At 36.2% G+C, this 60,948-nt stretch overlaps 1 protein-coding gene and 1 long non-coding RNA gene across 3 annotated transcripts; one reads left to right on the top strand and one right to left on the bottom strand.

Annotated features, from left to right (window-relative positions):
• Positions 1-5,863: 5,863 nt before the first annotated feature.
• Positions 5,864-15,729, top strand: LOC100797163 (disease resistance protein RPV1). Of its 2 annotated transcripts, none has more exons than XM_003516350.5 (5): positions 5,864-6,089; positions 6,363-6,965; positions 12,469-13,579; positions 13,686-13,976; positions 14,081-15,729. In XM_003516350.5, the coding sequence occupies exons 2-5, from the start codon at positions 6,403-6,405 to the stop codon at positions 15,584-15,586; spliced, it is 3,471 nt and encodes a 1,156-aa protein (XP_003516398.2). In that variant the 5' UTR covers positions 5,864-6,089; positions 6,363-6,402; the 3' UTR covers positions 15,587-15,729. The 2 variants fall into 2 exon arrangements, with proteins under 2 accessions (XP_003516398.2, XP_040866156.1); XM_041010222.1 differs by having other exon boundaries at positions 6,330-6,965.
• Positions 7,127-9,132, bottom strand: LOC106798441 (uncharacterized). Its single transcript, XR_005888970.1, has 3 exons — positions 9,051-9,132; positions 8,622-8,697; positions 7,127-7,608 (listed from the first exon to the last, which is right to left on the bottom strand). It is a non-coding gene; the product is annotated as an uncharacterized lncRNA (long non-coding RNA).
• Positions 15,730-60,948: the final 45,219 nt, after the last annotated feature.

The following is a 60,948-nucleotide window of genomic DNA, read 5'->3' as shown; positions in this document are numbered from 1 at the left end:
TTATAATTAAATAAATAAGAAGAAATAACTTTATTAATTAAAATAATGGTTTGAAGAAAAATAAAAAAGATATTTTATTTATTCATTCATAGGAAATAAAATAAATTTCATGTTTATAAAATAATAAAAATAAAAAAATAGAGTAAATAATAGGCTGAGAGTATCTTAGCTGTAAACAGAAACATATTAGGTCAGTTTTGAGACTGACGATACGCTTCCTCTTCCTCTCCCAAAATCCTTTATGTTTCCCGCATACACTCAATTCTGTCTCAGTAAAGCGATGATCCCAGACTCGTTCACCGTTGGATTGTCGGAAAGTTTGAACACAAGGTTTGAAACGTATTTCCACACACATCCACCGTTGGGAATTTCAAGATCATGTCTGTGGTGGAAGAAATGTCCCTCTCATTGAGCTTTCATTTTTTCGCATACACCCAAACATGTCCTCGCAAAATAATGATATCGGACTTGTCAACCATTGAATCGTCATGAAATTTGGGCACCACTTTTGGAACTCATTTTCCCACATTCTAACCCTTGGGATTTGCAAAATAATGTTTTTGCAGACAGAAATTAGTCTCTCACGTTGACAATAAAATGGAAGCTACAATCTTTTTCCTTTCTCTCTAATGCTTGGAAATCCTAACAAAGAAAAAAGAGGAAAAGCTTGAGGAATCTTAAAAAACTGCTAGAGATGCTGCTATTACTTCCAGAATACACACATGAGCCCGCTTAGAGATAAGAGATGAGTTTATTGCAATTAGGGTTGGAATGAACATGTGATGGGGTCCTTAGAGGATCAAATTGAGATTTATTTTGGGATGCTTATTGTATTGTAGTTTTTCCTGTATGATTATGTGAAATTGTTTGAGGGGTTTTACTCCCCATGTTGTGAGATGCATTTTTATAGAATTTGTTTGTGTTTTGGATAAGATTAGCATGATAAATAGCTATATTGGGATCGTGAAATTGTGTATAAGTGATAAATAGAATATGTGATGAATTGTGAGATAACATGTTACTTTGAGATTATAATATTGTTATTGAGATTGAGTATAAGTGCAAATTTGAACATGTGTTAATTTGTGAGATACACGTAAACATGTGATTGTGGATTGTGACATTATGAGATGTTAAATTGTGGACATGAGATTTGGTTGTGAATAAGTGTGTGGTTAACACTTGATGTGACAATACTTGTGTTGTGAGCTGTGAATTATACAATAACCCGATTGGTGTTTACCTTGAGAAAATTGTTTATGCGTAGTGTTAAAGGGAAAATGTAGGATTCCTAGTTAGGAACCTAAAGTGTTAAATTGTAGCGCAATGTGTTAAACGTGTTTGAAACACAAGTGTGAGGTCGTGGGTATTGTATAATTCATGTGCAGTGTCTGCGTGCAAAAATTATTTTAGGGGTTGGACCTGAATCAGGAAGGTGAGGCCCTAACGGATTCTTCGGAGTCTAGGCCTTGGGGGTAAAGACACTCGGTTTGAGTGCTCCTTTAAGCCTATGTTGATCCCATATGGTTGGAGCATTCTCGCAAAATAGAGTGACCCTGACTGGTCACCTTATGATTTTACTTAGTGAGAGTGACCTGGAATACCCATTGTGTGGTATGTCTTGTTATGTACTCCTAAGTGCCCCGGTGTGGTTTTTCACTGACATGGTACCATATTGCATATAGGCTTGAGTCTTAGTATAATTGTTGCATAACACTTGCTAATTGTCTATTATGAAATTGATGAGTGTTATTATGTCGTCACCTGAGTGTGTGATTCATGTGTAATGTGATTAATGATTGGAAAATGAATTTTAAAGTATAAAGTGGTGAAGTGACGTAGATTGTATTAAGCTGAGCTATGTTATAAATACTTCCATAATTTATTTTGATCATGTCTTTGTTTATTTGTACTTATTTTTAGAAATGTGATAACTCACTCCTTGTGTGCTATTTGTGTTTGGATCCTGTGATGATCTCGAACCTTGTGTTCGTGGGAGCAAATGATTAGGTGGATGACTTTAAAGAACTTCGTGCTAGAGGACATTAGGATACAATGCTCTGATAGGATGTGACATTGGAGATGAGTTTTTACTTTAATTGCATGATGTTATTTTATTTTATTTTACCTCACTGATTTAACAAAATTTCTTTTGTAAACTTTGACGGCCTTGTTTTAAGCCGAATATGCTTTTAATAAGTTTTATTTGGTAATATTAAAGCGAATGTGACCATTTTACTCACATGATCTCCTTTATGTTAATTGAATAAAATCATTTTAGTTAATTTTATATTTTTATATGTTTTTCATATTTATATATATGTCGGGGTAGAGGATGTCACATATGGATGTAGAGGCATGCTATCAATAATTGCAATGGCTATTTGGAGTATGTTATTTCCTATTTTTAAAAACATAAAAGCAATAAAACTTGTTTGATAATAGTTGATTTAGAAAACTATTTTCAAAACTAATATCTCTTAGTTTTTAAAACTAGAAAATCAAAACATCTCTTAAATTGTTTTTGTTTTCTATTTTGGGTTTTCTATTACTGATGTGTTCTCTTATACAATTTAACTTCTATTTTCTAAAAATCAGTTTTTGAAAATTATGATTGGCGGTAATAAATAGTTTTCTATTACTTGTTGTTCAATTATACTCTATGGTGTTCATGCAATTTAAATCATGTTTTTATGCTGAGACAAAGATTGTAATAAATCTATTTGTGTTGTGTATATTAAGGTTCAATGAGTAGTAGAATTTGTTTAGATTGTTCGAGTAGAATTTGTTCACAATGAGTATGTTAGAGACCAAAAAAATAGATAGAACAATGAAGCAACAATTTTGGGAAATGTATGTATTATTCAATGACAAAATGAAATATAGAAGGAGTAAATCCTGCTGCCACAAAACAAAGCTCCTACAAAGTGGCTAAAGCCCTCTTCCCAGAATTTCTAAAATTCCATATACCTCTCTCTTTCACAGCATTTCCCTAAAATACCCTCAGATCCCCTCTCACGCTTTTGGCAATTCTGTTACTCCTCTTGCCAGCTCACCTTTCCTCTTCTCACCCTTGGTTCTTCTAGCATACACCTGCCAAATTGTGGGCCTCTCACCAACATCCAAGCCCATACTCCCAATCCTATCAGAGTATGTAGTACATTTGCTTTTTATATGTCAACCAAACATATTAAGTTGTGAATTCTGTTTGTGTTATCTTCTGTGTAGCTGCGATGTCTGTTTATAGGAAGGAAAATAAGAAAGGTGTGTTATATATATAAAAAAATTACACATTTTAGAATAGTTATGAAAAGTTACTTTTAGAATGGTTAAAGTAATAATTGTTCTAAAAAGAGACTTTTAGAATGATTAACTTAATAATCGTTCTAAAAATATATTTTTCAAAATAATTGTATCAATAATTGTTATAAAAATATACTTTTTATAACAGTATATACACAAACAAATCTAAAATGTTAATTTTTTAGAATGATCGTCATAAGAACCGTTCTAAAAAGTGTTAAAAATCATTCTAAAAGTCATGACTTCCTATTATGTAATTATCTACAATGTCCATATATATACTACTATTGGCAAGACATATATGCAAAGAATGAGACATTTAGACGTTTTTCTAATATACACATCTTCAGAAAAAAAAAAAAAAGAACCACGTGAAACCTTAATTAGCTTTGCAGCTGCTAATGCAGGCTATATAATAGAATTGTTTGCTTTCCATTTTATCGTTTTCTCTGCTTTAACATCAATAGCATGGCTATGATAGTGAAGCTGTATTATACATTAACTGTCGTTCATATTGATCTTCTGGAAGGTCAATGATCCAAATTGTTTAAGCTTGAATATACATTAATTCCTCTTAATTCCTATCACAATGAAAAGGAGTTTTACCTAATACAAAAATAAAAAGGTGTGAAACCTTCGAATGGATAAGACCACATACCACCGTCCACTTTTCTTTCACAGTCTCGAAAATAGGAAAATAATAAGATTAAAAACTCAACCACGATCTTTACAAAATAATTTTATTTAGTTTAACCAAAAACTATTCTATAAAACCCATTCTATCCTCTGCCTGAAGCATCAGAGAAGCAGAGAGAACAAAATATAAAATTCACTAGAATATGATGCCAAATTAGATCCGTAAATGTTTAATACTTGTGAGTATGTAAATATAAAAATTATATAAGGACAAATCCTTGAAAAACAAAAAACAGAGAATCACCGAAGAGTTCTTAGGTTGCATCTAAAGTTGTAATGCATTTTGGGAAGCATTTTGTGCCACTCAGTAGTTTTACCTGCCTTGGCCTTTATAGGTATGATTGTTTTTCATGGATGATATATGTGGTGTTGGACAAATAATAAAAAATACTTGTCCAAATAATTTCTATTCTAAGAAATCTTCTACGTACTAGTCTTCTTTCCAAATTATACTTATTTCACAGTAGTGAAATTTTCACTACCCTCTTCAAGATTATATTTTCTTTTGTTTTCTTCAGTTTAAAAAATGTTCTCCTAGCTTTTAAAGAAAAGAAGTAAAATGCCTTTTTAGTTATATCTCAATACCTATCTCTAAGGATGTGTTTGATATTGCTATTGTTTTTTCATATTTAAAAACTGTGTGATAATATGTTTTTCAAAAACGTGAGTAATAGAAAACTAAAAATAGAAAACCAAAACAACTTAAAGTTGTTTTCTGCTTTAATATTTTTATTACTCATGTAATCATGTTGTACTATCAAATCTTTTTATCCCACTCCTAATTTTAAAAGTTAGTTTTAAAAATTATTTAATAAAATTACTTTCTAATAAAAGATGCATGTGATCTACACAAAAATAATGTTTTATAATAATCCAAGCACCCCAAAAACAATGCCATACAAATCAAAATGACTCAAGAAAGAAATAAAAAGGATAGGTAAGCAATTTTATAAAATTACTATATAATATAGTATTATGTAAAATTTTACTTAAATAAGTAATTATGTATCATGTGATGATGGTAATTGGTTTTTGAAACCTAGGAAAGGTTCTATTTTTTTGAAACCAAACTCAGTCCCAGATAAAAAAAAAACACACACACAACATCATCAAGAACGTTTTAGATCGAGAACTCTGGTGATTCAGAGCAAGACCCTTTTCCTTGGTTGTTGGAAGTGTCTATACGGTGAATTTTGGGAGTGAGATTTGCAGTTGAGAGAGAAGGAGTAGGAACTAAAATGAACCTTCTAAAACATAAATAATCAATTAAATTGAGCAACAGTGAAAACATAAAGAGCACCAAATATGTTCCAAAGTTGCATATACAATAAATCACTTTAAGTAGTTGCAAGCTGAAATGGATGCGTTGTGCTAAGAAGACAAGTAAAGGCTAAAACTATGTAGATAAATGAACAATCAAAATGAAAATTTCCCTACGAGCTAGACAATTAAATATGACAAGCAGGTTTAATTTTTTTTGTACAACAACTAACATGCATTGACAGATTAATCAAATCAAAATATTGGCAACTTGCTCTAGTGTGACAAAAATGAAAAAAAAAAGAAGAAAAACTCTACTTGCTAACAATATATTTAACAAAGACTTAGGAAAACTCAAAAGTCTTCCTTCAAATTTTTAACGTTAGGAAACTTAAGATCAGCAAAAAAGTCTCATAAGTAAGAACACAAAATCCTCATTTCACCATAAAATATTTGCATTCTTCAAATGTTAAATATGATATAACCACTGTCTGTGTCGTGTTGCGGGTTTGATGTAATATGCTTAACACTTGGGTATTTCTTATACACTGTTTTATAATATATTTACTTATTCTTAAAAGAAAACATATCATTGACAGGAGCACTAATGACTGTAATTTTCTATGAATTTAGGGTTACCTAACACCATTTCAAAATGTTCTCTCGAAGTCCACTTGTTGCCAATAACCACTGTGCTCATTTATTCACTCACTTAGAAATTAAGGTCAAGTGATATTTGCTTCTTCCTTCGGTTAAATTGCCGGATACTGCTTTACATCAATGAGCAATAGTTAAATCTGATCCCTAGCAAGCCGAAGCATCAATCCAAGGTCAGTAATTGCTTTATAGTTTACAGTGATATTTTTCATTTTCTGTTAAAGAAAAGGTGCAAAAGAATGAAATGGCAAAAGATATGATAATTAGAGAAAATTGCTTATTTGGTATCCTCTTCCTTCCTCTTTTTTTGGCTAACCGCTAATTATAACTTTGAAGATTTAAGGTTCTTTATTTTAACTTCTTTGATCTTCTTTTTTCTCTTTCTTTTTTTGTGTGTTTCTTTTTCTTTTCAGTCACCATGTGCTCTCTTTATTTTGATATTTAAGATTGCAGAGACAAAGAAGGACCCATAAATTGTTCGAATTAATGGCAAATTCATCTTCCGGAGCTTCTCAAATGAAATTTGTTCTTGTTCTTTTTCTCCTGTTTATTTCCGGATTGATGGATGTAGCATCAGAGCAAATGCCAGCAGATAGCGTTCCTCAGATAAAGTATGATGTCTTTGTAAACTTTAGGGGCGAGGACATCCGTCACAGTTTTCTTGGTTATTTGACTGAGGCTTTTTATCAAAAGCAAATAAATGCCTTTGTAGATGATAAACTTGAGAAGGGAGATGAAATATGGCCTTCACTTGTTGGAGCAATTCAGGGATCATCGATTTCATTGACCATATTCTCCGAAAACTATACTTCTTCACGTTGGTGTTTGGATGAACTTGTGAAAATACTTGAGTGTAGGGAGAAATACGGACAAATTGTAATACCTGTTTTCTACGGTGTAAATCCCACAGATGTACGGCATCAGAAGGGGAGTTATGGAGAAGCTCTTGCTCAACTTGGAAAGAAATATAATTTGACCACCGTGCAAAACTGGAGAAATGCTTTAAAGAAGGTTGCTGATTTATCAGGGATAAAATCATTTGATTACAAGTAAGTTCCCTACACAATGAATGCTCCATTTTTTTTCTTCTGTTCATTTGCTATGTCATAGATAGCTACATACGAACATGGTATGAGATAATTGGTAAATAACCTTGTCCTTTAAGCATGTGATCATGGATTCGATCCTTAACCCATGCATTTGGAAAAACATTTTGTTGGGAGAGATCAACTCCTCAAAAGAATCTCAGTATCTCAGATAATTAGTCTTTAACTTTTAGTAGGAGGATACCTTGGTTCACACAAAAAAGATAGCAATATGCATATTACCTTGCACTACTAGAAATCAACTTTTCAACATCGGTCAAAAACGGGATTCAACAACGGTGGCTAACCGTTGTTGTATGTAACGTTGTTGAAGTTACAAATTTTCAACAATGGTCCAAAATTGACCGTTGTAGAATTACATTCATTTCTACATCGGTGCCTACGCTAGCACCGATGTAGTAATCTGCTTTCAACATCGTTTCTAGTCAGCACCGATGTAGTAACCGACACTTTCAACATCGTTTCTCGCCAGCACCGATGTAGTAACCTGCGCTTTCAACATCGTTTCTCTCCTTAGCAACGATGTAGAAATATTCGATTTCTACATCGTTGCTTACGCCAGCACCGATGTAAAAAAATTAACAACCTGCATAGTAATTAATCAATATGATTGATGTAATAATTGTTTATATATAAAAACTGAGAATGAGTGGTAAAAATTATTTATATTTTTAATAATCAATAAATATAATAAAATAATAATTAATTAATTAAAACCTAACAATGAGTAATAAAAATTATCTATATTATTAATAATGAATAAATATACTCATATAATATTAAATTAAGTAAAAACTAATAATGAGTAATAAAAATTATGTATATATATACAATGAGTAATTGATGTTAAGAGAGGGTTAATTAATTTACCATTCATAAGTTGTAGTCTTTCTATGACTACATGTAGAAAGTACTGCTATCTTCAAGAGGCAAATTCAAGGATTAGTTAAATCAAATAAAAAACCCTTTTCAAAAAATGTGCAAATAAATAGAAAGCAAGTTTAAAATGAGTAAGTCAAAACTGGTCTTTACTTTATAAAAGGTCAAAGCTTGTTCAGCCATATGTTCATCATTAACTCCAAGGCCAAAACTTAAATATTTAATTTCATCATAAGCTGTGAATTAAAAGAAAATAGGCACATAAGAATATAAATAACTACATGTATGAAATTATTTATAGTAATCCTACTGTTCATTATATTTTGGATAAGTACTAAAAACATTTATCCAAATTTCTCTTCTATACATTCCTTCCCAATAATGGTAAGGTCATCCTCCTGCACACTATCAATTGATTGCATTGGCTGTTGTGAAGATTCAAAATATTAAATTTTCCCTATCTTGGGATAAATATGAAACATTAAATTTATTATTGGACCATGACTTTGAAATGAACCAGGAACGATCAGAAGAAAATAGCAGAACTTGACAGATTTAAGACTAACAATAACAAGTTCAAAATTCTCAAAAATATACGATGAGGTATTCTATGCTAAATGAGAAAATCAATTAATATTAAACAAAAAAAGCATTTTGGAAACCATCATGTCAATTGCATCCCGAGTGTGAAATCAGTCATGAGACTTAAGAAAGACATACCTCTATCTAAAGTCCTTTGACGTGATTCAGAGTACTCACTTTGAACTATTCTTACATAATTGCCTGATAATTTACTCTACAAGACACAAGGAAAGCATATGAGAAACAAAAAAACATGTAAACAAAAACAAGAGTGTAGAATGAAAAGCAAAAGAAATGCTCATGGAGAAAACAATTAAATGTGTCTTCGTCATAAGTCAGCAATATCTGAGAAACTTCAGCTCAACAACTGTTCAAGCACCAGACCTATTAATTCCTTAACTTCAACTCAAACCATAACCTCAAGTAATCCAAATCCCAATCAGTCCTTAATAGAAGTAGCTCAAGCCTCTTTCTCCCGTGACATGATGTTGTTAATTTAAGAAAAAGAAAAAAAAATAAAATTTCAATCTCTCAGAAAACCACCTTAGCTTGTCAAGCTTCCATTACCTGCCCTACCGCATTCTTAACAAATGAAGGCTCCTCAGCAAAAAAGTAATCTTCCAACACCCTCCCACAACTTCCACAACATCTGACAAAGAAAAAAAAACATTAAATAACATCGGAGGTGCATTAAAGTAATCTTCCAACACCCTCCCACAGCTTCCTCTAAACATTCCTAGAACCATGATTAAATATAATAAACAGTTCTAAATTTAATTTGTATAATATCTCACAAAATTAATGTGGAAGCGCTATAGATACTCACAAGAAACCATCATCTAGTCGCTGGCCGGCGACATTTTTGGCACGGTGACTGTAGTACACCATTGTGGTGGATACAGATCTGCAGAGTCAGTGAGATGGAGGCATTGAAAACGATTGCTGAACACAAGTGAAATAAGATGGAGTTTAATTTTTATAGGGAATTGGGATAAAAGTTGAATTCAGTCAGGTTTTATCATTTAGGGGAGAGGTAAATAAATCTGCCAAATAAATTAGAAATTAAAATAATAAAAATTGAATTACTGCACTCATAAATCAGTTGATAGAAACTATACTATCTTAATAAGAGATTCTGATCAACTAATGCAAACTAAGTTCATGTCCTTTTTTGCTAATGTTCATTGATATTGACTATGGTTGGCTCTAGCAAAAAGTTGTGAGAATCACAAATTCAAGAATGGGAAGGGTACAGGTACATTTATTGACTGAGACCAGCTACTATCAAATTGTTGAAGGAATATTATTTATTTATTTGATTGACACCAGCATCAATCTAACCATTAAATAATCAGGATACAATAACTAATGAATAAATTTTGAGTAGCACACAAGTTCGCTTTCCCCCCTTGTCTTAATTGAAATCTTCAAAGTTTAGCCTCATCATAAAATTGGCAAAGATTCCAGTGTGTATTCCGAGAAACCAATCACAAAAAACAACACTACGCTCAACTACTTCGATCCTCAATTCAACAAGATGTAAATAATAAACCAACAGTTTTGCATTTTTCAAGCATTGTTGGTTTTACATTTTTCAAGCATTCTGTGTTCCAAGTCCAATTTCTTATGTGTAACAGCTCCATCACTGTGGAGCGAATTGCGTCATTCCACAGAGCACATAAACGAAAGCATAGTGAAAGTCGAACAACCAATTCCAAGGAGAGAGACTTGCCACCAAACTGAACCTCCTTCCCTTGAAATTTTTAGCGGTTCAAAAATTGGGGGGAACGTTGAGTGAGTGAGTGAGGTTCTCACACTAACAGAGCAGTGGTACGACGCGGTTTCGTCGCGTTCCTTGAAATTGGGGAAAATTACAGAAAAATACAACAGATGCGGCCACGATAGACACAATTGAGGTCGTGTTGCAGTCGCAAACACTTCAAAGACTTTGAAATTGCGGTCAACCAAAACTGCACTTTTGGACAATTTTTTTTAACCTTAGAAGTTACTAAGCAGATTTGGAATTTCATTGATCCCAATAAATGAATAAACATACAAGGAGAAGAGGGAGAGAGAACGGACCTGACGGTGGAGGCGTCGCCTGGAGCTAATCAAGGAGAAAAAGCTGTCGCTGCTGCTGGATGACTCGCGACAGCTGTTTCAGCGGCTATGGACTGACGAGGACGAGATCGAGCTCTTGCAAGGGTTCCAACACCCTCCCACAGCTTCCATTGGACGACGACAAAATCAATGCTTACCGTAGCCCCAACCCTAACCTTAATTTTAGCCCTGTAATTCTTAAGAATGAAACGATTTTCAGGAATTCCACGGAGAAGAAAACACCGAAACGTTCTCGGTCTCAATCGGCGGTGAAAATCAAGCCAAATGAATTGAGTGCAAAATAAGTGAGGTAATGCCGGCTAGGGTAGAAAAAAGATGAAAATTTAGGCAAGATTCAAAGACGGTGTTTATAAAACCCGTCTTTGAATAATGCAATTCAACAATGATCCATTAAACCCGTTTTTGTAACGTGTATATGACGTCGTTTTTTGCATAAATGTAGTTAAAGTAAATCTCTTATTTACTAAAATGCCACCGCCTCTAAAATAACATCGTTTTTGGAACCACCGATGTTGAATGCGCGTTGTAGAATATTATTATTTTAGTAGTGTAGGATGACTACATGAAAAGTTGATGTATTGTCTAACACGTATGCTGATATAATTTAATTACACATTCGATCCCTCACGATTACAATGCCAAAGGGATTAAAAGTGCAATTCAGTCTTGTGAGTATATGTGTCAGACAACATGACAGTTGTCACATCATTAACATGTCATAACTCAATATCATGCTGACAAAATTTATTAAATATTCAAGAAAGATGGATGGAGGGATCAAAACCACAAAATTGCGATACTTAATTAGAAGACCTAATTTACACAATTGAAACATGAGGAACCAAAGTCCAAAGTTGCAATACTCAAAGGATAAAAAGTACAATTAAGAAAAAAAATGTAAGACTAGATAGATCCAAAAGAGACATACATGTACACAACCTTCCCACAAGGGAGGTGTTGTTTCTAGTATTTGACCTCCATATCACAAGGAAAAAGTCTTGTGGTTGTGCCAAGGCTCACCCTATACTAAGTCTTACTATCACCAAAATATAATTTTAAAAATATTTAGTAATCTTTTTAGAATGTTTATTCGATCTGTAATTTGAAATCATATACTAAATATATAATAATCGGTTGCAAAAATATATAAACAATCCAAAAACCAATTAATAATAGGACGCGGTGTAAAATTCAATATTAAAGCATTTGTTGATCATAATTCATGATAACCAAAAATAAATTCAACAGTAATTCTCTCTTAACAATAAATTAATTGTAAAGTACCACACAACAAGTTAGTTGTCTAGTTATGTGAATTGGGAGAAAAGCAGTCGAAGGGGATGAGTCACCTACAATCAATGGGGGTAAATGAGCAAGGAATAAAAAAAAGAAAGGTACAAAAATATTTGTTCTTATCAAAATTCAGTTATAAAAATGCCAGAATAATGAAAGCTAAATCATCTAAATAAAATCAATATAATATGACCATGAAAAAGACTAAAAAAGTTCATAGGTTAACAATTATTAAATAAGAGAATTGCTACTAACATATTATTTATTATCAATTTTGTCTAAAACTCATGTGGAAGTCACTAAATTGAGAATGTTACACCGCAAATAGAGAGCAGGTCTCACATGGATTTTAGCTAAGGAGTGTGTGAAGAAAATCTATTAAAAAGTGTGCTATTAATAGAGAGAATGAAGTTTTGGTGTCCATTATAAAAGGATATAATACAAGAATTTATTAGTGATTAAATGAAATAAAATATACAGAACTGTTGTCCAGATCATAAGATATTAAATTAAACAACAATGATAAATATACACTGTGTTTCATTTTCAATCATTATTTTTGGTTGTATAGGACTGAAGTTGAACTGCTTGGAGAAATCATCAACATTGTCAATCTTGTGTTGACGAGTTTGGATAAGTTTGATCCTGAATCAAGTAGACTTATAGGAATTGACAAACAAATTCAACATTTAGAATCACTGTTACATCAAGAATCAAAATACGTCCGTGTTATTGGAATTTGGGGTATGGGCGGTATTGGAAAGACAACAATTGCGGAAGAAATATTTAGCAAACTACGCTCCGAATATGATGGTTATTATTTTCTGGCAAATGTAAAGGAAGAATCAAGCAGACAAGGAACAATTTATTTGAAGAGAAAACTATTTTCTGCAATACTTGGAGAAGATGTGGAAATGGATCATATGCCTAGATTGTCAAATTATATTAAGAGAAAGATTGGTCGTATGAAGGTTTTAATTGTGCTTGATGATGTGAATGATTCAAATTTACCAGAAAAATTATTTGAAAACCATGATTGGTTTGGACGAGGTAGTAGAATTATTATTACAACCAGAGATAAACAAGTGCTTATCGCTAATAAAGTTGATGATATATACCAAGTTGGGGCCTTGAACAACAGTGAAGCACTTGAGCTTTTTAGTTTGTATGCCTTTAATCAAAATCATTTTGATATGGAGTATTATAAGCTTTCAGAGATGGTGGTCAATTATGCCAAAGGCATCCCATTGGTTCTTAAAGTTTTGGGTCGTCTTCTTTGTGGGAAAGATAAGGAAGTATGGGAAAGTCAGCTACACAAACTTGAAAACATGCCAAATACAGATATTTACCATGCAATGAGATTGAGTTTTGATGATCTAGATCGCAAAGAACAGAAGATTCTTTTAGATCTTGCATGTTTCTTCATAGGATTGAATTTGAAACTGGACAGCATAAAAGTTTTATTGAAAGACAATGAAAGAGATGATTCAGTGGTTGCTGGGTTAGAAAGGTTGAAAGATAAAGCTCTTGTAACCATTTCTGAAGATAATGTTATATCTATGCACGATATCATACAAGAAATGGCTTGGGAGATTGTGCGCCAAGAATCAATTGAGGATCCTGGAAACCGTAGCCGATTGATCGATCCTAATGACGTTTATGAAGTATTAAAATATAACAAGGTAAAAGCCTTATTTAAATATAACATGTCTTTTTATGACATTTGAATAATTGTGGGAAAATGTGGCTTCTAATGGGGTTTAAATTTTTATGTTTCTGTAATGGCAGGGGACTGAGGCCATAAGAAGCATAAGAGCAAACTTGCCAGCAATTCAGAATCTGCAGTTAAGCCCTCACGTGTTTAACAAGATGAGCAAACTACAGTTTGTCTATTTTAGAAAAAATTTTGATGTATTTCCTCTTCTTCCTCGTGGGCTTCAATCTTTCCCAGCTGAGCTAAGATATCTTTCTTGGTCGCATTACCCTCTGATATCTTTGCCAGAGAATTTTTCTGCCGAAAACCTTGTTATATTTGACTTGTCAGGTAGCCTAGTGTTAAAATTATGGGATGGAGTGCAGGTAAAGAACATGTCTTCCTTTTATAATCTTCTCCTATTTAAAGGATTACAAAATTATAACTTAAGCTCGTCTGTGATGTCTTCATTTGTATTATTTTGTAACAGAACTTGATGAATTTGAAAGTACTTACAGTCGCGGGTTGTTTAAACTTGAAGGAGCTTCCAGACCTTTCGAAAGCCACAAATCTTGAATTTCTGGAGATCAGCTCTTGTTCTCAGTTGCTTAGTATGAATCCATCTATTTTGTCTCTCAAGAAGCTCGAGAGATTGTCTGCTCATCACTGTTCCCTTAACACGCTCATAAGCGATAATCATTTAACCTCCCTTAAATATCTCAACCTTCGAGGGTGCAAGGCACTAAGCCAATTTTCAGTGACATCAGAGAATATGATTGAACTAGATTTATCATTCACCAGTGTCAGTGCATTTCCCTCAACTTTTGGACGTCAAAGCAATCTCAAAATCCTAAGTCTTGTCTTCAATAACATTGAGAGCTTGCCTTCAAGCTTCAGGAATCTTACAAGATTGCGATATCTGAGTGTAGAAAGTTCCAGGAAGCTTCATACTCTGTCTCTAACAGAGCTTCCCGCATCCCTTGAAGTTCTTGATGCTACAGATTGCAAATCATTGAAGACTGTATACTTCCCATCAATTGCTGAACAATTCAAGGAAAATAGGAGAGAGATTCTCTTTTGGAATTGCTTGGAATTGGATGAACATTCTCTCAAGGCTATTGGCTTCAATGCACGTATTAACGTCATGAAATCTGCGTACCATAATTTATCTGCAACAGGTGAAAAAAATGTTGATTTCTATCTCAGATATAGTAGATCTTATCAAGTAAAGTATGTATATCCAGGAAGCAGCATTCCAGAGTGGTTGGAGTATAAGACAACAAAGGATTATTTAATTATTGATCTTTCTTCTACTCCACACTCCACTCTGTTGGGCTTTGTTTTCAGCTTTGTTATTGCTGAGTCTAAGGATCACAACAGAGCAGTATTTCTTGACTATCCATTTTATATCACTGTCAGTGAAGGCGAGGGTGAAAGTGAAAAGGGTGGTATTGACATCTTTGTGTCTCACACAGTTAGGGTTGAATCCGGTGTGTGTGTGATGTATGACCAGGAATGTTCTCACTACCTACACAGTAGAGCCAAAAATCAGACACGGCTTAAAATAAAGGTTACAACAAAGGAAGTGGCTCCAAGCGATTCAAAACGGGGTCTGGAGTTAAAAGGGTTTGGGGTCACCCCAATAACTTACTCAGTATATCAGAATTTCATTCAAGAAATAAACAGCTCGGCTGATCATAGTTTCAATCAACAAGTGAACACCTCAGCTGATCACAGTTTCATTCAACAAACAAATTCCCCAGCAAATCACAGTTTCATTCAGCAAACAAATTCCTCAGCAAATCACAGTTTCATTCAGCAAATAAACACCTCAGCAGATCACAGTTTCATTCAACAAGTAAATTTCTCCGCAGACCACATTTTCATTCAACAGATGGAAGTGCCCAGCTCTATGCTTTTCACTCAAATACTTGCTATCATCATCATCTTGCTTATACCCTTCTGGTTTCTGGTTGTTAAGAGGCGCAGACTTTAATTTAGACATAAGACTTTCAATGTGAATTCTTGTTATAGTTATAGTTATAGTATATGAAGACCTTCTGAGTGCTTTATAATTTATACAAACAGAAATAAGCTTCATTGATATTTCAATATACTTAAAAGGATGCTGTTTATGTCTAGATCTTTTTCTGGTGTGGAAATACATAATGATCTTGTTGGTTTTGTGGAGGAAATTATAAAAACAGAGGAGAAAAGAGAGACAATGCGTATGCAGAGGAAATAAAATTATTCTATTCTAATTCAAATTGTTCTCAGTAGCGATACAATAAATAACAAAAGATAAACTAATTAGATAACAAGATATTAGCAAAACAGAATATTAAAACTAACTTGCTCCTTAAAGATAGGAACCACTTATTGACTAGGCTAATCCATTAAAACTGCCTTACTCCTAAAATATAGGAAATAAACTTATTTACTAAATCCTATCTTAAAAATTGAAAAATAAAATATTATGCAGTTACAAAAGTATATCTTCAACACTCCTCCTTGCTTTTGGAATTGCAAACTCCAATTCTTTGAGTTCAAGTTTATTGATAGGTAGTGACTTTGTAAACATGTCAGCCAATTGATCTTTAGACTTGCAGTAAATTAAGTTCACTTCTCCACTTTGTTGCATCTTTATCAAATAATAAACCTGGATGTTGAAATGTTTAATCTTCCCATGACACACGGGATTGTTTGCAATAACAATGGCTACTTGATTGTCAACAAAAATTCCAGTTTTGTTCTTTTTAGAAAATAGAATGTTTGACCTTGTTGAAGTGAGATACATTAGACATTCAATCAAGCTCCCACAATATCCTTCATCAATGTTATCAACACCTTCTTCCTTGCTAAACTTCTCCTTTTGATTCATTGGTGTGCTAACAGACTTGCATTTTTCCATTTGAAACTTTTTCAAATTTTCTTTTGCATATTTCCTTTTTTTCATGTTTAGCATTCTTTCAAGATGGCAATGATCAAGTCTCTTGTGCCAGAGTTCCGTGGGTGTGACTTGAGTGAAATAGGTTGTATGCTCATCCTCTGCTTGATCAAATGAAAAGCTTTTACCTTTCATTTTAACCCTTAGAACTTCCCGGCCAAAATTGTCATAGATAAAGCAATGTTGATGTTCAAAGGACACTTTAAATCCCTTTTTAATCAACTGACCTACACTTAGCAAGTTTTGGTCAATGTTAGGTACATAAAGAACATCTGATATTAATTTGGTACCTGAACACGTTGAAATTGCAACAGTTCCTTTTCCTTTTACTGGAATATAGCCACCATTCCCAATTCTGACCTTTGAGACATTAGTTGGCTTCAAATCCTTGAATAAAGTCTTATCATATGTCAGGTGGTTCGTACAACCACTATCAATCAACCAACTTCCACTTGATTCACTACTCAAGAAGCATGTGGCCACAACGAGTTGGTCCTCCTCCTCTTGATTAGCAATCTTAGCTCCCTCATCATGGTGATTTTTGTTGGGGCAGATCACCGCTTCATGCCCTATCTGGTTGCACTTGTTACATTTTGCATCTGGTCTCCTCCAACATCTGAAAGGTGCATGACCTTTTTTGCCACAATAATGACAAGGTGGATAATTTTTCTTTTTATCCTTACCTTTGTTTTGGTTGTTTGCACTATTTTCACTTCTTGCTGGTTGATTCTTCTTGAAAAAATTCTTTTTGCTTTCATCAACTTCATGATGTTTGGCGGGCAAAGCACCTTCGACAACACGATCTTGCCTCATCAACCTTCGCTGCTCTTGAGCTTGCAGGGCATGTAGCACTTCTGCCAATGTGATTTTTGACAGATCCTTTGTGTTCTCCAATGAAGCTATAGATGCTTCATACCTCTCCGACACTGTTACCAAAATTTTCTCTACAATTCTCGAATCAGCAAAATCACTTCCCAACAACTTTATCTTGTTGGCAATACCCAACAATTTGTTTGAGTATTCTTTGATTGTCTCTGACTCTTCCATCCTTTGAAGCTCAAATTCTCTCCTTAAATTCAGCACTTGCATGCTTCGTATTTTATCATCTCCAGCGTATTCCTCTTTCAGATAATCCCAAATTGCTTTGGGTGATTTAAGAGTCATGATTATGATGAATATCATTTGTGAAACACCAGTGAAAAAACATGATCTCGCCTTTGCCTTCTTCATCTTTCTTTCCTTGTGATTTTTAATTTGGGCCATGGTAGGATTTTCAGGCAACGGATATATTTCATAATCCTCTTCCACAACATCCCATACATTCAAAGACTCCATGTAGGATTGCATTTTCACTTTCCAAAGATCATAATTCTCTCCATCAAAGATTGGAAGAGTTATGTGGGAAAAATTTGCTTCACCTTCCATGGTAGAAGTCCCGTAAGAATAAGGCTCTCGATACCAATTGTTGGTTTTGTGGAGGAAATTATAAAAACAGAGGAGAAAAGAGAGACAATGCGTATGCAGAGGAAATAGAATTATTCTATTCTAATTCAAATTGTTCTCAGCAGCGATACAATAAATAACAAAAGATAAACTAATTAGATAACAAGATATTAGCAAAACAGAATATTAAAACTAACTTGCTCCTTAAAGATAGGAACCACTTATTGACTAGGCTAATCCATTAAAACTGCCTTACTCCTAAAATATAGGAAATCAACTTATTTACTAAATCCTATCTTAAAAACTAAAAAATAAAATATTATGCAGTTACAAAAGTATACTTTAATTTAGACATAAGACTTTCAATGTGAATTCTTGTTATAGTTTTAGTTATAGTATATGAAGACCTTCTGAGTGCTTTATAATTTATACAAACAGAAATAAGCTTCATTGATATTTCAATATACTTAAAAGGATGTTGTTTATGTCTTGATCTTTTTCTGGTGTGGAAATACATAATGATCTCATTTGGTTAAATTTACCTCAGTTAAATGCAAGTGAAAGACGGAAATAGCAGATTCCTACATTGTGTATGGTTAAAATTAATATCAGATTGCTATTTTTAGTATTGATATTGAATTTGTGTTGTACAACCGACCCTTGACTCATTGGTTGACACAACCTTCGTTGGCCATATATAGGTACGTGATGCATGGGTGATACAAAGTTATTTTTAAAATTTTTTTGGACGGAAAATATTATTTATATATATAAAGATAAAGATAGAAAAGAACTTGGACAAGTTGTACAATTACTATGTACAAGTATCCCCAAAAAACCATCCAAAGGCATCACTATACCAATGCTTTTCACCATACTTTCCCACTAACAACTACATACCTCTACCCAAAAGGTGTATTTTTAGCTAAGGGATGGACGTAAGAATAATAATGGATTCATACACAAAGAAGACCCAGTTTTGGTCCCTTATAAACCAGCCACTGCCATGAAATCCCCTTTATAGCATCCAACACTCTGCCAATATTCCCCTTTCCCTATTTGACTATCCACCTATTTCTAGTGTTCCATTAACACCAACAAACAATATGCCAAAACACATACCGCCATCTTCTCAACTTGTTCCTTTCACTAACACTCCCATCTGGTCGTACATAGACCAGATATCTTGTGGAAGGACAAAAGACACACCAAGCCATAGAAGAACCCCATTCAACTATGGCTAAACTGCTCCTTAACTTTAAATGCTAGATGATAGGTCTTTAACAACATCCAGTTAACTTGATTTTCCACTTTAAATCATGGCTTCTGTTGAACCTTCACCACACTTGCATATGAAGCTTCATTGTGTGCGTCCTTCCGGGTTTCTTCTTTCTTTGGACCCGCTTGAGACTTATCTCACTTTTCCCCAACATGTGCTTTTTCCTTCTTCTAGGAGCCTCTAGAGAACCTTGGAGCATTCACCATGAGTTTATAAGTACCAATGAAGATCTCATCTAGCTTAAGAGCAAATACTCTAGAGTCTGCCACCCTTTCAATTCTAGCAAAACCAAATCTTTCTCCCTTCTTTTCCGTCTTCTTTGGAATGAAGACCTTTGAAATTTTATCATACTCTTTAGATATTCCATAGGTCTTTTGCCCTATAGTTAGGAGGAATATTAGTGAAGAAGAAGGATGTTTGGTCGTCACCTTGTCTCGACCCTTTCTCCCTTCTACTGTATACTTCCGGTTCCCCTTCTTCTCCCTCTCTAACCACCACCTTCCCTTTTTGCCTCCACCTCACCTCGTTCCATCCTTCGCTCCCATATGTTTGGTTCAGAACCACTACTTTTGGTTTGCTTGGTTAACATGCTGGTTTTGGGTTTGTTGATTGCAATGATCCGTGAAGCTGCCAAATAACCTTTTTAAGTTATCTAATTTGGAGGCAATGAAGAGTCAAATAATTTGCTAGAATTAGAATATTTGATTCTCTTTTTTTAGGCATTTGTTTTGTCGATCAATAGCATATTTTATGGGATTATGGTTTTATTATTGTTGTATAAATGCATGCTATGCTATTCAATAAAAATACAACCTTCTACAATTCAATATCTTTCTTTTGTTCTTGCTACAACCTATACATCTTTCTAAATAACCAACAAATTGGTAACCAGATCAAACTTCTTACCGGACCTGTGCAATGGATACTAAGGTCAACTTTTCACATGTTGCTCTTCATATGTTTAATGGAGAGAACTACAACCTTTGGGCAGTGAGAATGGAAAATTACTTGGAGGCTCTAGATGTCTGGGAGGCTGTAGAAGGGATTACGATGTTCCTCAACTACCTGACAATCCTACAGTTGCCCAGATGAAAAATCACAAGGAGAGAAAAAACAGAAAAGCAAAGGCAAACGCTTGTCTATTTGTTGGAGTCTCAAAAACAATTTTCATAAGAATTATGAAACTAAAAACTACAAGTGTCATCTAGAATTATTTGAAGGAGGAGTATGAAGAAGATGACCAGATGAAAATCAGAAGGAGAGAAATTCAAATTACAAAGGATGAAGGAGTCTGAGACAATCAATGAGTTCTCAGACAAACTGCTTGACATTGCTAACAAGGTGAGGTTGTTAGGCACAAAATTTGTAGATTCAAGAATTGTACAAAAAATACTTGTAACAGTTGCTGAAAATATGAAGCCTCTTTAACAACTTTGGAGAACACAAAGGATCTATCCCAAACCACTTTGTCAAAAGTTTTGCATGCTTTAAAGGCACAAGAACAAAGAAGGCTTATGAGGTAGGAAAGATCTATGGAGGGTGCATTTCAAGTCAAGTTGCAAATCAACAATATTGGCAAAAGCCATAGCAATAGACTTGAAGCTTTTACAAACAAAAAAAAATCAAAACAGCAACACTCAGGTACATCTACCTTGCCCTCATTGCAAAAAAACTAATCACCGACAAAAAAAGGTGTTGGTAGAGGCCAAATGTAAGGTTCATAGGTGTGGTTAGTTAGGGCATGTTGAAAGAATATGCAAATTTCAACAACAAGAAGAAGAAGTCAAGGTTACTAAGGACCAATCATAAGAGGAGCAGTTGCTTGCTACATCATGCTTTGCTACTAGTAGCTCTAGAGAAAGTTGGCTTATTGATAGTGGTTGTACAAACCACATGACCTATGATCGTGAGCTCTTTTTAGAACTTGATGAATTTATTTTTTCTAAAGTCAAGATCGAAAATGGAGTATATATTGAAGTAAAAGGCAAAGGAACTGTGGCAATTGAAGGCCACATAGGTTTGAAACTAATTTTCGATGTGTTATATGTCCCAAAAATTAGTCAAAACCTTTTGAGTGTCCTTAGTTGCTCGAAAAAGCTTATAAGGTGTTGTTTGAAGAAAAAAAATTCCATGATTAAAGACTCAGAAGGTAGAGAGGTGTTCAATGTTAAAATGAAAGGCAAAATTTTTGCCTTGGATTTCGTGAACAAAGAGCAGAATACAATGCACAAAGAGGTTAGTAGCACAATACTTTGGCATAAGAGATTGAAGCATTTTCATCACGGTGCTCTAGTTTATGAAGAAGAACAATCTTGCAAAAAACTTGCTTGAATTAGAAGAAGAATTTCCTGCATGTGCTATCTGCCAATATGGAAAGCAAACAAGACTCCCGTTTCCACAAACTATGACTTGGAGGGCTACAGAAAGGCAGCAATTGATACACATAGATGTTGGAGGACCCATGAGAACTCCATCACTAAATGGGAGTAAGTATTATGTTGTTTTCATCGATGACAAAACAAGAATGTGCTCGATTTACTTTATGAAGGTTAAATCTGAAGTTGCTAATATCTTTTGAAAGTTCAAACCATGGGTGGAAACTCAAAGCAAGTGCAAACTACAGGTAATCAATGGAATTGAATATACATGTGACAAATTTAATAAGTTTTGTGAAGATGCGGGCATAGAACACCAATTGAGAACACCTTATTCTCCTCAACAAAATAACACCACAGAAAGGAAGAATAGGATGATTATGGAGATGGCTAGGTGCTTGCTTCATGAAAATGAATTGCCAAAGAAATTTTGGGCAGAAGCCACAAATTCTACATTTTTCTTGCTTAATAAACTGCCAACAAAATATTTGCAAAAGAAGACACCATTTGAAGCATGGTATGGCTATAAACCTGAGTTGTTCAATCTGGAGATATTTGGTTGTTTGTGCCTTTCTTACATTCCTCGAGTTAATAGGGACAAACTTGAAAATAAAGCAAAACCTGGAATCTTTGTAGGCTATAGCTTAATTTCAAAGACCTATAAGATCTATTTGCTACATCATGACAAAGTAATTGTCAGCAGAAATGTGAGATTCTTGGAGTTGGATAGTTGGAACTAGGAAGATGATAAAAAGATTGAATTTCAGAAAGAGAATGTGAACACAGACAAAGGACCTATCAGAAGATCCCTTTTTGATATCTATCAAAGGTGTAATGTTTCTATCACGAAACCTGCTGGATATAAGAAGGTTGCAACCAATAAAAAATGAATAAGTGCAATGGAGGAGGAGCTCAAGATGATTGAAAAAAATCAAACATGGGAATTGGTGGAATGCCTAATCATAAGAAAGATATTAGAGTTAAAAGGGTTTACTGGACCAAGCTTAATCTAGATGGTTTTGTAAACAAGTATAAAGCAAGACTGGTTGTTAAGGGATATGCCCAAATCTTTGGGGTGGATTTTTCTGAAACCTTTGCTCCAGTGGCTAGGTTGGATACGATAAGGTTGTTGTTCGCGCTTACAACACAAAATGGTTGGGCTACACATCATATGGATGTCAAGTCTGCCTTTTTGAATGGGTACTTGGAGGAAGAAATCTTTGTTGAAGAACCAGAAGGTTTTGTTGTCCAAGAACGAGAGGAAAAGGTGTATAGATTGAATAAGACCTTATATGGGCTAAAACAAGCACCGAGATCATGGTATAACAGAATTGATGAACACTTGGTGAACTTAGGCTTTGTAAAAAGTCCAAGTGAATTTACCTTTTATGTTAAAAAGGTTGATAATAACATACTTGTGGTATCTTTTTATGTTGATGATCTATTTGTTACAGAAAGTCATAATGAGCTTATTGATAAGTTCAAAGAAAGAATGAAAGATGCCTTTGAAATGACAGACCTTGGAAAGATGGCATTCTTCCTTGGTATAGCAAAAGCATAATGAAACATTTGTGTACCGAAAAAAATATGCAAAAGAGGACCTTAGGAAGTTCAACATGGAAGAGTGAAAACTAACTACAACTCCAATCAATCAAATAGAATAGTTTTTCATAAAAGATGAAGTTGAAAGGGTTGATGAAAGGTTGTACAAAAGCTCAATATGGTGCCTGATGATTTTGACAGCAACCAGGCCAGATATTATGCATGTTGTGAGTTTACTATCAAGGTACATGCACTGTGCTAGTGAATTTCACTTTCAAGCAGCAAAAAAAAAATCCTTAGATATGTTAAAGGCACAATTGGTTATGGAATAAAGTTCAATCAAGTTAAAAGTTTCAATCTTTTTGGTTATTCTGATAGTGATTGGGCAGGATGTGTTGATGATATAAGGAGCACTTCAAGTTATTGCTTTACTTTAGGTTCTGGTATGTTTACATGGTGTTCTAAAAACCAAGAAGTTATAGCTTAATCAACAGCAGAAGCAAAGTATATAGTTGTTGTTGTTGTGGTAAACCAAGCTCTTTGGATCGGAAAGCTCATGATAGACTTGCACACAGTACCAACAAAAAGCACACAAATACTTCATGACAACCAAGCTGCAATTTCAATTACAAATGATCTAGTGTTTCGTGGCAGAACAAAACACTTCAAGATCAAGTTTTTCTTTCTAAGAGAAGTTCAGAAGGATGGAGAAGTGTAGCTTGTTCATTCTTGAGGAAAAAACTTGGAATATGCATCTTCAGTGTCATGGAGGAGTGTTGATTGCAATGACTCGTGAAGCTGTCAAATCACCTTTTTAAGTTTCTTAATTTGAAGGCAATAAAGAGTCAAATAATTTGCTAGAATTAGAATATTTGATTCTCTTTTTTTAGGTGTCTGTTTTTCCAATCAATAGCAGATTTTATGGGATTTTGGTTTTCTTATTGCTATATAAATGCACATTATGTTATTCAATAAAAATAAAACCTTCTACATTTCAATATATTTCTTTTGTTCTTGCTACAACCCTATACATCTTTCTAAATAACCAACAGGGTTCTTGGGGTACTTGAGTTTGTTGATTGCTTAACTGGTTATTGATCAATTAGAAATGAGAAATTAAAAATCGTCTGGAATATTTTTGTTGGTTCTTTTTGTGTCATAGAGAGTTTAAGCCATGTTGTCCATGATCATGTATGTATACACGAAAATTAAACAGAGAATGAGCTTAATTAATTATCTATTGTTTCTTCTAGCAGTTGAAAATCACTTCTCAAGTGAACATGAAGATATTAGATTGATCAAATGATCAGAAAAAAATGAAGTGAGAAGGGAGGAAAGAAAATCATGATTTTCAATTCCTCTAACAAAGATTTCTAAAGTCAACCTATCATTTTCTCTTTTGTCTTTCAACTCACAATGCACCGATAAAAAAAGGGAGATGTGAAAATATCATATTCTACACTACATTCTATTGTGTAAAGAAATGTATATTAATGAATTGTACAAAATTATTATTTAAACAAAATTTATAATTAATGATAAAGTAAGGATATTTTATCCTTTAGTAGCAATTCCAATCTCCTTATTTTTGTTGGTTTGCCACTTACAAATACCTCTTCTTCATTTCCAAGTGCATGAAGTGTACCAATAATGTCTATAATAAAATATGAGATATGTTAGAGTGAAATAAATTAGTTATGAATTTGCAAAAAATTAATGTTGTACCTCTTACGACCACTCTATCATCCACCCTTTGAGCTAGAGTTTCCATTGAATCAAACTCAAAATAGTGTAGAGGAATGTTAATGGATATGTTATTGATTTTCTTGACAATAGTAGTATGCAAAAAGAATCCTTTGAATGTTTCTTTAACATGTTTGGATGCATCATTTGTGGAGACAATTCTTAAATTATGTATGGTGTATAAGTTCTCCTCTTGTAAAATATCATTGAATTTTGAAATCATATTCTCCTATATCGCTACATGTAATGGAGTTTCTTGTTGCAATATATTTAAAAGTGTAAATCAAATTAAAATTAAAAATATTAAATAAATTTAATGAATATAAAATTTGTTTAAAGTAATTTAGTGTAAAAAAATGCATTTTGTGATATGTAATATTGGAGATAGAAAATAAAATTATGTTAGTAATAGTTAAAATTGATGTAAAATATATTTTTTACATACAAATGTGAAAAATAAATAAATTTCAACAATACTACAAAATGTAAATTTAAAATCGCTAAGTTAACATCGGTTTTTGATAAAAACGATGTTAACAAACATGCGGTGGCTTAATGGTAAATAATGTGACTTTCTTAACATCGGTTTTTCAAATAATTGATGTCAACATAGTAGGTTAACATTGGTTTTCATGAAATCGATGTTAGCATCACTTCGTAATGTCTGTTAAGATCGATTTGTCCAAAAAATCGATGTTGGTAAATGATAAGTTAACATCGAATTTTTTTATAAAAAAAAACCGATGTTAACTTAAAATCACTTCGTTAACATCGTTTTTTTGAGAAAACTGATGTTAATGAACTCAATTTTTTAAAATATGATTGGCTCCACACCCTAATTCACTAACGTACGTCTCTAGCGTATCTTCGTCTCTGTCGCAGCTCTGTGTCGCCTCCGTGTTGCCTCTGCATCATCATCTTCGTCGCAACTCTGTTCCTCTCCACCACGTCGCGAATCTTCTTTCTCACTCCCACTCCGTGTCGCCTCTCGCTATCACTGTCGCTATGACTCTTCTTCTTTCTCTGTAGAAGTTTTATGTTAAATCATTGGTTCCTAGGCACGAGGCTTTGGACTTATTTATCCATCTTGGTGTGGGAGTAGAGACCCACATTGTTGTCATTGACACTCAACTGCACCACAGTGTTTGTGGCCAACCTAAACCTTTACTAATTAAAAATTTACTCTTCTTAGGCTTTTACTATGTTGTTAAGTAAATGAAAAATAGAAAAGAAACTTAACCAAAAGTAAAATAGGGAATTAGAGTGCACAACGGAAATTAAAAGAGTAGGGAAGAAGGAGACAAACACACAAGAGTTTTTATATTGGTTCGGCAACAACCCGTGCCTACATCCAGTCCCCAAGTGACCTGCGGTCCTTGAGATTTGTTTTCAACCTTGTAAAAGCCTTTACAAGCAAAGATCCACAAGGGATGTACCCTCCCTTGTTCTCTTTGAACAACCTAGTGGATGTACCCTCCACTAGAACTGATCCACAAGAGATGTACCCTTTCTTGTTCTCAGTCAACAACCCAAGTAGATGTACCCTCTACTTGTACCACAAAGGATGTACCCTCCAATGTGTTAAGACAAAGTTATCAGGCGGTTAAACCTTTGAAACTTTGTGAATGGGGATACAAAAGAATTCTCAGGCGGTTAGTCCTTTGAAATCTTTTGTATATGGGAAAGGGAAGAATCAAAAGAATTCTCAGACTGTGTCGTTTTGAATTCTTTGACAAGGGAGAAGGGAGACATAAAAGAATTCAGGCGGTTAGTCCTTTGTTGTTTTGGAAAAGGGAGAAGAGAGACACAAAAAGAATTCAGGCGGTTAGTCCTTGGCGAATTCTTTTTGGCAAAGGGAGAAGGGAATGAAAAAGATGAATAGCATAAGTTTTTGAACAAAGAAGTTTTCTTGGAAGAGAAAGTTTTGAACAAAAACTTTTAGAAAGATGAAGAGAAGATGAAATCAGAAAGTTCTGAAAGAAATGAAAGATGTTGAAAGATAGATTGAAAGATAGAATGATTGAAAGAGATGATGGATATGAAATTAAGTGTTCAAATGTTTCATGACAAGGTCACATATTTATAGTTTCTTGATGACTCAAGTCAAAACTTGTAACTCTTGGCAATTCCTTTAAAACTAATCACTTAAAAAGATATGACTTTTGAAAGAATCTTCAGAAACAAGTCACTTGAAGAAATGTGACTTTTGGAAATGAATTTTTTGAAAACAGTCATTGGTAATCGATTACCATAAAGGTGTAATCGATTACACATCAACCGATGTGACTCTTCATTTTGAATTTTGAAAATCTTAACGTTTTAAAACCACTGGTAATCGATTACCAGAAAGTAAAACTCTTTGGTAATGATTTTGTGAAAACTTCTTGTGCTACTCAATGTTTTGAAAAACTTTTTAATACTTATCTTGATTAAGTCTTCTCTTGATTCTTGAATCTTTGAGCCTTGAATCTTGATCTTGATTATTCTTGAATCTTGATTCTTGAAATCAAATTTCCTCTTGATCCTTGAAGTGTTATTGACTCAATCTTGAACTCATTCTTGAATGTCATCATCTTTTTTATCATCAAAACTCCTTGAATCAATCTTGATTCATCATGAAGCTTGCTTCTACAAGTTGTTGTTTGTCTTAATCATATAATGGATTTATTCTGTTCTTTCAAAAAGTGTTTGTGCATATGGCTGTAGCTTATTCAGTTTAATAACCAAAATGAAAATGGTTTATGGGTATGATATTCCAACAAAGACATGATTATTTTTCAATGTTTGGGCTATTGGTAGGGATCCCAATCAATGGGAGAACCTTTTTGAGTTTAGGCCAGAGAGGTTTATCAGAGATGGGTAGAATGAATTGGATGTGAGGGGACAACATTATCATTTTATTCCATTTGGGAGTGGAAGAAGAACATGTCCAGGTGTTTCTCTAGCATGGCAAGTTGTTCTTGTGAATCTGGCTATAATTATTCAATGTTTCCAATGGAAGCTTGTTGGTGGCAATGGCAAGGTGGACATGGAAGAAAAGTCTGGCATCACTCTTCCAAGGGCTAACCCCATAAATTGTGTCCCTGTTCCAAGAATTAACCCATTCCTTACTATGTGATTAAATGCTATTCATCAATACCTAGTGAAAGAGAGAAAAGTAAGAAGAATAAATTAATGGTAAGTAATATGAGGTGATAAGAAGAAAAATAAGTGTTAATAAAGAGTTCCTTTTCTTCTAAAAGAAACCTTTGCTTTTGAAACTCTTGTCCTTCCACTATTAGTTCCATCTATTTAAGCAACCTTATGGGCATTATAAAGTTTAGATACTTGTGCTTGCTTTTTTTGGACAAGTGGCCTCAATAACTTAAGAGGGGGGTGAATTAAGTTTCAAAATTTCCCATTAACAAACTTTTAACCCCCTTCTAAATGATAGGCTCAGAATGCAAAAGAAGAAGCAGTAATCAATTTAATAATGTTGTTTAAACATCCAAAACAAAATTGATTGGAATAACATAAATGAGATAAGGGAAAAGAGAAATGCAAACTCGATTTATACTGGTTCGGCTACTTCCCGTGCCTACGTCCAGTCCTTAAGCAACCCACTTGAGATTTTCCACTATCTTTTTAAATCCTTTACAGACTTTGAACACACCTTGGGATCCCTCACCCTTGTGTTCAAAGATTCTCCAAGAGACAACCTGTCTCTTGATTACAATTCTCACAATCCAAGAGACAACCAGTCTCTTGATTACAACTGACTTTCTGAGATGAACAAAAAAATTTCTCTCCTTTAGAATGGATGATACAATTTGAAGTTCCTAGAGGCATTTCTCTCTTTTAGAGATGATAATACAATTTGAATTTCCTAGATGAATTCTCAATAGATTCGCAAGTGTTTGCCTAAGAGTTATTGAGAGAGCATTTGACAATTAAGTTATCTTAGAATATCTCTTTGTTGCTTTTCAAAGTCAAACACACACACACACACACACACACACACACACACACATATATAGGTCCTTCGTGCCTTTTCAAAATGGTTTGAAGAGATGTGTTTTTTCAAAAAAACAAAAATCAGAAATTCTTAACTGGTAATTGATTACAGGTTTCTGGTAATCGATTACATAGTTATATTTTGAAGGGTCATGACTTTTCAAAGTGTTTTCTGAAGTGCCGTTGCTGGTAATCGATTACAAACATCTGGTAATCAGTTACATGATTCAAAATTCAAATTCAAAACCCTTTTTAAAAGCTGTTTTTCAAAATTGTCTTCTGGTAATCGATTACACTGCCTGGTAATCGATTATCGGAGCCTTGATCTCTTGGAAACACTTGTTCTGAGGCAAAAGCTTGATCTTGAGTTAATCTTAAAGCAATGCTTCTTTGTTGAAGCAACCTTGTATTAATCTTGAAGCAATGCTTAACCTTTGAATGTTTGTAGAAGTAATCTTGAAAATAACCTTGTTTGATTATTCTTTGGCATCATCAAAACCATGTATTCATACATTCACATTCATGACTTTTCAAAGTGTTTTCTGAAGTGTCGTTGCTGGTAATCGATTACAAACATCTGGTAATGGATTACATGATTCAAAATTTAAATTCAAAACCCTTTTTAAAAGTTGTTTTTTCAAAATTATCTTCTGGTAATCGATTACCAGAGCCTTGATCTCTTGGAAACACTTATTCTGAGGCAAAAGCTTGATCTTGAATTAATCTTGAAGCAATGCTTGTTTGTTGAAGCAACCTTGTATTAATCTTGAAGCAATGCTTAGCCTTTGAATGTTTGTTGAAGTAATCTTGAAAGCAACCTTGTTTGATTATTCTTTGGCATCATCAAAACCATGTATTTGTACATTCACATTCTCCCCTTTTTTGATGATGACAATCATTATCAAGTGAATTCTTTCTGGCATAATCAAAACCTGAAACCTCCATGATTCATAACTTTTTGTTGCTCTCTCCATGTATAAAAAAATGATATCATGTCAAAGTTTTGTGCACTTTTTAAATAAAAGTCTAGAATTAAGATTGTTAAGATTTTTAAAGGTATAATAATAAAATTTACATTAATACAATATACTAAAATTCTAAGTATTTTAACAAATATCTTTAAGGACAAACTTTGGATGCTCATAGTTAAAATAGAATAAACACATGTCCATGTTTGTCCATATCCTAGCTAGGTAGTTGCCACATATAAATTAAAGCTAAGCAAAGAATTTCTATTTGCAGAAAGTGCTTCACATTATTACAAAGTCATTTCCTTCCATTTGTAATGATATGCATGTGCTTCATGTCAAAGTATATACGAATCATTCTTAGGTAGTTAATTAGCTCAGTAATTCCCTTTAATTAGTGGGTGTAGCAATATATTTTCCAGCGAGGTTAATTATGATAAGATTCATATATACTAATGCAACAGAACATAAAATTGTTCTGTACTCCAGCACCTGTTTTCATTGAAAATATTAATTGCCCACTTCCTTGTGATTGTGCTTTTGATTTGTATTTTCAGATACTCTAGTGGAGTCCTACTGAGAAGAATCAAAGAGAGGCCTTCCTTTTATATAATAGGTATCCTTAAAGGTAGCAAATGATTTGTTTAATTAGTGGATATTTTCTCTAAAGATTGAAAGGGAAGTGCTGATAACTAATATGGACATCTATTTCCACTTCCTTATTTTTAATAATTTATTTATATAGGCCTTAATTACATCCTTTTTAGAAGATGTTTCACAATGACAACTATATTGTGATCGATAAGTTCATTAGACAAGGTAAATATGCCATTAATTAACTTACATTGATCAAATTTAAAATAGTAAATAAGTTAAATTGATCTTTAAGACGTCAATTTACTGACTTAACCACCACCTTGTCTAATACAACCAACCATGACTCAACCACCACTAAATGTACCTTGCTGGAAATGAGACTTTTATATATTGGGAATTGTTGTGTTAAAGTTTAGGATTCTAAAGAGACTGGCTTGTTGATAGAAGTTGCAGTAGCTATAGTTTATGGTTCAATAAGGAACTGCTTGCTACATATAATGTTGCTCTGATTTTATATATTGAACAATTTAAGAATTTGATTTTTTTGTTATAAATTTGTCCTAAGATGCTTGAGAAAGGTTATCAAGCTTGGGCCTCTGGAGATACCTCAAGGCAGCCTCTTGGGACAGGTGAAATATGAAAACAAAGACTGCTCTTTCATTTCTCAGTACAAGCTTCAACTTTTATTATTCCAGTTATCTTTAATTCTGTTATTTGATTAGTAGGTTCTATTTCCTAGTAATTGATGACATGTGTGATGTTGGTAAATATTAAACCGTGTTTCTCACTCACAAAGTAGCAGAATACGCATCTAAAGCATCATTAGGCAAACAAAATCAATACGTGATATTTATTGGCAAAATTCTAGGATAGATAGATTCATTATGCTTGTCAGCACACAAGAAACTCAAAACACTCCTCTATTATGTTATTTCTTTGCCATTAACAAACAATGCATGTATGATTATGAAGCCCAATGGTGGTGTTAAGCATGTATCATACTAATTTAGTCCTTCCAGCCAATAGTGTTGTTCAGATTGGTTAATCAGGTTCAACTATTCAAATTTATTATCTCCCTCTTAAGTGTTGACACTAGCATTAGGCATTGCAAAAATCATAATGTTATGGTGCATGAGTAGACTTATAAGAATAGATAAGATCAGGAGTGAACATATCAAGAGAGAGCATATGAATAACTTATAGTGAGAAAAGGATGATAGAATCATGTCCAAGCCCCAATATGATGGGAGGAGCAGTACTTGAACATCAATTGGAGCTAAGAAGGTGTGTTGTCAATCAGTTGACCACTGGTCTGTGTAACTAATGTATAGCTGATTTTTTAATTGCACCCCTTGTACTTATAGGTCTTTGAAATATGAAATTGTATGACTCAGATTCTGATAGAAATAGACCTATTAGGAAGGTTTATGAGAGGAGGTGCAAGGCAGCAACAACTATTATGAAATTGCATTCCTGGCAGTTTTTTTAAAACCTTGTATGGTATAATGGTAAAATCTGCAATTAGAAGAGAAAACTAGCTAGCTAGCTAGGTAATAAATACCCAGGGTGAACATTAAATTATTATATATGAACATGCTTATTAAAGTAATTTATATATGAATTATTGTTCCCTTCTATATATTATATAATATGCATGTCATCATCTATGCTCTCTATCTTTTGTCAACAACCTTAATTACCAACGAGCAGTGCCTCCCTCTCATCTTTTCCCCTATTCTTCTAGACCCCATATACTGTTACCTTCCCCTAAACATAGAGATATTAAAGGGATGATGATCATCAAATGAGAGATAGAATAGGAGAGAAGAATTCGAGTTTGAATGTTAGATTTCTCACTGGACAGGAGCATCTATTTATAGGAAAAATGCAAAAAAAATGGGTAAAAGGGCCTCAAAATATTCCACTAGATTAGTTAGCTATCTAGTACCAATGCAATGACATTTTCCATGTACTCTTCATTTTGTAACCTTATGTAACTTCCTAACAACCCATTCACGTACTCCATGTAAAACCATGCACATATGTTAATCCACTTCTCAAATTATGCATGCACATGCATAGATTTTAATCTCAGCCCTCTTACTTAACGTATATACATGGAACCCACTACATAGGAATACCAGTGTTATGATTTTTTAGACACTAACTGCGTGAATTAATTAATTCAAAATATAATGCAGCTAGCATGTACTACAAGATCCCTCCTTGAAAGATTTATGCAACAGTACTAGTTATTGATATGATATTGATTTGCACCCATGTGCAATAGGATTGCTGTAAATCGTGTGAGATCATGATATTATTTACAAGTGTTAATAGTCATGTGATGCTACTACACATAGTTGATGCATATTATCGGTGACATGTAACCACTGCATAATATCTTATAGGACATAATATTTGTTAGATCAAAAAGCACCTAGTAGAAGTAACAATAGGATACTTTAAGCCTACTCACTGTCACATATTGATATCTAATGTTTTTGGGAATGATGATTGATGTAGGTGGTCATTGAGTTATTTATTGAATTGTTGCTTTGATTTTGGACCGTGCTGCTCATCATCACAGATACAAATGTTTGTTACCAATGTTTTTATTACTTGTTCACCGCCATTAATGACAATTGATATATGCTTTACAAATTATGTTCATGATGAGTGAACCTTAGATTCCCATTTGATATTGAATGAAATGATTCTTGTGGACAGTTTGCATTAATCATTGTATTCAATATTGAATTGTCCATTTGGACAGTTTGGGGAGACCAATATTTTTATGATAAATTCATGCGTTAAGGTTAACATTATTTTGTTTAATTTGATGAAATGTTGGTACAATGCATTTCTAGTTGGTCTCTGAGTGCATACTTGATTATTGGGGAATTAATCTCACCGATTTAATTTTGTGTAGTTGGAGACCAATGCGAAATGTTGCCAAAATTTAGTCAAATTTAACAAAATAGAATTAACCTTGACGTATGAAGCTACCATAAAAAAATGTCTTCCTAAATGGGATAGGGCCACACCTATAATAAAAAAGCGATATTTTCATGCATCGAATAACTTTGTGAGTATCACAGAGTTATTATTTAGATGGATCGAAGTTGGATGAACAAAAGTCGCATGAGCCCTGCATATAAGGAAGGCGTCGAAGAGTTCTTGCAATTTGCCTTCGAAAGAAGTCAACTGGATTAGGATGGAAAATTTTTTTGTCCTTGTATAAATTGTTTGAATGGGATACGATAAATATTGGATGACAAACGAGAGCATCTGTTGTGTGATGGGATTAAGAAGAATTATACAGCGTGGATATGGCATGGTGAATTGATAGACATGCAGAATGGGTCCCAATCTGAACCATTTGATGTAGAAATGGGAGATCACTTGGAGGATATGATTGGTGACCTCGGACAAGAGTCTTTTCAGCAAGCACATGCCCTTATGTATAATACATTACAAACTGATTCAAAGAAGCCTTTATATCCACCAGGGTATGGGTGGAGTGACAAAAGCTTTAGTTCACTGCTTCAAGTAGTGCATGATATGCTTCCAGAGAAAAACACGTTGCCTAAAAGTTACTATCAGGCCAAGAAGATACTGTGTCCGATGGGTATGGAGTATCAGAAGATTCATGCTTGCCTAAATGATTGCATACTATACAGACATGAATTTCAAGAAATGCCCAAATGCCCTAGGTGTGGGGTATCACGCTACAAAGTAAAGGATGATGACAAGTGTAGTAGTGACAAAAACTCAAAGAAGGGCCCCCCAGCGAAGGTGTTGTGGTATCTTCCCATCATTCCAAGGTTTAAGCGTCTATTTTCTAATGGAGATGATCGAGGTCGTTCCCCAATCAAATAAACATTAAAAATGCAGTATCTAGGAAGTGATCCTAGGTCGTCTCCCAACGAGCAATGGTCAACCAAACGTTCATAACAGATAGTAATAAAACAGTAACGAATTGGGGGAGGATTGTTTGTTTTTTGTAAATTAAACAACAAGTAAATTTGAATTAGAAAATATCAAAATTAAAACACGTTGTTTCCCCTTGATTCACAAGCAAGTCACTTATCCTAGGTTACGAGGATTTATCCTTTATCAGTTCAATCACTTAATCCAACCCTAAATTAAATTACTAAGTGAAATTTAACATAAGGCATTCATTATGTGATTAAGCAACACATACACCAATTAATCATGAACGAAACTGATCATTAAGCATGAACGTAAATTAAGTGCAGAGACAATTAATCAAGCACTAAGCATGCATGGATTAATAGCAACAAATATAGAGTAATTGGTGAAGAGGAAAAACTGATCAGAATTCAATAGAAATAATAAAACCTCAAAGAGAGTTGTGCTTGATCCTCAAGAGAAAACTACGCTGGAGACTTAGCCTTCCATTAATCAGTAGAAACAAAAATTGTAGATTGAAGCAGAAAACAAAATTTTATTGCTACATGAATAGTAAAAACTGGAATTGCAAAACCTCAAATTATCCTTTGTCCCTAAAACGAAAAAGACTAATACGAAAGAGAGAGAGAGAGAGAGCCTAAAACTAGAACCTTGGTGCTATTATATAGTTCTCAGCCCTAAAGCTTACAAATCTGTTTTTAGTCCAAGCCCATAAATAAAATAAAATCTAGATAAGATAAGATAAGATAAAATCTAGATGAAATAATATCTAGATGAAATAAAATTTATATAAGGTAGAATAAAATTGTCTGCTCTCTTCAAGTCCAAGCCCAATTTCGGATTCAAGCCCAATTACTTATAATTCTCCTGAAAATAAATTAAAAACACAAAATTAATCCAGTAGGCCCAAATGATAAAATTGCATAATTAATTTGACAATTAAGGCTAATCAGTAATTAAAATGGTGACAAAAAGGGTTAAGAAATGTGAGAAAATGATGACACATCAAATCCCCTCACACTTAGCCTTTTGTACTCCTGGGAAAAATCAAAAAACAAAGCAATGGACAAATCTAGAGACATTAAAGAGAAACAAACAGACACAACAACAATTACATATTTCTCAATGAATCTCAAGGAATGAAAAGAATGGGTAACATGCAACACGTAAAGAGTTAAAGAGTCAAGGCCGTCATGAAAATCATCCAAGCATCTCAAACATGGCAAGATAGTAAATCAGCTCAAGAATGAAAAGTGATAAAGCCTCACAAGATATGCACTCTATCTCTCAAGTGTCTAGGCTAATGTTTACTCTCAGAGCATCCATTAAAACAAACACCACATAGACTTGGCAAGACTCTAAAATTGACAACCACATCACAAGCACATGCACATGAGGATCAAAAGGTCTTTTAAGATTGTAATGGGGCCAAGGACAAGGTAGATGAAAGTATGGGATGATAGCTAAAACCCAAAGGAATAGAGGAGCAATGGGGAATAAGTGGGGAGTAAGAAAAAGTAATAAACCCCAAAACCAAAATTACAAATTAAGCTTTAAAAAGTAAACCCAAAACAAAATCAACCAAGTCTTCAACCAATCCAAGTCTTCAAACCAAGACCTCATTTATTCAACTTCATTTTCTTTATTTGATTTGATTTTTTTTTTTAACGTGGACAGTAGCATTTGAAAGCAATTGAAAAATAAAGCAACAATTAGGCAATATATGTATACATCATCAAGCATGGCCAATAAAAACATATCATCCAATGAAACATACCCCCCCCCCCCCCCCCCTCACACTTATTCCCAAAAAAGTTCCAAAGCTCCAAAACTCCTTAAGGGTAGGGTGAAATCATGGTTTTTCACTTAAGGCTTGTAATGAGCTTCAAAACAAAGAAAGGGGAACATCGACTCAAAAGGGCTATCAAAGGAATTAATTCAAGGTAGGCTCATTTGGCTAGAGGCTTATAAGAACAAAATGCCTAAATCATCTCCCAACATGCATGTGAAGCAAGAAGTATCAACAAGAGTAAAGCCAAGGCTATTGTGCAAGCAATCAATGGGGCAAAACACACCGAATAAAATAGATGATGATGGCTCAAATTCTCACCAAGGGTAAATCTATCACTTTCAATTCGAACTTTCAAAACTAACTTGACATGTAGAGAAAAACAAGGATTCAATTCACAAAATGCCAAGAAACTCCTATTTCAAAAACAATTACGCATTACCTGTACATAACCTATAATTCAAAGAGAAACATGCAATGTTGTACACAAAACATAAAACCAAAATAACCAAAATAAACCTAGAAAGCCTAAAAAAATTAAACTAGAAAACCTAATAAAATTAAACTAGAATACCCAACAAAATGAAAGAACAATCTCCCCCCCCCCCCCCTCACACTTAAACAACACATTGTCCTCAATGTAATCATAAGATCAAGAACAATCAAAGCAATCAATAAATTTGGACAAGTGCAATAAAAGTAAAGAAGGAGATAGAAAAAGAAAACTCCCTAAGTCATGGTAGAAGAGAAGTAGGGTGAAGTAAGGAGGTCTCCTCCACCACTGCATCCACTAAGGAGGGATTTGTGAGGAATGGTTTCAGACGGGGCCCATTGACCTTGAAGCCATTATCTATGGATTCACTTTTGACCTCAACTATATCATAAGGAAAAACATTAGTCACCACTAAAGGACCAATCCACTTTGACCTCAACTTACCACTCATGAGTCCGAGCCTAGAGCTATACAATAAAACTTTCTGTCCAACCACAAAGTCCTTCTTAGCTATCAAGCTGTCATAGAACTTCTTGGTCTTCTCTTTGTAGAATTTGGAATTCTCATAGGCTTCTAAAGGATTTCATCTAGCTCACTTAGTTGCAACTTCCTTTCCTCGCCAGCTTGATCAATAGAGAAGTTGCAGGTCTTTACAGCCCACTAGGCTTTGTGCTCTATCTCTACAGGAAGATGACATGCCTTGCCAAAGACAACCCAATAAGGAGACATTCCTATGGGTGCTTTGTAGGCAGTCCTATGTGCCCAAAGAGCATCATTTAACCTGGTGCTCCAATCCTTTCTGTTCGGCTACACAATCTTCTCCAAGATCCCTTTTATCTCCTTGTTTGAAATCTCAGCCTGCCCATTAGTTTGGGGGTGGTATGGTGTGGAAATTCTATGCATGACCTCATACTTTTTGAGCAAGGCATACATGGATCTGTTACAAAAATGGGTGCCTTGATCACTAACGATGGCTCTAGGAACTCCAAACCTGCAAAACAGATTAGATCTAACAAAATCCACAACAACCTTAGCATCGTTAGTTCTGGTGGGTTTGGCTTCCACCCATTTTGAAACATAATCAACAGCAAGGAGAATATAAAAAAAACCGAAAGAGACAGGGAAAGGCCCTATAAAATCTATACCCCAGACATCAAACACCTCACAGAATAACATGGGTTGTTGAGGCATTTGCTGTCTCCATGAAGGTGAGTCGCCTGCTCTCTGACAAGGCTCACAAGTGCTACAGATTCTCCACACATCCTTGAAGATGGTAGGCCAATAGAAATCGCAGTCAAGCACCTTGCGAGCACAAGGTTAGTTTCAATGCATCTACTAAGAACTCTATCTAGACTATCCAAACATGTATCAAAAGAGGATCCATAAACAGTAAAATGATCCATAAATACCTCTATGCAACTCTCTAAAAAATCACTGAAAATGCTAAGCATACACCGCTGGAAGGTACCAGGGGCGTTGCATAGGCCAAAGGGCATCCTCCTATAGGCAAAAGTGCCAAAGGGACAGGTGAATGTGGTTTTTTCTTGATCCTCAGGAGCAATATGAATTTGTAAATAACCAGAAAAACCATCAAGAAAACAGTAATGAGACTTACCTGCCAAGCGCTCAAGCATTTGATCAATGAAAGGCAGGGGAAAATTATCTTTTCTGGTTACCTGATTCAGCCTCCTATAATCAATGCAGACTCGCCAACTGTTCTGCACTCTTGTGGGGATAAGCTCATCCTTTTCATTCTTGATCACTATGAGGCATGTCTTCTTAGGAACCACTTGGACTGGACTCACCCACTGGTTGTCAGAAATGGGGTATATGATTCCAACTTGTAAGAGCTTGGTCACTTCCTTTTTCACCACGTCTAGAATGACGGGGTTAATTCGTCGCTATGGCTGCCTCACTGGCTTAGCCCCATCCTCTAAAAGTATCCTATGCATGCAGGTAGATGGGCTAATACCAGGAATGTCTGCTAAAGTTCATCCAATGGCTTTCTGGTGCTTCTTGAGAACTAGCAACAACTTCTCCTCTTGCTCAGCATCAAGGAAGGCAGAGATGATCACTGGAAATTTTTCCTTGTCCTCCAAGTAAGCATATTTGAGGTTTGCTATTAAGGGCTTCAACTCTGGTGTGGGTGGTGGCTGAATAGTGGGAGGAACTAGGGTAGGAGAAGAAGAAGGTTCCTCATCCTATACCTCATAAAGCAAGTCAGAAGTATATGTACTTCCTGCAACATGGTTAGTGCATTCTGACTCTAAAAAATCAACATCAAGAGGTACAACACCAGACTCCAATTCAAATTCACTCTTAGCATAAAAATCAGACACATGATCAAATTCAAACTCAGATTCAGATTCAATGCATAAGGAATGACAAGTATGCAAATCAGATAAAAATGGATGTTTCCTACCACGAAGAACAAAATCAAAATAAAACATATAATCATCAACAATCTGATCAATTATCACAACACGAAAAACAAAATGATCCTCAGATGGATGTTTCATGGCATCAAGAATGTTAAAATGAACAACAATATCACCAAATTCCATAGACAATGTGCCAGCATAAACATCTATATTGGTTCGGGCTGTTTTCATAAATGGCCTGCCTAAAATAATTGGAACTGAACCATGGGAAAATCCCTCTTCCATATTAAGAACATAAAAATCAACAGGAAAAATAAGTTCACCAACCCGAACCAGCACATCCTCTATGAAACCTGCGGGGTATGCAACACTTCTGTTTGCCAAATGAATCACCACATCTGTAGATTGCAAAGATCCAAGAGATAAAGAATTGAAAATGGACAGAGGCATGACACTAACTGATGCTCCTAAATCTAGCATGGCATTCTCAAGTTTATTGTTCCCAATAATGCAAGGTATACAAAAAGTACTTGGGTCCTTAAATTCCTCAGGAATGTGAGGAACAAATTTACCTATCAATACTGACACATTTTTACCCATGCTAATCCTTTCATTGCCCATGAGCTTCCTTTTGTGGGTGCACAACTCCTTTAGAAACTTGGCATATCTTAGAATCTGCTTGATGGCATCTAGCAGAGGTATGTTCACCTCTACTTTCCTGAAGGTCTCCAAGATCTCCTTTTCCGCTTCTTCCATCTTTTTGTTTGGAATTGCTCTAGGTGGGAATGGAAAAGGGATAGGAGGCTGCAGTAAGTCAAAATTACTAGAAGATGGTCCACCTGCATGAAAATTGTTGTTAGGAAGCTTTCTCTTTTGTGCAACTATCTCATCCTCTTTTTCAGGTGTAGAATGAAGCTTGACAGGTTCAGGTGCAGGTGCTGCTACTGGTGGAGGCACTTGAATTTGGTTGCCAGACCTCAAGGTGATGGCACTCACATTTTTCAGATTCTGCACAGTTTGTGAAGGCAATTTGTCAAAATTTTGGGGCTGAGCTTGGTTCAATTGAGTAGCCATCTGACCCATCTGATTTGTCAGACTCTGAATGGAGGCTCTTGTGTCTTGCTAAAATTTCATATTCTGGATGGTCATCTGCCTCACTAACTCTTCTAAGGAAGGTTGAGGAGGAACCTAAGTTGCTTGTTGTTTTTGTTGTGACTGTTGTTGTTACTGCTACTGTATTGGAGGAAGAACATATGGCTTGCTTGGACCAACAGTATTCTGAAAAGGAGGGATAGGTTGTTGTTGTTGTGGAGGACTTATCCATCTCAGATTTGGATGATTCCTCCAACTTGGATTGTATCTATTGCATGAAAGGTGATAATTATTCTGTTGTTGTTGGTTTTGCTGCTGAGGAGGTCTATTATAAATGTTTGCAGCATAAGTGATCGAGGTCATACCCGAATCATATAAACATTAAAATGCAGTAACTAGGAAGTGATCCTAGGTCGTTTCCCAACGAGCAATGATAAACCAAATGTTCATAACAGATAGTAGGAAAATAGTAACGAATTGGGGGGGGGGGGTTGTTTGCTTTTGTAAATTAAACAGCGAATAGATGTGAATTCGAAAATAGAAGAATTAAAACACGTTGTTTCCCCTTGATTCACAAGCAAGTCTCTTATCCTAGGTTACTAGAGTTTATCCTTTATCAGTTCAACCACTTAATCCAACCCTAAATTAAATTACTAAGCGAAATTTAACATAAGGCATTCATAATGTGATTAAGCAACACATACACCAATTAATCATGAACGTAAATTAAGCGCAGAGACAATTAATCAAGCACTAAGCATGCATGAATTAATAGCAACAAATACAGAGTAATTGGTGAAGAGGAAAAACTGAGCAGAATTTAATAATAATAATAGAACCTCAAAGAGAGTTATGCTTGATCCTCAAGAGAATACAACGCTGGAGACTTAGCCTTCCATTAATCAATAGAGAACGAAATTTTATTGCTAAAACAAAAAGTAAAAACTGGAATTGCAAAACGAAAAAGTGTCTAAAAGAATAAGAGAAGCCTAAAACTAAAAACAAAAGAGGAGAGAGCTCAAACTAGAGCCTTGGTGTTGTTATATATTTTCAGCCCCAAAGCTTACAAATCTGTTTTAAGTCCAAGCCCATAAATAAAATAAAATCTAAACAAGATAAGATAAGATTTGATAAAATAAAATCTAGATGAAATAAAATCTAAATAAGATAAGATAAGATCTAGATGAAATAATATCTAGATTAGATAAAATCTAGATAAGATAAGATTTGATAAAATTGTCTGCTCTCTTCAAGTCCAAGCCCAATTGCTTATAATTCTCCTGAAATTAAATTAAAAACACAAAATTAGTCCAATAGGCCCAAATGATAAAACTGCATAATTAATTAGACAATTAAGACTAATCAGTAATTAAAATGGTGCAAAAAAGGTTAAGAAATAGGAGAAAATAATGGCACATCAATAAGCTTCAGGTTGCTCATTGACTCCAGATTGTTGCATAGAAGGACAGAGATCTGTATGGTGATCTGCAAAAGAACATAGACCACAGACTCTTGCAACAGGTGTAGATTTTTGATTAATGGCAAGCTGAGTTACTAGGTTGACCAAGGCATCAAGTTTTCCTTCAAGCTTTTTATTTTCAGTAGATGAAGATGAATCCGTGGCCACCTCATGGACTCCTCTAAGAACAATAGCATCATTTCTTGCACTGAATTGTTGGGAGTTGGAAGCCATCTTCTCAATCAAATTCCTAGCTTCAGCAGGGGTCATATCACCAAGAACTCCACCACTGGCAGCATCAATCATACTCCTCTCCATGTTGCTAAGTCCCTCATAGAAATATTGAAGAAGGAGTTGGTCGGAAATTTGGTGGTGAGGGCAGCTTGCACACAATTTCTTGAATCTTTCCTAGTACTTATACAAGCTTTCTCCACTAAGTTGCCTGATGCTTGAAATGTCTTTTTTTATGGCAGTGGTCCTAGATGCAGGGAAGAATTTCTCCAAGAACACTCTCTTAAGGTCATCCCAGCTGAAAATGGACCTGGGAGCAAGGTAGTATAGCCAATCTTTTGCCACTCCCTCTAGAGAATGAGGAAAAACCTTTAGAAAGATATGATCTTCTTGGACATCAAGGGGCTTCATGGTGGAACAAACAATATGGAACTCCTTAAGATGCTTATGGGGATCTTCACCTGCAAGACCATGAAACTTGGGCAACAAATGTATTAGTCCAGTCTTGAGAACATATGGAACACCCTCATCAGGATATTGAATGCACAAGCTTTCATAAGTGAAATCAGGTGCAGCCATCTCCCTAAGAGTCCTTTCACGAGGTGGAGGTTGAGCCATGTTCTAAGTATAAAAACTAGTAGTGAAATGCTCAAAATCAGAATATTCATAATCACCCTCAACAGAATCCTCAAAATGCACAGAATGACCAGGATGCACACTATGCCTAACTAATCTATGAAAGGTTCTATCTATTTCAGGATCAAAGGGTTGTAAATCACCTGGATTGCCCCTAGTCATGCACTATATGCAGCAAATAATGTGTCTTAGCAAGCACCTAACAGGGGGTAAAACTACAGCTATACTCAAATGATATCAAAATAAGCTGAAATTTTGTGAGGAATACCCTAAAATCATGAAAAGATAGCACAAAAATTTTCAAACAAAAATTCAAAGTCTAACTATGAAAACTACCTAAGCAAAGTTTAGAAAAATAAGACAATAATACTTAAAAATAAAAAAAAACTTAGTAAACGACTGATTTTTGGAGTTTGGGAGTCCCCAATCGACTTCAGCGGGTTGCCACAGTATGGGAAATTTTTTTCTACCCCAAATGCATATATAATAATAGTTATTTTGATACCCAGAGCAAAAGTTAGCCGTTTTAAGTTTTGCTAAAAACAAGTTCCAGAAATTTTTGTCTCTCTCAAATAATGTCACACCAAGTGCTCCTGGTATTTTCACACAAAATATGGATCAAAAGAAGCTACCACACAAAAATTCAGCCAAAAATAACAACTCTAACTATCAAAACAAAAATCGTTAATTAAATTGCAAAATCTGTCGCTAATCACTGTTCAGCATTGTTCACAGCAAAACAAAGGCTGAATCAGTCGCTGAATCCATCGCTAAAACAGTCGCTAAACAAGGAATGCATTGAAATGCAAAACAGAACGCTACACAAAATAAGATAACTAAACACTATTATGAACCTTTGGCCCACTGCTCCCCGGCAACGGCGCCAAATTTGAACGAGGTCGTACCAGAATCAAATAAACATTAAAAATGCAGTATCTAGGAAGTGATCCTAGGTCGTCTCCCAACGAGCAATGGTCAACCAAACGTTCATAACAGATAGTAATAAAACAGTAACGAATTGGGGGAGGATTGTTTGTTTTTTGTAAATTAAACAACAAGTAAATTTGAATTAGAAAATATCAAAATTAAAACACGTTGTTTCCCCTTGATTCACAAGCAAGTCTCTTATCCTAGGTGACGAGGACTTATCCTTTATCAGTTCAACCACTTAATCCAACCCTAAATTAAATTACTAAGTGAAATTTAACATAAGGCATTCATTATGTGATTAAGCAACACATACACCAATTAATCATGAACGAAACTGATCATTAAGCATGAACATAAATTAAGCGCAGAGACAATTAATCAAGCACTAAGCATGCATGGATTAATAGCAACAAATATAGAGTAATTGGTGAAGAGGAAAAATTGATCAGAATTCAATAGAAATGATAAAACCTCAAAGAGAGTTGTGCTTGATCCTCAAGAGGAAACAACGCTGGAGACTTAGCCTTCCATTAATCAGTAGAAACGAAAATTGTAGATTGAAGCAGAAAATGAAATTTTATTGCTACATGAATAGTAAAAACTAGATTTGTAAAACCTCAAATTATCCTTTGTCCCTAAAACGAAAAAGACTAAAACGAGAGAGAGAGAGAGAGCCTAAAACTAGAACCTTGGTGCTGTTATATAGTTCTCAGCCCCAAAGCTTACAAATCTGATTTAAGTCCAAGCCCATAAATAAAATAAAATCTAGATAAGATAAGATAAAATCTAGATGAAATAATATCTAGATGAAATAAAATCTAGATAAGATAAGATAAGATAAAATCTAGATAAAATAATATCTAGATGAGATAAAATCTAGATAAGATAAGATTGGGTAGAATAAAATTGTCTGCTCTCTTCAAGTCCAAGCCCAATTACTTATAATTCTCCTGAAATTAAATTAAAAACAAAAAATTAATCCAGTAGGCCCAAATGATAAAACTGCATAATTAATTTGACAATTAAGGCTAATCAGTAATTAAAATGGTGACAAAAAGGGTTAAGAAATATGAGAAAATGATGACACATCAGGAGACGACGCAAAAAACCTTACATGGCATGCAAATGGGAGAAACTGGGATGGAATGCTCCGTCATCCAGCTGATTCCTCCCAGTGTAAGAAGATTGATTGTTTGTATTTGGATTTCAGCAAAGAGCCAAGAAATCTTAGGCTTGGACTAGCCACTGGTGGAATGAATTTATATGGCAGTTTAAGCACTCAACACAGTTCCTGACCAGTTTTGCTAGTAATTTACAATTTGTCTCCTTGGTTGTGCATGAAGTGAAAATACATGATGTTGTCCATGATGCGGGCCCACGACAGCCAAGAAATGACATCGATGTTTATCTCAGTCCCTTGTTTGAACACTTGACAAAGTTGTGGGATGAGGGGGTTTTAGTCTTTGATGGGTTTCAAAATGAGAGTCACTACTAAAAAATAGGGCTTTAACATCACTGCATTAACATCGATTTTGAACAAAATTGATGTTAGCAAAAACACAGTGGCATTTTTGTAAATAAAATGAGTTTATTAACATCGGTTTTGAAAAAACTGATGTTAACATACCCTCGTTAACATCGGTTTTTTTAGAAAACCGATGTTGTGTTTTGACTTAAAGTAAAACCCGAAAGCCTTTCCTGTTCGCGCTCATTCTCGCAAACCCACTCTACACACTCATTCTCGTAGCCTTTCTTGTGCTCCTCCTACCCTGTGTCCACCAAAACGCGAACCCAGTCTACTGTGACGCTTACGCTCACCGTCATGTCCACCTTCCCGTAAACCCAGTTTGTTGTGACGCTCCGCCGTGTCCTAGGTACCCACTCATTTGCTGTACAACATCCACAAGTATGTCCTTCTGATGATCGCGTTCTATGGCTGCTGTTGAAATCATATTTAAAATACTTCTAGGGTTAAAGTGGAGCAGACCATAGCTCGATTGGGTCTCGCTTATCTTTAATAGAAAGTTATGTTTTCATCTGAGATTGTGAGCCTTGATTTTAAGATTTGATTGAGTGTTCTCCTTGTTATTGTTTATTGTTGCCATTGTTCATGTTAGTGTTCAAATTGTCCATGTTCTCCTTGTGATTGAGTGTTCTCCTTGTTAGTGTTCTCCATGTTCTAAATACATCAATATTGAAGGATTGCAAAGTTTGGTTTGGTCATGTGAGAAGAAGACCAATAGATACAATGATAGTGCTAGGTATGATGTTGGATCCAATGATAGTCAATCATTCACTTAATTGACTACATTATTTTGTGCCTTAGATACGGATTCATTGATTCTGGAAAAGGGGCCTCCATTCTGAGCCTCAAACATAGTTTGGGTTCTTTATAATTAAATGTTATTTTTCTTTGTATATTTTTTTAATATAATACTAGTTTTGAACACCTCATAATATATCGGGGAGAGACAGAGCTACATAGGATGGTGTGGATTGATCTGAAGCTCTAAAGTCTAATGCAATGCTATCTTTCTTAGCATTTGTAGTACTCTCTTATATTTCAAGTTCAGCACATTAGCATTTCTACATCTGCATTTGCCAAATTATTGACCGGGTCTCATTATTGATAATTTTGGTTTCTTCTTGCTTTGCATCACATTGGATTCCTTATTTTTTTTAATGTGAGCAATTATTGGACTTTGGATTATCTTGACTATCTTAAACCAAAAGTGTTAAGAGTTAAGATTATGTGCCACCCACTTAGATATTTGACCTTATAATATACCATGTTCCTTTATGTTATCAGTTTTATGGTGTTGGATCAAGTGGCCTCGGAATAATTAAGAAGGGGGGGGGGTTGAATTAATTATTAACGAATCTTTACTAATTAAAAAATCTATCCTTCTTAATGTTACCAAAAGTAAAAGCAATAATTAAAGTGCACAGCGGAAATTAAAAGAGTAGGGAAGAAGAAGACAAACACAAGAGATTTATACTGGTTCGGCAACAACCCGTGCCTACATCCAGTCCCCAAGCGACCTGCGGTCCTTGAGATTTCTTTTCAACCTTGTAAAAATCCTTTTACAAGCAAAGATCCACAAGGGATGTACCATCCCTTGTTCTCTTTGAACCTTGTGGATGTACCCTCCACTAGAACTGATCCACAAGAGATGTACCCTCTCTTGTTCTCAGTCACAACAACCCAAGTAGATGTACCCTCTACTTGTACCACAAAGGATGTACCCTCCATTGTGTTAAGACAAAGTTCTCAGGTGGTTAGTCCTTCGAAACTTTGTGAAGGGGGAAACAAAAGAATTCTCAGGCGGTCAGTCCTTTGAAATCTTTTGTTTATGGGAAAGGGAAGAATCAAAAGAATTCTCAGACTGTGTCGTTTTGAATTCTTTGACAAGGGAGAAGGGAGACACAAAAGAATTCAGGCGGTTAGTCCTTCGTTCTTTTGGAAAAAGGAGAAGAGAGACACAAAAAGAATTCAGGCGGTTAGTCCTTGGCGAATTCTTTTTGGCAAAGGGAGAAGGGAATAAAAAAAAGATGAATAGCACAAGTTTTTGAACAAAGAACTTTTCTTGGAAAAGAAAGTTTTGAACAAAAACTTTTAGAAAGATGAAGAGAAGATGAAATCATAAAGTTTTGAAAGAAATGAAAGAAGATGTTGAAAGATAGATTGAAAGATAAAATGATTGAAAGAGATGATAGATATGAATGAATGTTTCATGCCAAGGTCACATATTTATAGTTTCTTGATGACTCAAGTCAAAACTTGTAACTCTTGGCAATTCCTTTAAATCTAATCACTTAAAATGTTATGACTTTTGAAAGAATCTTCAGAAACAAGTCACTTGAAGAAATGTGACTTTTGGAAATGAATTTTTCGAAAACAATCACTGGTAATCGATTACCATAAAGGTGTAATCGATTATACATCAACAGATGTGACTCTTCATTTTGAATTTTGAAAATCTTAACATTTTAAAACACTGGTAATCGATTACTACAATCTGGTAATCGATTACTAGAGAATAAAACTCTTTGGTAATGATTTTGTGAAAACTTCTTGTGCTACTCAATGTTTTGAAAAACTTTTTAATACTTATCTTGATTAAGTATTCTCTTGATTCTTGAATCTTTGAGTCTTGAATCTTGATCTTGATTATTCTTGAACCTTGAATCTTGAATCTTCTTGATGAAACTTTCTCTTGAAATCATTCTCTTGGGCTTTTTGTCATCATCTTTGTTATCATCAAAACACCTTGAATCAATCTTGATTCATCATCATGAAGCAATGAAGTTTGCTTCTACATATGGTATCAATATGGCCTGCAAATAGACCTGTTTAATCCAATCCACTAGAAACAAAGACTGGTAGCTAAAACACAAAATAAGATATACTACCTTATAATAGACCTCTTTATGTTATCAGTGAATAATGCCACCTACTTTGTGCTGAAATTCAATTTCTTATTAAAAATTGTGAGCAGAGGCAGAAAGTATGAAACTTTAGTCCACTTAGGCTAGGGCTCTCACACCTACTCATTAATCAACAAATTACACAAAGGTAAATCACTTCCACCCACTCCTACTTTTTAGGAAATTTCTTAACAAATTAAAATCAGTTTCTAATGAAATTCTCTAAAAATAGTTTGGAAAGTTAGTGGTATAAAAACAAAGGCTTTACACACAAACCTTCATAAAGACATAAACTAATAATCAGAAACTGGTCCTAATTCATGGAATGCACTAATGATTCATTCAACACAACAACAAAAGTCTCCTACCCACTAGACGGGGTCTGCTACTTTGATCAAGTGATGCTATTATGCTCTGTCAAAAACCAGATATTTGGAAATTTGTTTTGATGAAATCCCTTTATAATGATTCATATAGAGTTTTCTCTAGTCTTCCTCTAATCTATTTTTTAGTTTTGCTTATGAGTTCTGATTGATGTTTTAATTTTGGTATGTTTTGGTTTTGAAGGAGGAAATATAGGGTGTAGCATTGTCCTGCCTATTAGATTCTCCACATTGTAGGGAACTTGTCGTCTTATTCAACCTAGTCACACCTCCTTCATTAATAACATGTGAAATCAGACACACAGACACACACACACAAAGACACACACACACACATAGAGACATAGAGAGAGAGAGAGAGACACACACACACACACCTGTTAACTTATGTTAACAATGGTTTTTTGGAAAATTGATGTTAACTTACATTAACATCTGTTTTTTACACAAAACCGATGTTAACATTTTGGATATTAACATAGGTTTTCTATAAAAAACTGATGTTAACTGTCAACATTAATACATTTTTTTGTGTAATTCTTATTATATAACATCGGTTATTTAAATAACCAATGTTGTCAATTTTACGTTAACATCGATTTTTTTAAAACCGATGTTAACAATAATACTTTCAACATCGGTTAAAAACCGATGTAGAAAGCATATTTTCTAATAGTGAGTTTTCATTTGCGTGCAATGCTTTTTTGTACCATTAATGACTTTTCAGCATATGGGAATTTGAGAGGTTACAGCGTTAAGGGTCATCGTGCATGCCCTATCTGTGAAGAAGACACAAGCTACATACAACTTAAAACATGGTCGAAAAATAGTCTACACTAGGCATCGATGTTTTCTAAAGCCTCATCACCCTTACAGGCGATTGAAAAAAGCATTTAATGGAAGTCAAGAGCATGAAACTTCACCGATACCGTTAACTAGTGACCAGGTCTTCCAGCGGGTTCAACACCTGAATACTATATTTGGAAAGACCCAAAAGAAGGAAAAAAGTAAGACTTGCATATGGAAGAAGAGGTCGATTTTGTTTGATCTTCCGTACTGGTCTAATCTAGATGTTAGACATTGTATTGATGTTATGCATGTGGAGAAAAATGTATGCGATAGTTTCATTGGGACGCTCCTTAATATTCAAGGCAAGATGAAAGATGGTTTGAATACTTGTCAAGATCTAGCTGAGATGGGTATACGATCATAGTTGCATCCAAGGTCTGATGGTAAAAAAATATATTTGCCTCCAGCTTGTCATACTCTATCCAAAAAGGAGAAGATAAGTTTTTGTCAGTGTTTGCACCGAGTCAAAGTCTCACAAGGATACTCATCAAATATTAAGAGCCTTGTACAGTTGAAAGATCTTAAGTTGGTAGGCTTAAAGTCTCACGATTGTCACGTGTTGATGCAACAATTGTTAGTCGTGGCCATACGAGACATTTTTCCTAACAAAGTCAGGCTTGCCATAACTAGGTTGTGCTTATTTTTCAATGCCATATGTAGCAAAGTCCTTGATCCTGTCAAGTTAGATGAGCTGGAAAACGAGGCTGCCATTATATTGTGTTAGTTGAAGATGTATTTTCCTCCTGCTTTCTTTGACATCATGGTTCACATAATTGTTCATCTGGTTAGAGAAATCAAATGTTGTGGTCCTACTTATTTGCGGTGGATGTACCCAGTTGAGCAATACATGAAGATCTTAAATAGGTATACCAAGAATCTACACCGTTCGAAAGCATCTATTGTGGAAAGGTACATTGCAGAAGAAGCCATTGAATTTTGTTTAGAGTACATTGAAAAAGCTAAACTTGTTGGCCTTCCCGAGTCTCGGCATGACAAAAGAGTGGGAGGTAAGGTTTCAAGAGGACTGCATGTTATCACTCCAAGTGTAGAAGATTTGCAACAAGCTCATTTGTATGTGTTAAATAATTGTAATGAAGTTTTGCCATACATACTTTGCCATGAAGGTTTAGTGAAACAAAGTGTCGCAACCTACCCTCCAGCGGGAGGGCGACGTGTGACTCGCGGGTGCGTCTTCCAAAAAAGGAATACGCGCGGAGTCGCCACCAACGTTTATTTGAGGAAAACGTCAGAAAAACCGGAAAAGACGTGGTCTACGAACTTTAAGTGAAAGGTTTGGGAGTTTTATTTACGCACGGGGAAGGTATTAGCACCCCACGCGTCCGTCACAAGAGACAGCAGCCTTTAATCAAATGTGCAAATATGACTTCAATTTATGTTATTTTCCCTTTTTTACGTTCTTATGTCTTTTTATGCCTTTTTATATTTTTATCTTTTTGTGGTCGACAAGGGTGTTTTCCCTTTGCTCCTACGTATTCCTTAATTGTGATAAGGAAATCAGACCTACGTAGTTCCTTGAAAACTAAGCGTTGGTTAAGTTGTTTTTATCCTTTTTTGCAAGATATGTTTTTATTGAATGAAAGGTCATTTTAAGGCGTTGGACCATTAAAAAATCTTTCGATTCTTTTGAAAGGAGAGAAAACATTAAGGCATTGGACCATTAATGATCTCTTATTATTTTTGAAAGAGGTAATAAAGCTACATGTTGATTTTAGGTCTTTAGAAATCTACGTTTAACCAATAAAAGCCGAAAAGACCATTTCAAGGCGTTGGACCTTTAAAAATGCCTTTTTTAGGTGATGACAAAAGCTTGATTTATGAATTGATTTTAGCCTTAGTTTCACTTTGGTTATTAGTCAATTCGATTAAGAAAGAAAAATCCCAAAGAAAAACATCCGATTGATTTTTTTTTATTATTTTACTAAAAGATATTTTTTGATTATTATATTATTATTTTGCCTCTTTTTTGGTTTTAAACGTGGTTACGGCATGACCGAACGGTCGGATTTCATTTTAACAGAAATTAAAAGATGTTACAATACAAATGATCGGTGGAAATTTATTTTATTTTTGATTAGGTGAGAAAATGACTTAAATAAATGACTAAAGCACGTCAAAAGGGGGTACGAAAAGTAAATGAAATGAAAATAAAAGCACGCGAAACAAATGAGGACCACTAAGGGTACATTGAATGAATTGAAAACTTCGATTTCGGGAACTTACCGGTTGAAGACCGAAGAACGACGAAGAATGGTTGAAAATCTTCGCGAAATCACCCACGGCCGAAGAACGACGGAAGCGCCTCGACTTGAATTTTCTTCACGGAAACAATTTTTCTCACTAATTTTAAGTGATTCTCAGATACTAGGAGGGTTGAACATTTTTGTTCTTCCCTCCTCCCCTTATTTATAGGAAAATGAGGGAGGAGCTTGCCACCCAGCTCGCCCAGGCGAGCTAGGTTGCTTCCACCAGATCGCACTGCCTTCTGGAGAACTTCCTGGAAGGCCCAAGTGGGCCTGGTTGCTATTTGCACCCCCCTGTTTACTAAATACACCCCCTTGCCTTTTTTGCTTATTCTTTTTTCGTAATGTTACAAAACTTTACGAATTACGTAACGATACTTGTTTTCTTTCCATAATGTCACGAAACCTTATGGATTACATAATCATCCCTTCTTTGGCTTCTTGGATGTTACGGAACTTTACGGATTGTGCAACAATACTTTCTTTTGACTTCTGGCATGTCACGGAACTTCACGAATATCCTAACGATGGGTGCCAAGTACCTCGAAGTGGTCAAACGAGGGTCGCATCCCAACAAACGGATGGTCCCCGGACGAAATTAGGGTATGAAAGTTGCCCCTCTTTACTTGTCTTTTATTGGAGATAAAAGGGAAGTAAAGATAAGACACTAATTTCGTTCGAGCGAAACACCATTTGGCCAGTCAGTCTCCCTGCCAGCAGAACCTAGAAAAATTTTGAAAGTGATCAGTACCGACACATCATCCCGATACTGTTGAATTCGCTCCTCTCGGTCGACACAAGGCACGAATGACCATTATTATGGTCATCCGCGCGCTATCGGACTTGATTGTTTCTGGATAGTGAAAAAAGGTGCGGGATCAAATGGTTCCTCGCATGCCATCAGGCCTGTCGCCTCTGGATGACAAAGGTAAAAAAGTGCGGGACCAAATGGTTCCCGCATGTCATCGGGCCCGCCGCCTCTGGATGACGAAAGGTGAAAAAGTGCGGGACCAAATAGTTCCCGCATGTCATCGGGCCCGCCGCCTCTGGATGACAAAAGGTGCAGAAGACAACGTTAGTCTCTGCATGCCATCAGACACGACTGTGTCTGAATGGCGAAAAGGTGAGCGGAATGACCATAATTTGTCTCTGCATGTGATCGGGCCCGTCGCCTCTGGATGACAAAAGGCGTAGAAGACGACGTTAGTCTCTGCGTGCCATCGGACACGACTGTTTCTGGATGGCAAAAGGTGAGCAGAATGACCATAATTTATCTTCGCATGTCATCGGACACGACTGTGTCTGAATGGCGAAAAGGTGAGCGGAATGACCATAATTTGTCTCCGCATGTCATTGGGCCCGCCGCCTTTAGATGACAAAAGGGCGCAAAATGACCATAATTTGTCTTTGCGTGTCACATGACCCCAGGGTCAGTATGATAGAGATTGTGGGGTGGCCGACAAAAGTGAGGCTCTTACTCCTACGTATCCTCAATGAGGAACTCAGACCTACGTAGTTCTGGATAACTTATAAGACTAAAATAGTCTGGGTGTTTTCTTCACTAAAATGCGAACATGCTTTAGTAAAGAGACAAAACTTTCAACTGATTAGAACAACATATGCTTTTCGGATAAAAAACAAATGTGTCTACCGGGGAAGGAGAGTATGCTGATGAAATCTTCTCATAACCATAAATGAGATTTTGGATGTTAGCATTTTGTTTCTAAATGACCATTTAGAGGAAACACTAGGTTCAACAAAAATAAAAGAAAATCACTCAAAGTGTATCAATCTCACACAGGTAAGTGTTTCATCCTAATTCAGAACCATAGATATGTCATGACTTGATTTTGCCAATCATTTCCTATCAAATCAAAGATTACATGCGTGATCATGGATCAATAGGACTTTTTCTTGGGAATGGTGTTTTTTGGTGGGAAATTTGGCTTCGAGTGTTCTTGGCCTTTTCCTTTTCTATTTTTGTTTAGTGTGAGATGAACAAGTCAACGACGCGCAAGATTTTGGTTGGCAATCAAAGGGAGAGGACCACTTTAGGTTGTGGTTTCCTTTCTTTTTCTTGTTTACTTGGTGACAATTCTGTATTGTTCAGATATTTCTGTTTTCTTCTGATCTTTGATCGAGAATTTTCTTTCTTTTGTTTTCTTTCGATTTTTGTTGATTGGGAATTTTCTCCTTTTCTCTTTTTTTTTCTTTTTTCTCTTTCTTCCGAGAGCAAGGATGGACATTCTCACCCTGGGTCAAGGTTTATGGTAAGTTGGGATTTTGGCTCAAGGTTTGTAGAATGGTTGGACATGATAAATGTCAGGGTTTGGTTTAGTTCTGGGATAAAAGGGGACGTCCCACATTATTTCCATGACACAAATGAAATAATGATGATTTGGAAATTTTATGCAAAACTAGTCATGCATGCACCTATGTGGACACTCAAGTGTCGAAAATATTTTGGTCATGTGATACTAGGGCTCATGATTCATTTTCTCTATTTCAGTCAACCCAGTGTTTCCAAAATATGTTCTTTTATCAATTCGGGCATTCATCCGAATCCATTTTTGGGCATTCGGAAAAACTTTCACCGCATTCACCCTTCAAGTGTATACACATTTTTTTCAAAAACTGGTTATGATCAGTGAATTTTTTCAAAGAAAAGTTAGAAGTTATCTCTTTTCACAAGCATGTTGTTTTTAGCTAGACAACTTTTTATTTTTATTATTTTCTTTTTTTTTTCTTTCTTCCTTCTTTTTCTTTTCTTACTTGCTCTCTTTTCCTTTTCCCTTTTTTTTCTTCTTTTAAGTTACTTATCATTTGTTCATTTCCTCTCTCTTTTTTTCTTTTTCTCTTTTTCTCTCTGAAAAGGTCATGCGAACGAGGGCGCACACTACCTACTTACGTCTAACCACTAGGTAAACGAAAAACGCACGAAATGGTAAGTCGTAAAAATGGTGACGAAATAACTGGGAGCCATAACACCAAAAATTTCTAACAAAAACGAACGATAACAATAGTAATGTTAGTAACCATATGAACAAAAACAGAAAATAATAGTGTTAACAGCAATATAGACAATAACAGAAAACGTCAATAGCAAACTAACAAAAAAATGTCAATAAAAAAGGTGTGGTGACCTCGGTCACGTGGCTCCGCTTCCTCCCAAGAAACCGAGCAAGTTCGTCATCTCCTCATCCATACGAGCCTCCTCTGCATCGTCGAGAGCTCCTGCAGGCGCCTCCCCTGCCTGGGCCTCGGGCCAATCTCCGGGCCATGCGACCTCAGCCCTAAACTGATTTGGAGTAGGGCACGCAAAAGAAGCGAAATCCTGTCCCTGCTGATTGAGGCTGAGCTAGTAGAGACACTCATGTATCTGTACCTGCCCCCGGTGGTTGGCCGCCTAATGGCGAACCAAGTGCTGTAAATAACGCTCCATGCCTAGTGACCCAGCGGGGTCAGCCTGATGAGGTGGTGGCAGTGCGTCTATGGCCTGAGGTGCATCACCCTGCGCCTGCCTAGGCATGCAATACTTCTCAATAAAGGCTCGGGTGATCGGCGATCGGATCACCTTGCTAGGAGTGACGGGAACCCCGAATGACTGACAGAGGCCCGTGATCAATGTCGGAAACCCTAGGGCCCTGTTAGACTTATCCGGGTCTAGAGGTTGCCTGGTGGGTGGCATACATGCAAATAAATAGATAGCGTCAGCAATCAACTGAGCCACATGGATGCTCATTCGTGTCAGGATGGCATACACTAGCTGACACTTCGGCAGAGGAAGGTCAGAATTATGATCACTAGGCAAGACATTGTTGAGTAGCAATGTCATCCACATCTGGGTCAAGGTGGTCATGCTGGTGCGCATGATCCGCACCCGCCTCCCTGCAGCGGTCCGGGCGAAATCCTGACCCGATGTGCATAATAGCTGGGCAATGGCCTCCTCGTCGAATCCATTGGCCCTGTTCCTCCTCTGACTAAACTCGCACTCCTGGCCTTCCTCCAACACTAGCGGGTCACCCAGGAACTGGCTGAGGGCATCTGCATCAAAGGGAATCCACTGATCCTTCACCCATGACCACATGTCTCGCACTCCTTCTTCTGTGGGCCAAGCATTAGCATAAAACTCCAGGACTATATCAGGGTCAAACTTAGCCATGGGAGTCACCAGCGACATCCAATGTCGGCGAGCTATCTCCTCCTGAAAATCTGTGTACTCATCATCCGTGAGTTGAACGCGTCTCTCTCTGTGGAACGACCATCCTTTGATGGCCTCAAAGCGCTGTTGGTGCTCAGCGCTCCTGAAACGGTGGCTATCAAATTCGGGGACGGCACTGGTCCCTTCAGTCGCGGCATCCCTCCTAGATCTCTTCGCGGAAAGCTTTTTCGAAGCCATTTCCTACGAGGACAAACATTTGGAAAGTTAGTTTACAAGGAAATACCAATTATTACAAACAAGAGCCCAAACAATACTTATATGGTGCGAGTGTCAACATGCACTTTACAAAACAATCGTATTGGGGCACGTGCTATTTTATGACACATACCTATATACATGCATTTACACACACACACACACACATAATTAATTAATTTTTTTGGTGAGAGGCATTTTATGACCCATATCCACGTATGTTTTTGACAAGCATTTCCATGCTACATCCCACATACATGCACATTTCTTTTGAAAGGCTACCTACTCACACATATACATATTTTGAAAGGCATTTTTACGCTACCTATCCAACATATACGCATTTTGAAAGGCATTTTTTGCTATATATTCACACACTTTGCAAGGCATTTTCATGCTATATATTCACACACTTTGCAAGGCATTTTCATGTTATATATTCACACACTTTGCAAGGAATTTTCATGCTATATATTCACACACTTTGCAAGGCATTTTCATGCTATATATTCACATATATACATACTATTGAAAGGTATTTTTCATGCTATATATTCATGAGGCAGCAAATTCAAATTCTAGTCAAAAACCTCTCAAACATGTCCTAATATTCATGCATCTTTTACATTCAAAACCAAAAACTTAGATTCCTAGGCGTAATTCATGCTTTTGGAACTTTAGTCTAGCTTCTACAAAACTGCCTACACACTCATAATGGCAGCCATATGTGCATAATTCGTTCCACAAGCTAAGTTTCACAAAATTATGCGCAAATGCCATTGAGGCATTTCACGGAACACTTGGTGGGCGCATGTTTGGGCATGAATAGCAAGGGAATGGGGGCAATGTGGCATGCCCCATTGCTTTAGAATGCACCATAGGCCTAGGGCCATCTCTTACAACCCCCTAACTCAAACCAATCAAGCATGAAACAAAGCCAAAATTGCCCCACAGATTTGGGCACATTCACACAATTTAGAGCACCAAAAGAAGACCAAGATGCATCAACGGAAAGCTAGAAAACTCAAGAATGAGATACTTACTTGTTAGAGTGAGTAGGAGTATAAAAAATGAAAGCAAAATGCAACCAAAGGTGGCTTGGGGGAGCAAAAACAGCAAGTCCCGTGGCTTTGCATTTTTTGAAAGTGGGGGGGGGGGGGGGGGGAGTTTTGGGTGAAGAAAATGTTCCCCTCCCCCTCTTTTAACCCCCTTCATGCGGGGGTTGCTCGCCCAGGCGAGCTAACCTGCATTTTTTTATTTTTTTTGGGGAAGAAATAAGTACGGCTTCCTACGGGCCGGCGTTCGCTTACTCGAACCCCCTCAGGGTAGATTAGGCATCCAATTATTTACTTTAAAGATGCAACAGTAATAATTACTAGGAATTTAAAGGATACTAGGTTGTCTCCCAGCGGCGCTTTTCGTTTGTCCAGAGCTGGGCAAGGGACGACGATCTATCGGTCGTGACCCTAGCCTTTACTTGCGTCCGTCCCTAAGCACCTGAAAGCAGGAAATGACATTGCGCGGCAAACTGTGGCCGCGTTACTGTTTTACCTTGATTGGTTTCTGCCTTCAGCTTCTTCCCGACATCTGACCACTGCCTAAGATGATTCTGCCCCTGTTATCAAAAAATATGCATGCGTATGCGTATGCATGAGTGTTTTCAAATGCAACAATCTTTTTAGAGAAAGCTGGTTAGGTTCAGTTTTAATTAAGCGCTTGGGGCATCCTATGGACTGAGCAAAAAGGCTCAGGTTATCACAAACTGCACATGGTTTAAAGCACAAAGTGAGGACTGAAGCCTCAAACTCATGTTCTCTTCTTTTAAAAGACTGTGACGAGAAATATACAGCAGACGGGAATCCCTGGGGGAAACCAAGAAGAACACATAAAAATAAAAGAACATGCAGCGATATCCTCAATTGCCCCAGATCCTAAGCATAGTATCGCTTGACAACATCGGAGATCACGAGTAAAGGTAGCTCCTCGCCATCCATGTTGGTAAGCACCAGGGCCCCTCCGGAAAAAGCCCTTTTCACAACGAAAGGCCCTTCGTAGTTTGGGGCCCACTTCCCTCAATTATCTTTAACAGCGTGGGACATCTTTTTCAGCACAAGGTCCCCCTCATGGAACTTGCGCAAGCGCAACTTCTTGTCGAACACGTTCTTCATTCTTTGCTGATACAGGCGCCCATGGCTCATGGCTGTCAAGCGCTTACCTTCAATAAGATTGAGCTGGTCGTAGCGTGTTTGAGCCCACTCCGATTCTTCTAAGCCTGATTCTGCTAGTATCCTCTGGGAAGGGGCCTCTACCTCAAACGGGAGTACCGCTTTCGTTCCATAAACCAAGGAATACGGTGTTGCCCCAGTAGAAGTTCGTACCGAAGTTCGGTATCCATGCAGGGCAAAAGGAAACATCTCATGCTAATCTTTGTACGACACTGTCATCTTCTAAATAATTTTCTTAATATTCTTGTTGGCTGCTTCCACGGCTCCGTTCATCTTTGGTCGGTAAGGCGTGGAATTGTGATTCTGGATTTTGAAATCCGCACATATTTCCTGCATCATTTTGTTATTCAGATTAGTGCCATTGTTAGTAATGATCTTCCTAGGGAGTCCGTACCGACAAATCAGCTCCCTCTTTATGAATCTGACCACTACACTCCTCGTGACATTGGTGTAGGAAACCGCTTTTGACCCATTTGGTGAAATAATCTATTGCCAAGCGATGACCGTTCGAAGCCTTGGGTTCGATGGCCCCGATGACGTCTATCCCCCACATGGAAAAAGGCCAAGGGGCGGACATGACATTCAGGGGATGTGGTGGAGCATTGACATTGTCTGCGAATGCTTGACATTTATGGCATTTCCTTACATGGGTGCATCAATCACTTTCCATGGTGAGCCAGTAATAACCTGCTCTCAGGATCTTCCTGGCCATAGCATGCCCATTGGCATGCGTTCCAAATGAACCCTCATGGACTTCCTTGATCATGTGGTTCGCCTCTTTGGCATCCATGCATCGCAGGAGGGTCATGTCATGGTTTCTTTTATATAGTATGCTCCCGCTCATGAAGAAACCGGCCGCCAATCTCCTTAATGTCCTTTTATCATTGTTGGAATCCTCCGATGGGTACTCTTTGCTTTCAATGAATCGCTTGATATTGAAATACCAAGGCTTACCGTCCCGTTCCTCTTCCACCTGACAACAATGTGCGGGTCTGCCACAACACCAGAACTCAATTTATGGTAGGTCCCCATGCGGTGTTAGCTAGAACATGGACGCCAAAGTAGCAAGCGCATCCGCCATTTGATTTTCCTCCCGGGGAACGTGATGGAAGGAGATCTCATCAAAGGAATCAGCCAACTCCTTGATATAGACTTGGTAGGGTATCAACTTGGGGTCTCTAGTTTCCAATTCCCCTTTCAGCTGGTGAATCACCAGTGCTGAGTCCCTGTACACTTTGAGCAGTTTGACATTAGAGTCAATTGCCGCCTGGACGGCCAGGGCACACGCTTCATAGTCAGCCATATTGTTGGTGCAGTCAAACCCCAGCCTGGCTGTGAAAGGTATACATTGATTGTCTGGAGAGACCAATACTGCTCCAATGCCATGGCCTAGAACGTTTGACGCTCCATCAAACCACACGGTCCACTTGTCCCGGTCTTCGTCTAGTTTTTCCTCAAACAAGGCCATGATGTCCTCATCCGGGAATTCGGGATGCATGGGCTGATAGTCGTTGAGAGGCTACTGAGCCAAATAATCTGCCAAGGCGCTTCCTTTTATCGCCTTTTGGGTGACGTAAACTATATCAAACTCGGATAGCAAAACTTGCCATCGGGCAATCCATCCTGTGAGAGCAGGCTTTTCAAAGATTTACTTAACTGGGTCCATCTTAGATATCAACCAGGTGGTATGGCTCAGCATGTATTGTCTTAGACGGTGGGACGCCCAGACTAAAGCACAACATGTTCTTTCAAGCAGGGAGTAATTCATTTCACAGGCCGTGAACTTCTTACTCAAGTAGTAGACAACGCATTCTCTCTTCCCGGACTCGTCATTTTGCTCCATCATACATCCCATCGACTCGTCCAAAATCGTCATATACAAGATGAGAGGCCTTTCGGGTACCGGCGGCATAAGCACATGAGGGTTCATGAGACACTGTTTGATCCTCCCAAACGCCTCTTGACAATCCTCGTTCCAGCGGACGGATTGGTTTTTGCGTAAGAGTTTGAACAACAGCTCACAAATAGCAGTGAGCTGTGATATGAATCTGGCAATATATTTCAAACATCCCAGGAAACCTCGGACCAGCCTCTCGGTACGGGGTTCCGACATCTCAAGGATGGCCTTCACCTTTTCAGGGTCCACCTCTATCCCATTCTGGCTCACGATGAAACCTAGCAATTTCCCTTATTTGACCCCGAAGGTTCACTTAGCGAGGTTTAACCTCAATTGATACTTCCTAAGCCTTTCGAACAACTTCCGCAAGTTGACAAGGTGTTCCTCCTCGGTTTTAGACTTGGCAATTATGTCGTCCACATAGACCTCGATTTCTCAGTGCATCATATCATGGAACAAAGCCACCATAGCCCGTTGATAAGTTACCCTGGCGTTCTTCAGCCCAAAGGACATCACCTTATAACAGAACGTCCCCTACAGGGAGACGAAGGTAGTCTTTTCCATATCCTCCGGCGCCATTTTTATCTGATTGTAACCGGAGAACCCATCCGTGAAGGAAAACAAAGCGAAATTGGCCGTATTATCCACAAGGATATCGATGTGCAGCAAAGGAAAATTGTCTTTGGGACTGGCTCGATTCAGGTCCCGATAATCCACACACATTCGCACCTTCCCATCCTTCTTAGAGACTGGTACAATGTTGGCAACCCATTCTGGGTATCGAGCGACACCCAAAAAACCAGCGTCAAATTGTTTCTTTACCTCTTCTTTTATTTTCAAGGATGTCTCGGGCTTCATCCTCCTCAGCTTTTGTTTCACCGGGGAACACTCAGGATTTAGAGGTAATCGGTGCTGTACAATGTCAGACCTCAAACCGGGCATATCTTGGTACGACCAAGCAAAGATGTCTTGGTAGTCTTTTAGCAGGGCTATTGATTCTTCACGGATGGGTACGGTCATACCCGTGCCTATCTTTACTTCCTTTTTTCCACTGCCGGTTCCTA

The sequence above is a fragment of the Glycine max genome, chromosome 1 (assembly GCF_000004515.6).
Source record: "Glycine max cultivar Williams 82 chromosome 1, Glycine_max_v4.0, whole genome shotgun sequence".
Lineage (NCBI taxonomy): Eukaryota > Viridiplantae > Streptophyta > Magnoliopsida > Fabales > Fabaceae > Glycine > Glycine max.
Note: the sequence above shows the minus strand (reverse complement) of the source record. Positions and strands in the feature narration are given on the sequence as shown.

Bases quoted from the DNA above. Each gene is read 5' to 3' on its own strand.
- LOC100797163 (XM_003516350.5), top strand. From the start codon at position 6,403: ATGGCAAATTCATCTTCCGGAGCTTCTCAAATGAAATTTGTTCTTGTT. The intron at 6,966-12,468 runs GTAAGTTCCCTA...TTGGTTGTATAG, and splicing joins ATAAAATCATTTGATTACAA to GACTGAAGTTGAACTGCTTG. The intron at 13,580-13,685 runs GTAAAAGCCTTA...CTGTAATGGCAG, and splicing joins AAGTATTAAAATATAACAAG to GGGACTGAGGCCATAAGAAG.